At 46.4% G+C, this 71,879-nt stretch overlaps 11 non-coding genes across 11 annotated transcripts; 5 read left to right on the top strand and 6 right to left on the bottom strand.

The window, feature by feature from the left end:
* Positions 1-5,372: 5,372 nt before the first annotated feature.
* Positions 5,373-5,446, top strand: trnat-agu (transfer RNA threonine (anticodon AGU)). The gene has a single exon. It is a non-coding gene; the product is annotated as a tRNA-Thr (tRNA).
* A 2,886-nt stretch (positions 5,447-8,332) lies between these two features.
* trnas-cga (transfer RNA serine (anticodon CGA)) lies at positions 8,333-8,414 on the top strand. The gene has a single exon. It is a non-coding gene; the product is annotated as a tRNA-Ser (tRNA).
* Positions 8,415-10,454: 2,040 nt separating this feature from the next.
* trnan-auu (transfer RNA asparagine (anticodon AUU)) lies at positions 10,455-10,528 on the bottom strand. The gene has a single exon. It is a non-coding gene; the product is annotated as a tRNA-Asn (tRNA).
* Positions 10,529-14,541: 4,013 nt separating this feature from the next.
* On the bottom strand, positions 14,542-14,656 carry trnal-caa (transfer RNA leucine (anticodon CAA)). The gene is made up of 2 exons: positions 14,619-14,656; positions 14,542-14,587 (listed from the first exon to the last, which is right to left on the bottom strand). It is a non-coding gene; the product is annotated as a tRNA-Leu (tRNA).
* Positions 14,657-15,670: 1,014 nt separating this feature from the next.
* On the bottom strand, positions 15,671-15,752 carry trnas-uga (transfer RNA serine (anticodon UGA)). The gene has a single exon. It is a non-coding gene; the product is annotated as a tRNA-Ser (tRNA).
* A 2,867-nt stretch (positions 15,753-18,619) lies between these two features.
* Positions 18,620-18,708, bottom strand: trnar-ucg (transfer RNA arginine (anticodon UCG)). The gene is given in 2 exon segments: positions 18,620-18,655; positions 18,672-18,708. It is a non-coding gene; the product is annotated as a tRNA-Arg (tRNA).
* A 1,221-nt stretch (positions 18,709-19,929) lies between these two features.
* On the top strand, positions 19,930-20,003 carry trnat-ugu (transfer RNA threonine (anticodon UGU)). The gene has a single exon. It is a non-coding gene; the product is annotated as a tRNA-Thr (tRNA).
* Positions 20,004-20,648: 645 nt separating this feature from the next.
* trnal-aag (transfer RNA leucine (anticodon AAG)) lies at positions 20,649-20,730 on the bottom strand. The gene has a single exon. It is a non-coding gene; the product is annotated as a tRNA-Leu (tRNA).
* Positions 20,731-47,671: 26,941 nt separating this feature from the next.
* On the top strand, positions 47,672-47,754 carry trnal-cag (transfer RNA leucine (anticodon CAG)). Its single transcript has one exon. It is a non-coding gene; the product is annotated as a tRNA-Leu (tRNA).
* Positions 47,755-49,548: 1,794 nt separating this feature from the next.
* Positions 49,549-49,635, top strand: trnas-gcu (transfer RNA serine (anticodon GCU)). The gene has a single exon. It is a non-coding gene; the product is annotated as a tRNA-Ser (tRNA).
* A 4,863-nt stretch (positions 49,636-54,498) lies between these two features.
* trnaf-gaa (transfer RNA phenylalanine (anticodon GAA)) lies at positions 54,499-54,571 on the bottom strand. Its single transcript has one exon. It is a non-coding gene; the product is annotated as a tRNA-Phe (tRNA).
* Positions 54,572-71,879: the final 17,308 nt, after the last annotated feature.

The raw sequence follows: 71,879 nt of genomic DNA on the forward strand, positions 1-71,879 counted from the left end.
GTCTCAGTGTCAGATACCCGGTAACTGCAACTAGGCCCCTGCATGTCATCCCCCTCAACAGCTTCCAAGGCAGAAAACTTGTTACTGAGGGGAACTGCCTCCGCGGTTCTCTGCTCTGTCTGCCTGTCTGACTTCTTCTTCCTCTTCCCTTCCCTGACCGCAGCAAGGTCCACGAGTTCCCACATCAAACAGCTGCAGTTACACTATGTCCTCCATCTGACTGCCTTTCATTTTTACCGAGTTAGTCCCACCTTCAAATCTATAATGAACAACAGGTAAACCTTGCCTTTACCTCCTTACCAGCTACTTACCCTCCTTGCCCCTTCACGCCGAAGGCCTTTGAGCCAAAGCCCAGAACACTCTGCGGCCACTCACTCCGCGGCCCGCTCTGACGCTGTCCGCTGTACAGGCTGTTTGCTTTTTAAGTAGCCCGCGCCGCGCCTGCGCAGTCTAGCCCCCACTCGACTACTTAGAAAATACGTACAAAAATCTAAACATTACACTAAAAACCCTCACAAAAACTAATCTTTACACCTAAAAACCCTAATAAAAGTGATAAACAGAGAAAACACTCAGCTGCTCCAAAGTCCTCCGAACCGAAGCCCGAGTCCTCCGGTTTTGTTTTCTCTCCTTATTCAGCTGCCCGCGCCGCGCCTGCGCAGTCCAGCCTCCACTCGACTACTTACAAAAAACATAAAAATCTGACCCTCACTCTAAAAACCCTAACAAAAACTAACCCTTACACCTAAAAACCCTAATAAAAGTGATAAACAGAGAAAACACTTAGCTGCTCTGAAGTCCTCCGAACCGAAGCCCGCAGTCCTCCGAAAACGTGCATCAGGCTGGAGCAAATAACTTGAACATGCGGGGGCACCTCTGTGGCGGATTTCCAACAGCAATGACACAAAATGGAAGGATAAATGCAACAATCACCGGCCATCCATTCTGCACATCATGACCATACCGTGGACGGAACAACCGTCTGATTGATAACAAATGACACGATTCTCACTTGTTTATCAAAGGACTTTTTCTGCTCCGTTGGCGAAACTTCTTGCGTTGGGGGGCAATTTGTGAATTTACAAGTCGGTTCTGAGTTATCTGAATGGCAGGAACTGAAAATGTTAAGATTACAGTGATAACAGATCGGATAGGTTGGAGTGGAGATTGAGCAGGAGTGAAAAACAGGTCGTCAACTTTAACAGAAAAAAAATATATTGCACGTGGGGCGAAAGTAAGACGCCAAAGCGCGTTCTGTTCTCAGGGTAAACAGACAGAAGGAGATGAATGTCAGCGGAAATACATCAAAGAATCAACTCCTCAACACAATCACTACTTCGTTAGTTTCCGAGGAACGAAGAGAGAAAAGGAAAAGAAAAGTGGAAATTAGAAATTATCTCCCAGGCTGATGGATAATCACAACATATTTCGCAGACCAGAAGCACATTGTGGGAGGAAACGCTAGCTTTTCTCAATTGTATGTCCAAGGAAATAAAAGTGCTTGCCTGAACTCTCTGAGGCACTTGTGCGAGAGAGCCGTTTGTGGTCGGTTTCCTGCTGTTATCCGAGAGAGCGAATAGTGCTCAAGCTCAGTGTTTTTATAATTCGAGTTACTTTGCAAAATTAAAAGCAAATAGAACAAAGGGAAAGCAAATACAATGTTTGCAGACAGTCACGAAAGTTTCGCATGCGTGAGATTCGCCAGTTATATGACAGGCCATACCCTGTGGAGAAATAAAGTCTTCCAATATCTCTGTGGAGCAAGAAATAAACCGTCTGGATAATCGCACGGGAACAGAATTGAAAACAGAGGGACAGTGGCACAGTTATTCTGAAATGGAGAATGTTCAGAAGAAAAACAAAGGTTGGAAACATGATCAGAATGAACAGATCGGCATATTCAGGTTTAACAAGGCGGCCAAAGCTTAAGCTGTTGTCGCAATAAAAACATCGAGGTAAATTCAAGTTCACCGGGTGGTTAATCACTGACTGTTGCGACGTAAACAACAAGCACATTTAAATATCTGCAGTAAATTCAGTTACTTGACATTAGTACTTTCCAGGAATACCAGCAGCAGCGAGCAGAGGGTAGAATGTCTGTTGTATGTCCTGAAATACTTCTTTCGTCCGCATCATTTCACTAATTGCTTCAATAATGTCAGTCGACAGCATGTCCTCATTTCTCTGCAAGGCGGCAGCACCAATGTTGGTGATATGACCCTTACCATGTGAGGAGCCACCGAGCCGGCATCTCCTTAAATGGAACAGGGACGGACCCCAGGTGACATCATCAGGCTTCACTGCAATGAGCTTCAGCTGAAGTCAATGAACAAACATGACAAAGGTCTGTCACAGGGGCATCCACCTGCACATAGCACAAACAATTTTAAATTAAATGAGTGAAATATGAAATCAAAAGAAAGGAGAGGGAGAACAGTTTTCTTTCTTTTACTGAAAAAAAGGGAAAACACAGAAGGCGAATCAACAGATAACTGAAGAAATAAAACAAAACAGTGAACAGATGGATATCCAGATCTGTTTTCGATGTCTGGAGTAAATAGGTTTGAAGTTGATTTTCATTTAAACAATGTGATGGAGGTTGAGACGATGCAGAAAAGATTCACAAGGAACTTGTTGGGTCTGGTGGGTTTGTTGTTCGGAGAACGGAGATAGGCTGGGAAAGATTTTCCTCAGGGTCGAGGGGTGACCCGATTGAGGAACAGAAAATCATGAGGCGCGTAGTTAAGGTGGATGCTCACAATCGTTTTGCCAGGGAAGGGAGTATGTAACTGGAGGACATAGACTTAATTTGACAGAGGGAAGGTTAAAAGGGAATCTGCACGACATGTTATTCATGCAGACCGTGGTGGACCGCTGAAGGAGAGGTAGAGGCGGGTACAATTGCAACGTTTGAATTCTTTGAATTTACGGAAGGTATTTGAACAGGTAAGTGGATGGGAAGATGCAGAGGTACATGGGGCAAACACAGGCAAATGGGACGAGCTCGGGAGGGCACTTCTGTAGGTATCGACTTTGTTAGGGCAAAGGACCTGTTTCTGTGTTGTTTAACACCATGAATCTGTGACTCTTTGCTCTGCAACGTTTGTACTTCTCAAAAAGGGGATCACGTTGATGAAGCCAATGGAAAAGCTGATTATCGCTTTCGAAACGCGTCCGGGAATTTCGTTCCCTGAATTGACCTCAGACCGACCAAGGACAAAAAGGACAATTGTCGATTGAACTTGCCACATGCATTGAGTCGACAGGGTCTGCCGTGAGACTCCACAGAACAGATTGCAGACTCTATCTGTGTATGAAGTGCACAATGACTGACGTACTCTGCATTTACTGATGATAGAGGAGATGCTGCAGGTTGACTCCTCACATGCAGGAATATTGCGGGGTGAGTGACAGTCCGGGTCTGTACATTCGGGGACACCACAACGGTTGATAGATTACTGCTCACAGATTCACAGCGGTGCTGGGCAATCAACAGGTCACCAATAATCTGTCTTTACACATTAGACTGAACCCTGGCGTCGGCATGTCCATCAATCCGTCGTCGTCTGCCATCGTCTCTTCAAATGTAGCCTTGCTTCCGGAATCGTAGTAACCAGGCCTGACGAAACCGAACGTGTCCATCAGGCCCCGACTCCGAGAGAGTCCCTGAAGGAAGGAAACGTGTTTTTAAGGTCCTAACCGATGGTTATGCAGGTTCAATGTGGTGTCTCTTCCGCTGCGATCTGACTTGCTGAATGTGCAGCACCCTTCGCCTTCCCAGCGGCAGTTGCTTCCGACAGTTTGAGGAGCTCCACCCCGATGTTTATGAGACCGTTTGCAGAAATACATCACAGAAAATAAAATGTTACGTGAAACGAAAAGGCGACATTTCATTATGTTGCCCAAGATGGCGGAGTGACCGAGGTAAATGCGGCGCGGGACACTGCTCGAAGCCGACGCGATTAAAAGGCGTATGTTTGAATCAGATGAAACAATTGTGGTGGAGGGAGTGAGCGGCAGAATGGAAGCAAAGCCACATTGGTAAAACGACCTTGACAGGACTCGAACCTGCAATCTTCTGATGACCTCGCATCAAACACCAAGGTCAGACGTCTTATTCATTAGGCCACACGGTCGCACTTTGTCGGAAAAACCAAGAGAAAGAGCTGAGAAACCTGCTGGGGCCGATGTCCTGCGAGAGAGTGAGAAGGAGGGACACATTTCTCAAGCACAGAGTATTAACCGCTGTCAAGTGTTTCCACATGTGGAATGGTTCCGCGATGTAGCTGAATGTACTTACACACTGAACAGCGTTTTCATCCTGGTTGAGAAGTCAGAGATTTCACTTTTCCTGCCACGCTCCTTCCCGCTGACAGATACAATGCGTTCAAACTGGCTCACTGAGATGTATGGAGTGAGCTGTTCAGGGCAGTAATTAATTGTGAGTTGGGCGGACCACTTGACGCAGACATCACGTTCCCTTCTCCGTAGGTCATATGTAGCAACAGGCGGTTCCTCTCATCAACATCGCCAGTGCTGTCTATCACCCGACGGAGCTGACCAAGGAACGAGTGAACAGAAGTATATTTAAAGCTGTACAACACCAACAACAGTCACGAATTAGGAATCATTTGTGACAGAGATAATTGAAGTAACACAATCAAAATTTGAAGCAGAATATGTATAATGCAACTTCCTGACAATCCTAACAACATTGAGAAATGTACATTGTATCATCATTAAGGATCTGCACATTTCAGTCTCTCGCTTCTCACACAGAAGGGATGAAACGGACGGAATTATATCCAGATCTGCTTGAGAACCAGAAGTCAGACTACAGAGGGTTTGTCTGCGTCAATCCCAGGGAAATGTGTTCCCGAAGTGGAACACATTCAAACCATCAACCACCTCTCTCGCTGGAAGCGATTTCATGCGGCTTGCATCCCGTTCCCTTCTGTTTTCTCCTCGTTAAATGGACAAAAAAACAATTGTTTTCCATGTCGGTACCACCTGAGGAAGTTGTAAATCACCGGATATTGATTAGTTTTTTTTTCTATGTTAGTTCACCTGTGAGGAAATCTGAATCTGTGGTGAGATCAAACGTAAAGAGTGGAGGCGGCGGGAAAAAGCATGAGAGATGGTGCAAATGGAGGCGAAGAAGCGTTCACTAAATCAGGCGGAGTTGTCACTGCGGAGAATCCGTTCCTGGGTGCGGTGATACAATGTTTGGAAGTAGACAGCGCAGTGAATCTGACGAAATGAGCAGAATCTGAAGAAATGAGCAGAATCTGAAACAAATCCCTTGCCAGCAGACGAACAAGAGATGTTAATGAAAGCAGCATCTCATCATTACAGCTATGGGACAGCGCTAGGGCCCCGTGGCTTAACTGGTCAAAGCGCCTGTCTAGTAAACAGGAGATCCTGGGTTCAACTCCCAGCGGAGCCTTTCATTTGTGGGGTGAGTTGCCGTGTGATGAAGGCGGGTTCCATGCAAGCACCGCCGTTCACGCAGTTAAACATAAAACAAAAAGCAACAGAACAAATAAAAAGCCTCCAAAACGCTGCAGGTCTGTTGGTGTCTGCCGATCAAGAAACAGGGCGAGCGGTTCAACCAGATTACGACTCCGATGACTTTGTTTTCCGTTTCCTTACGTTTTTGCGGTGTGCTGTTGGTTCAGAGTGCGAATCGTTTGCAAACGCGGCCGTGTCCTGTTTCTGCCCTTATCCTGTTCCTGCTGACAAACGATCCCACAGCCCCCACCCCCCGACCAGCGTTACGCCAATCTTTTGACTCGAAAGCCGACCAGTTCGCTGTGCATTTCAAGGCACGGTAAAAGCAGCGCTGCAGATATGAGCTGGAATGCGGATTGATATTGAATGGCTTCACACCTATTTGATTCGGATAAATACTGGCCACAATCTCCAGCTGTCCACAATCTCCTAAAACAACTAATGACTGTTCTTCAGTCCTGCAATGATATAATTGACACAGGCACTGTAATTTGTGACTTATTTAGATTTTGTTCAGCAAATCATTTCCCAATGCATTTTCATGATGCAGTAGGTAATATTCATTGCAGCGGGTATTCGCCCAATAGCAGTGGTGGGATTCGACCCATGCGTCCGTGGAGAATGGAGCCTTACTCAGCGCCTTAGACCTCTTGGCCACACTACCGCACAACGAAGCTGTTTTTCGTTCATTACCTAACAAAGCTCATTGGTTGAACATGTTAATCTTGAAAATTCTGTGCCCTTAGTGACTGCTTTGAAACTCTTGGTCCCAGAAAGAGTGTTTGAGGCTTGATACGTCTTCCCGTTTCCCAAACTGTCCAATTTCTCTTCAAAGGTGGCCGGAGTGAGCAGTAGTAAACGGTTATCACGTCAGACGGCCGGGTGGCAGACCATGGGGTTTTCCAGACGCCAGTGTACGGAAGCTACGTTTCACGAACATTATCAACATCGACATGGGTCTCTTGGGTGACAACGATATATTTGATCGGATGCAAAGAATGACCTCAGGACCCTATCTACCTCTGTTTTTCCTTTCAGTGTCCTTTGAGCATGGAGACCAAGATGTCCATAAAGTGACCTCTCAAAGTTCTTCATCTCAATGACGCAATCCTCCCTTCTGCGGTTTCGCGTGCATATGATATCACTCACATTGGCAGCGATTCAAGAAAATCTCTTCTGGACCCTCTCTGGAATATTCACAACCGTTCTAAACTATGCGATTAGATATATACACAAACGTCCATATTGGCTGACGTTGTCATGAAGTCTTCATGACTAAATAACGTTTACCCGCCTTTACCTTCTCTGCAATCAGAAAAAGATGCAGCACACCAGAAACTGTGCCTTCTGTGTCCGGGTTGTTAATTTAAAGAAGTAATCAAGATTACCATTTCGAAACGGGGTTTACGCGGGAATGAAATACCACATAAAGTGTACACTTTCCGATTGTGAGGGGACAGATTCCTGTGAAAAGTGACATTATTTCCCGAACTATAGAAGACAAATTTGTCTATTGTTCTTCAGAACATGTTTGAATTGAAATGAACAGAATGCTAGGAGCTTTTCAAAATTGCAACATCAATGGAATTGAAAAAGATACGTAAACTGAAGACAACTAGAAATATAAAACTTGAACCGGCACATAAACATCCGCACATCGGAAAGAGCGAAATGCACCTAAACGCTCCAGAGGTCATTGGAAATCATACTGCCTGCATAATTCTGCAGTCCAGACAACCCCGTGAACGTATCAGTCCCCTTTTTTCAAGTAATGACTTCCACCGCTTTTGAAATAATCAAAGACTCAGTACCCTCATAATTTTCCCCAACAGTTTCACAGACTCGGACGCTCTAAGAGAAAATACCACCTCCTTTCCGTGTTCATTTTAAAGAGTCGATTATTTCAAACCATGACCTGAAATTCCACATTTTCTCACATCAGGTGTCGTCAGCCCCCACTCGAATTCTGACTTTGTTGCAACGAATGTCGACTCTGGTGGGACTTGAACCCACAACCTTTGAATTACTTGGTCATACATTATTAGAAGTCCAACACTCTATTAATTACGCTACAGAACCCACAGGTGCCCGTTTTGGTGCATATAGATAATGTTACTGAAAAAAAAAACAGCGTATTTCATAAAACGCAGATTCGCGTCCGTTCCCTTCATTCGTTCACTGACGAAGCGACAAAACCAGTCCCACAGTTGCCCAACTGTTGCAGCACCGGTTTCCTCGATAACATTTTGCAAACAATTGAACAGCACGATTCTCCGATAATGCAGCAGCATATTTGACTCAGCCCCGAAGAGACTAGCGTGCGTGTCTCCTCTTGCAGAGGGCGTCGCACAGTAAATCTTCTCCAGCGCCTCTGGATATTAGGGGAAGAGCCCATTAACATACTGCCAACTCCTGCACATTGACAGTAGAATTCAGGAATCTTTTCAATTCCTGAAGGAATAAAAATAAGATTGAGAACAAAACCCACAATGTGTCACTGCTGATGGCCCCCGTTCTCAGACTGAGCTGCAGTTTTTCCCTTTCTCATGAAACTCCAGTGGAAATATCTGAATGGATGCACATTTTCAAATCGTTCCCTTAAACAGACATCCTGATGCAACATTTATCAGCTGAAAGATGAAAATGGACAGAAAATCTCATGAAGTGCAGAAGGGCGACTGACATTCCGTGATAATGGATGGAGATACCAGACTATTGAGCAGTGAAGGTAGCGGAAGAACAGCAGAGGAAGAAGCAAATTAAATTCACTTGGCTATGACTGTCGTAAGATGGATCAAGATAGAGGAAAATAACAGAGGAAGCTGCGATGGCCGAGTGGTTAAGGCGTTGGATTCGAAATCCAATGGGGTTTCCCCGCGCAGGTTCGAACCCTGCTCGCAGCGGGTTTAAGGTTACAGTAAATTTTCACACCGAAAACATCGGTTGAAAATCATCTGCTTTTGCTGTTAAATCGATCGCCTTCCACTGTTCCACTGACGCGTTTGAGGCGGCACGGTAGCACAGCGCAGTTACAGCGCCAACGATCAGGGTTCAATTGCGGCCGCTGTCTGTAAGAAGTTTGTCCGTTCTCCTCGTGAATGCGTGGGCTTCCTCCGGGTGTTCGTCATTCGTTCCACCTTCCAAGGTCGTTGGGATTGGGAGGACGACATGGGTGTGATTGGGCGTCATCTCGTTCGACCTGAAGGACCAGTTACTATTCTGCATAATTAAGATTTGAAGTCATGTGGGGAAAACGAGGAATCAACCTGTGTTCACTGGGAGAGAAAATAACTGAAAACTACTGGATTGCGAGTAAAGAAGTCGGAACATGTTTGCCAACCCCGGGTAAGTTGGAATCCCCTCGAAACCGTGCTTTAAATCACCGCCTCATTCAATGGAAAAACATCGTTTTATCGCGTAAAGTGGTTAGCTTTCAAGTAAATTACACTTTAGACGTCCAACGCGTCGTTCGTTACGCCACAGAGCCCAGATGCATTAGACCCGGGTTCGATCCTCACCTCATCCTGTCCGGGTGTGGTGTGTAGTTCCGCCATTGACTACGTGGGTTTCCTGCACGTTCACCGGTTTCCTCCTGTGATCCAAGGACACGTGGGTTGGAAGCTTAATTGGCCACCGTAACGTGTCCTTACTGTGTTTTGATGGATAGCATATGGGTATCATTGATAGGAATATGGGACGAATAAATAAAGATTGGCGTATGTGGGTGGTGAACGTTTCTTGCGGACTCTTGTGGCCTAAAGGCTTGTTTTCCTGCTAGATCCCTCCATGCTTGCGTGACTTAATCGCTGCAAGGCTCACGTTTATGCAGCGCATTTTGCTTTATCAGCATCACAGTCAGTGGGAGAATATTTCAGAAAACCACCGGGGACCCATTAAATGAAAAACAAGTATTATCAAGAAATAATGATTGAAATCACAATTCATGTGCAATTTCCATTCCAATGCTTATTGTTCATGCTCAAATATTTGAACATAAATTAATTGGAAGACATACTCCTGACCAAATGTGGAATTGTGCTAAAATAAATGTGAAAAGGAGATTTGATATGTAGAGGGAGAAGAAATCTCTCTCCAGGGTTAAGGAAGGATATCCTGGCTATAGAGGGCGTGCAGCGTAGGTTTACGAGGTTAATTCCGGGGATGTCGGGACTGCCTTATGCTGGAATAAGAGAAGATTGGAATACACACTGGAATTGAGAAGATTGAGAGGGGATCTGATTGAAACATACAGGATTATTAAGGGATTGGACAAGATAGAGACATGAAATATGTTCCAGATGTTATGGAAGTCCAGGACCAGGGGACATGATTTAAGAATAAGGGCTAGGCCATTTAGGACAGAGGTGAGGAAAAACTTCTTCTCCCAGAGAGTTGTGAATTTGTGGATGCCCTGCCTCAGAGTTCAGTGGAAACCAATTTTCTGGGCACTTTCAAGAAGGAGCGAGTTAGGTTTCTTATAGATAGGGGAATCAAGGGATATGGGGACAAGGCAGGAACAGGATATTGATTGTTGATGATCAGCCATGATCTCAAAATGGCGGTGCATACTCGAAGGGCCGAATGGTCTACTTCTGCTCCTATTGTCTATTGTCTGTAAATTGAAGTTTCAGAACTCTCCGAAGTCATCGACACATGGAAACTCACTGTTTCTGACCAACAGCAACCCGGCATTCCCTGGCGTCAGGCAGCACCACTATTTCTTTTATTTTTATGTTTTTTTCATTCTTTTGATTCCATATGATCCTTGCGATTCCAATTACAAATATAAGTTCTAGATAATACACATCCCATACAAAATGCATGTAAAGATTCAACATTCATCAAGGTCAACACCATTTCAAGCTCTCACCTCTGAGGGAATGGTGATTTGCTGTTTCAGCGTCTCCGGAAGTGTAAAATGTCGAGAGAAAACCTTAGCTCATCGTCCCTGGGTGGGCTCGAACCACCAACCTTTCAGTTAATAGCCAAACACGCTGGTCCATTGCGCCACAGAAACAGCTGATGACAATGGTCATCGACAGACAATCTCACGGTGTAGCGACACAAATCAAAAAGTTCATTCCGTTTCTTATTCTGCGCTTTCCCTGCTCATTGATTGCACAAGGTGTCTGTCCCTTTACAACGCTTACCAATCGATGGATTAGAATCAATTAGAATTAACCATTTAATTTCCCGTGTGACGGCCTCTGAACGAATCGTGGTTCTCTGTAATTTCCTTAAATTAACGAGTTGGTTATATTTGATTCAGAGAATCGTCTCCTCGTGTTCCCAACAGAACTGAAAAGCAGCTCAGTGTCAATTAAAAGAAAAAGTGAGAGCGATAAAGAGAAGGGAAGTGTCAGAGACAGTCCGTGTGAAGGTGGAACAAGGTGGAAATTGGTAGAGATCGGAATGAAAAGTCTAACCTCTGTATCAGGAAGCAGCGCCAATGCAATCTTCGATGTACTGAAAGAGAGTTGGGAGGGGACTCAAGCGGGCCTGAAACAGATATTTATTCTCCTCCTTGTTTCTAGAATTCAATGTCTTAAATAGAGTCGTGAAGTTATAAAGAGCGGTAAAAGGCCTTTCTGCTCAATACGTCCCAGATAACGAATAAAAAAAAACTGATCTCGTCCAATTTGCCTGAGTTGGCCCCATATTCCTAGAAACAGTTCCAAACCATGTAACCGTCTGAATGTCTTTTAAACTTTTCCTTACACCAGTCTCTCCACTTCCTCTGGCAGCCCATTCCACACACACACCACAGTCTGTGTGAACAATTTGTCAATCAGATCCCCTTCAATCTTTGCTCTCACCCGAAACGTACGCCCTCCAATTACAGTCCGTCCGACCTGAGAAAAATAGACAGTAACAATCCAATTTATGTGTGGACCTCGTGATTTTATAAACCTCAATATTGTCACTCCTCGGCCTCCGAAGCTCCAAGGGAAAAAGCCAGAGTTTATGCAGTCTCTTCTTATACATGAAGCTGTCCAGTGACTGCAACATCCTTGTGAATATTTTCTGCACCCTCTAAAGGTTAACGACATCTTCCTTGCAGCAAGTTGACCAGACTTGCACACAGTTCCCACGTGCGGCTCACCAACTTTGTGTACAGTTCCAATGTGACGTCCCAACTTTGTACTCAGTGCCTTGACTGATGAGAGCAAGCGTTACAAACAGCATTTCCACCAACCTGTCTGTCTGCGTCGTCAAATTCTGAAAACTATGTACTTATACTCTGAGATCTCTCGGTTCTTCAACACTCCACAGGGAGCTCTCATTTACTGACTAAGTTCTACCCTGGCGTCACATCCCAAAATGCGATATTTACCATCCCAAAATGTGGAACTCCACTGGTCACAACCTTCCAATAAAAAATACCACACTCCACTCCCGGACACCGCCTCCTACCACCACGCCAATTCAGCATCCAATTGACTCGTTCTAACTGGGTCCCATGTGATTCAAACCTCCTGACCAGCCTACCACGAGGGATATTTTCAAAGGCCTTTCTGAAGCCAATATTCCTATAAATGTCCACCGTTCTCTCCTTATCGATCTTTGGGGTCATCGCTTCAAACTTCAATCAAATTCGTGAGGCAGTTTGCTCGGCATAAAGACGTCCTAACTCTCCATATTGAGTCTTTTACTTAGCAAATGAAAGTCTATCCTGTCTCTCGGAATACTGTCAATTAACTTCTCCATCATAAATCGCTTCACCTGCCAGAAATTCCCTGGCCAATCCTTGCAGCGTTTCTGAAGTAAAGCTTCCACACCAGAAATCCTTCCGTTTTCCGGTAGCTTTACCGTGATCAACGACGTTCCAACAATCTCTTCCCGGGCCCAAGCAATTACTGTTTTGCCTTTCCACAATGTCAAAGGCAACACGTGGTAAGGCCCGGGAATTAGCCACCATTACATCCTTTAAATCCAGTCTATCTTTTTTTTTTGTCATGTGGATATAACTGAAGATATCACTATTCGCTTTTCTGAACGCCCCAGATTCCATGATCTTCTTCATGGCAAATACCGGCAAGAGATTGCCATTTTAGACCTCTCTCATCTCCCTTGTGACTCCACACAAAGAAAACCTCCGTGATCCTTAAATGGACATTCTCGTCCTTATTACCTTTTGCTCTTAATATACAGAGAATAACTGAATATTCTCCTTGACCTTTCCCACCAAACCTATGTCAGATCCTATTTTCGCCCTCCTAATTTCCCTCTAGTTTACTCCCGCATTCCTTATGCTGCTCGAGGGATTCGCTTCATCCCAGCTGCCAAGACTTCATTCATTTTCCTGACTTTTCTAAATTCTCTACATCAAACATCGATCACTATTTCTGCCAGCGTTAAACTTCATTCGAACAGAAATTGTGAGTTTGATTTATTCGACCGGTAAATTCTTTGTGTCGACTGGTAAAGACTTTCTCATTTTTTTCCCATTGATAACTCATTCTGTTCCTCACCGCTGCTGATATAAAGAGCTCAATCCTACGGACTGTAAACCATGCGGATAGGTTTGGGCCGAAATATCCCAAAGTGGATATCAATGAAGATGTGTAAGATCAAAGAACGGGGCCGAAAGAGACGAAATACATTGTCAGTCGCAGCTCGGGGTAAAGAAAATACAACATAATATTTATTTAAATCTCTCTCTCTCTCTCTCTCTCTCTCTCTCTCTCTCTCTCTCTCTCTCTCTCTCTCTCTCTCTCTCTCTCTCTCTCTCTCTCTCTCTCTCTCTCTCTCTCTCTCTCTCTCTCTCTCTCTCTCTCTCTCTCTCTCTCTCTCTCTCTCTGTTACTGAGAGCAAACATCCATATCCAGCCAAATCACCAACTGCTGGTAATCAGTGAGCGTCCAGCTGTTCTTCGGAATCGCCGCGTTTCTGAGTTCCCGGCATGTTTTTCAGTCCTGTTATGTATCTGGGTCGCTGGAGAGCATAGAGATACCGAGGTGCCCTCCGGCATGAAACCACAGAAGATTAGCAGTAAGGTGCATTAAGTATTTAGGAAACCAACTGGTAGATTGTCGTTTTTGGCAAGGGGAATGGAGATCAGAAACAGATAAATTCATTCTTTGCAATTGTACAGGTTTCTGAGGCCGCCCCTGGAGTAATGTGCATAGTTTTCCTCCGTTGCATCGGTGACAGGTGTGGTAGCATTGGTGGCGGCTGGGAAAGCATGGACTAACCAAACTCCAGGGATGAACGTGCGTGCTGAGAACAATAGCTGATGAAGTTAAAACTGGACTGTTCAGAATACATCATGGGGTGGCCATTCTGTCCCGTGTGAAGTTCCAATGAAACATGACTGAGGAGATGTTGAGATGTGTCTATTTGTCGGAGAGGAACTGTTGAGGAAAAGTAATTGCAAGGATGATCCTTTGAGACTGAGTTTAGTTTGAAGGTCTTGACGCACCATCGTCGCTCTCTGAAATCCTCCATGACGCAGAGTTGTGGAGGTTGACACTGGACTATTTGCAGAGGACATGGATATATTTCTGAAAGATCAAGGAAATTGAGACTCTGTAGAACTGGCAAAGAGCAGAAGTTGGGGCCTGGGGCAAAGCAGCCAGGATCATATTGAGTGGCCGAGTTGTTGGCACCTCCCTCTTGACGTGTCAACCGCAAGGCGCCTCTCCGAATTCTGTTACCAGCAAGTCTTGAAACCCACGGGGCCGAGCTCCCGGTGAATATTTCATTTAGAACACGTCTTAAACTGTCGTGAAATCTCTGTTCCCACACTTCATTTAAACAAAAATGTCACCGCCAACCTGCGCAAATGGCACCAACATCACACTGTCCAACCAATGACCAGTGGTGAAAAGAAGTCACAGACTCTTCTCTCCAAAGTTCCTTCACTGATCACCGCCCGCACTCTGAGTCCGCTGCATCCCGAGCCGCTGTGAGAAAACCGCGCTGTGATTTTTCAACCTTTTTATCCACTCAAACAACTCCGGTCCTGTTAACTGGAATTAATTGACGGCGATTGGAAAAGTCAAAATTACAAATGTAAAAATAAGCGGATGTCAGGAATGGGATTGGAACCCACGCCCCCATTTGGAGACCAGAACACCCCCGTTTCAACGGAAGGACTTTCATTCCTTGAGTCTGGCGCCTTAGACCACTCGGCCATCCTGACAGTCCTGCACAACTCTCCTCACATCCGACACAAACGGTTTTGCTTGAGAACAGACCAAAAGCTTGTGTTGATGGAAGGTAGTGCAGGATAGTTTGAAACTGCAACCTGTCCTGCCTAACTTTTATGCGGTGATAAATAATATCCAGCCATCAACTCACCGAAGCATTTCACGTCAGATACCACGAGAATGGGAAATGTGAAATCATTACCAGGTCGGGCCATGTACAAGAACGTTATTCAGTGGTCAGCAGTTGCCGGCAGGACCAGACTGCTCATTATATGGTGTCTGGTGGAGGAATGAGATCCACTTCACGTCAAAACCCGGGCAGTAAGACGTTTTTTCGCCATCGAGCCATCGGCCATATTCCACTCGCTTCTGCCACCTGCTGCCAGTGATCTGCAACAACTCCGACTGCAGAACCAGACCCGAAAGTGTCTTGAGGGGAAGGACCAGATCACCACTTCCAAAGCCTAAGGAGCAGGATCAGTGGGCAGCTCATGTTCTGTGGTGGACTTGGTCAGAACTGTAGGCAAGCATGACTGGATCCAGTGCAGGGACAGGTGAAGTATCAGAAATAATCGCCACATGCACAGCAGAGACAAAGTCAAGGTCCAATTCACTCCTCAGATGGCGAAGGTCCAGTGTATCTTTCACCGTGTCAGTTCGTTCAGTTTGGCAATGAATGAGACGGTTGACCTGAAAATCTTGATCAAGTTCGAAAAATAATGAAGTCGATCCGGCAAAAAGAGATGACTTGTTTTGTCGGAATATAAATGGTACATTTCCCCTCTTCACAGGGAACCGCAACCGTATGATAGGCCAACCTGCCCTCGCGTATCTGGTCACCTGAAAACGAAGGATGCACCGTTCTGTCAATGGATCGAGCCAACAGGTGGACCTATTTCTTGGGGTTCAAATGGCTGCCCTAATGTATGAAGCATGGGGAGTCCTGGCTGTACGTTAGAATTATCAGCGGCAGTTGTCCGTCTGGTCCCTGTGTCTAAAATTGTGAGCGCTGCGAGCAGGGTTCGATCCTGCGTGGGGAATCCCCATTGGATTTCAAGTCGAACGCCTTAACCACTCGGCTATCGCAGCTATGCCTGCGTTTACTGTTATACTCTATCGGAGCTACGGTGGTTGAGCCTGCAAGTAGCGGGTTTAAAAGTGCTTTAGTTGCATGGCAAGAGAGAGAGAGAGCAGTGAGAGCGTGAGTCAGTCGGTCGATACCGAACAGAACTCTTGTGCCGTTTGGACAGATATACATTTCTGCACCATTAGTTCAGAAGGTGAGGGTGGAGAGAAGCCATTGGCTTCTGTGCTGAGAGTGAACGAGATTTCCACTTCATTGATTAAAGTGGAGTTCCCGGCGCCGTGAGACACGGAATTTCATTCACAATGAACCAGACGCGTGGGTCGCTTCAACTTCTGAATGCAGTGTGATGGGCAGCGAAAGTTACGGCCTCCTCGGTGTTTCAACCGTCCCGTTCGATGTTCAACACTGAGGTCAATTCTATTCGTTGTTCCACTGGATTCCACCATGTCAGTGATTGTGAAAGATTTGTTCTGGGTCATTTCCGAAATATATAAATATCTTCAGGATGGCTAGCGACGTGGTGTCACGATGAACGACACCCTGGCTGAACACTTTGGACCATTCGTCAGTCGGTCAGAGGAGAATCGACGACTGAGCGGATTTGAAGCTGTTTTCCAGAAGGGATGTTCCCCTGATGGTTAATTTACTCGACGTTCATGAAGTTGTCAAGTTTTTGTTGATCTGAGTGATATGATGCTCTCTTCGCACACTGGTGAAAACCCCTCTCCATGGAGATCGCCTGCACTCTTTGAAATCGATAATTCTTTGCAAACATTTAGACACAATGTCACCAACGTGAAATAAAACTAAACCGTTTTCTCTGAGAAACAGCCGACTGGTGTCTGATATCATGGAACTCACTTCACACACGAGACTGCTGCAAAAGTGGGCCTCTGTTCTGTTAACTGAAGTGATTGAAAATATTCACCAACACTGAAAGCTGGGCTGGAATTGTCACTTCTATCTGAATATCATGGGACTGTGTTAGTTCATTCAGTTATGAATTCTTCATGTCGAACTACGACGGACCCCAGTTCCTTGGAGTTCAGCGAAATGTGCGCCGACCTTATTAAGACAAAAAGAAAGGTTTCAATGGAACCTGACAGGGCAGATGTCGGGATGTTTTAACCAGTGTCAAAGTCACAAACAAGGGGACGGAACTCTAAGATATAGAGCAGGTCACTTGAAACTGATGTACATAAAATTTCTACACGCACTGGGTGCTGAAGCTCAAGCATTCTCTGCCCCTGCGGTGGTGTAAACTGTATCACTGGAATTATATGAAGTGGGTGGATGAATATATGTTGGAGCAACAGTAGAGCGGTTTGGATAAATAGCCAAGAAAAAGAGTTGGGACCAGGACCAACTGGCTCAGCTCCGTCTCACATTCCGCTCAGTTACGTCCATCGTCATTTTGCTGAACCTGCACGTCTTCCATCACCTCACCGTCTAACTCCTCCTCTCCTGCACTGTCTGTATGTATCTGGTTTTCAGTCTCCCGCTACCTCGCAGCTTACGCAAGCATTCTCATTACCCAACTGTCCAACCCATCATTCCCCCCTCTGGGCTGTGACTGTATCACCGTTGCCATCAGTAGATTGCTATATATTTGTGAAACTACGGATGTGAAGATGGGACGAGAGAGTGAGGGACGGCTGAAACATAATCTCGCTGGCTGTCGAGAGGACCAGAAGAAGATCGCGAAGGACGATAGGACGAAAGAAAAAGGAAATTGTGGAAGACATATGATCTGTGGAAGGGCAGAGTTGTTCAATGGCAGAAGCGAGGATGAAGCGAGGCAAAACTGACGACCAGTGGGAGAAAACAGGGAGGGATAATCAAGGTGTAAAATGCGTAACTCTCAGGAGTGGGATTCAAACCCACGCCTCTAGTGGAGATTGCTTACTGAACGCAGCGCCTTAGACCGCTCGGCCATCCTGACGACGACAGGTGACGACACGACTAATTTCATTACTGCAGCCAATGAAAAGATGAAGGTGCATTCATGTTTCCCTGTTTCCTGGGATGGGTCGGAGAAACTACTCTTCGTTTTCAGCCCGGTGCAACATTTGAGAAGCACGTGATTAATTTCGTGTTCGACGGACGGGCAGAGAATAGAAGGAAATGGGCACGTGAAAGCAGATTGGATTTCTTTAATTTGGCGTCGTGGTCTGAGAAGATGTAATGAGGTGAATGTCTTCTCCAAGGTGCTGTCCTGTTCTACATTGTACAGAACGAGTCCCCACATCTGATGTTATCATCAGATAGATTATCGCTGTTTGATATTAACTCATCGAACTGATCCTTCTCAAGGGTTCACAGCGGGACTGGGCAAGAAACAGGTGACCAACACCCTCTCCTCACAGTTCTAACTAAACACCGCCGTCTCCATGTCTATCCGTTCGTCGTCGTCTGCCATCAAATGTATAGCCTTGCTTCCAGAATCGGGGTAACCGGATCTGACAACACCGAACTTCTCCATCAGGCTCCGACCCGAGACATTTATGAAGGAAGGAAAACGTATGTTTAAGCTCCTAACCCGATGGTTATGTAGGTTCACGGTGGCGTCTCCTCCGCTGCGATCTGACCTGCTGAATGTGCAGCACACTCCGCCTTCCCAGCAGCAGCTGCTCCCGACAGTTTGAGGAGCTCCACCCCGATGTTTATGAGAAGGTTTGCGGAAACATATCACAGACAAGACACATGAAAAACAAATTACGTGAAACGAAAAGGCGGAGTGACCGAGGTAAACACGGCGCGGGACACTGCTCGAAGCCGATGGGCTGAAAACGCGTGTGTTTGAATCAGATGAGACAGGTGTGGCGGAGGGAGTGAGCGACAGAAGAGAAGTAAAACCACATTGGTAAAACGACCGTGACAGGACTCGAACCTGCAATCTTCTGATAACCTCACCTCAAACACCGAAGTCAGACGCCTTATCCATTAGGCCACACGGTCGCACCCTGTTAGAAACGCCAAGAGAAAGAACTATGAATACTGCCTGGGGCAGATGTCCTGCGAGAGAGCGAGAAGGAGGGATGCATTTCTCAAGCCCGGAGAGAATTAACCGCTGTCAAGAGTTTACCACATGTGGAATGATTCCGCGATGGAGCTGAATGTACTTACACACTGAACAGCGTTTTCACCCCGGTTGGGAAGTTAGAAAGTTCACTTTTCCTGCCCCGATCCTTCTCGCTGACAGATACAATGAGGTCAAGCTTGCTCCGTGAGACGTATGGAGTGACCTGTTTCAGGGCCGTAATTAATTGTGAGTGGTTCGGACAACTTGAGGCAGACATCACGTTCCATTCTCCGTGGGCCATCTGTAGCAACACGTGGTTTCCCTCATCAACATCACCAGTGCTGTGTATCATCCGACGCAGTTGATCAAGCAACGAGTGAACAGACGGATGTTTCAAGGTGTGCAGCATCAAGAACAGTCACGAATTAAGAATATTTTGTTACAGAAATAAGTGAAGTAAAAACTGTCAAAATTTGAAGCAGAATATGTATAAGTATGAAATTTGGTTACAAATCCTAAGAACATTGAGAAATGTAACTTGTATCATTGTTAAGGATCTGCACATTTCTGTCTCTCGCTTCTCAAACAGAGGGGATGTAACGCACGGAATAACATCCAGATTTGGTTGAGAACCAGAAGTCCGTCTGCAGAGGGTTTGCCTGCGTCAGTCCCAGGGAAATGTGTTCCCGAAGTTGAACACATTCAAATCATCAGCCACCTCCCTCGCTGGAAGCGATTTCATGCCGGTTGCATCCCGTTACCTTCTGCTCCCAGCTCGTGAAATAGACAAAAACAGTTGGTATCCATGTCCGTACCACCTAAGGAAGTTGCCAAACACTGACTATTGATTAGTATGTCCATTTTATTTGACTTCTGATGACTTTTTATGAAGCTGTGATGAGATCAAACATAAAGAGCGGAGGTAACGCAGGGGTTTTGAGGTGGTGCGAATGGAGGCGAGGACGTTTTCAGTAAATCAGGCCGAATTTTCACTGCGGAGAATCCGTTTCTGGATCCGGTGATACAATGTTTGGAAGTAGACGAAGCAGTGAATCTGAAGGAATAAGCAGAATCTGAAGCAGTTCCCTCGCCAGCCGAAGAACAAGAGAAGTTAATGCAAGTAGCATCTCATTATTACAGCCGTTGGACGGCGCTGGGGCTCTGTGGCTTAACTGGTCAAAGCGCCTGTCTTGTAAACAGGAGATCCTGGGTTCAACTCCCAGCAGAGCCTTTCATTTATGGAGTAAGTTTCCGTGTACTAAGGCGGGTTCCATGCAAGCACCGCCGTTCACGCACCTCCAAACATAAAGCAAAAAGCAACAGAACAAATAAAACGCCTCCAAAACGCAACAGGTCCGTTGGTCTCTGCGAAGCAAGAAACAGGGCGATCAGTTCAACCAGATGACGTTTCCGATTACTTTGTTTCCCGCTTCCTTGCGTTTTTGCGGTGAGGTGTTAGTTTAGGGTGACAATCGTTTGCAAACGCGGCCGTGTCCTGCTTTGTGTCCTTGCCCTGGTCCTGTTGACAAACGATTCCAAGTCGCGTTGCACAGGTCTTTTCGACTCGAACTCCGACCAGTTTGCTGTGTATTTCAAGACACGGCAGAAGCAGCGCTGCTGATATGTTGGAATATAGCTTGATATTGAATACTTCCAAACCCATTTGTTTCATATAAATATGGACCACGATCACATCTATGCACAACCTCCACAGCAACTCATGACTGTTCTTCAGCCCTTCTGTGAGATCACTGATCCTGACACCAATGCAGGATCATCGTCACAGTGATTTGTGATTTTTGTTTCCTGCAAAACATTTCACAATACATTTTAATATTGCGACAGGTCGTATTGGGTGCAGTAGGTCTGCACCCAATGGCAGTGTTGGGATTCGAACCCACGCCTCCGTGGAGACTGGAGCCTTAATCCAGCGCCTTAGACCGCTCGGCCACACTAACACACAACGAAGTTAGTTTTCGTTCATTAAATAGCAACACTCACTGATTGAACATGTTCATCTTGAAAGTTCTAAAGCCTTCCGTGTTTGATTTGAAACTATTTGTCCCAGACACAGTGTTTGAGGCTTGATGCGGCTTCCCGTTTTCCAATCCATCCAATAACTCTTCAGAGTAGACCAGAGACAGAAGTGGTAAACGGTTGCCACGACAGACGGCAAGGTGACAGACCATGAGGTTTTACCAGACGTCAGTGCAGGTAAGCCAATTTTCATGAGTACTCATTGTCGACATCGGTCAAAAGAGTTCAACTCAGACATTTCCAGCAGATGCAAAGAGTGATGTTACCGCTCTATCGACCTGTGTTGTTACGTTAAGCAAGACTTGTGCATTTATATTAAGATGTCCATAAATTATGCTCTCAATGTTTTTCATCTGAATGAAGCAATCCCAGCTTCCCAGCTACAAATTGCAAATGAAATCAGTCACATTGGCTGCGATACCAGAAAATCTCTTCTGGACCCCATCTGGGATATTAACAACCGTTCTAATGTGTACGAAGAGCTATGTACAGAAACGTCCAATATTGGCCGAAGTTTTAGTGAAGTCTTTCTGATTTAGTGACAGTTACTCGCCGTTCCCCTTACTTCAATCAAGAAAACATGCACCAAACCAGAAACTGTTCCGTCCGCCCGGCTCTACCCATTGCCCCCTCAGTCTGGGTTTTTAATTCAAAGAAGTAATAAAGATTACTATTTCGAAATGGAGTTTTTGCGGGGATTGGGAACCGCATAAACTGGGCACTTGCATATTGTGAGGGAACAGTTACCGGGTCAAAAAGTGACGTAATTTTCCTGAATTATAGGAGACAAACGTGTCGGTTTTTTTCAGAAATGTTTGAATTGCCATGAACAGAATGCAAGGGGCTTGTCAAAACTGCAACATTAATGGAATGGAAGAAGTTGAGTGAACTGAAAACAAGAAAAAATTTAAATCATTTACTTACACACAAACATTCGCGCACATCGGAAAGACCGAAGAGCACCCAGACGCTCAGTCATTTAACTCTCCATTCTATCCAACCTCGTTATCGTATCAGCACCATGTTTATCAAGTATTTATCTCCCCCGTCTTTGAAATAATCAAAGACTCAGTACTCGCAGCAATTTTGCCCGAAAAATTCCAGACTCGGACGATCTGTGAGAAAATAATCACCTCCTTTCCGTATTTAAGTGGACAATTAGATTATTTCAAACCATGACCTGGATTTCAAGATTATCCAACATCAGGTGACGTCATCAGCCACTCGAATTCTGACCTTGTTTATCGTTGTAGCGAATTCGGACAAACACTGACTCTGGTGGCTTCGAACCCACAACCTTTGATTCGCTTGGGCACAGATTATTAGAAGGAACCCACAGGAGCCCCCTTTGGTGCATATAGTTAAAGCAACTGAAGAGACCATCGCATTTCGTAAAACGCAGACCTGCGTTCGCTCGCTTTCATTCTTTCACTGAAGAAGCGACAAAACCAATCCCACAGTTTCCATCCAATTGCAGCACAAATTTATGATGACGCGGCCGCATATTTGAGTCTGCGCATAAGAGACTTACATGCGTTTCGCCTCTTGCAGAGGGCGCCGCACGGTAAATCTTCTCCGGCACCAGCGAGAAAATAACTGACAACCACTGGATTGCGAACAATGTCGGGTACATGCTTGCCAACACGACGGTAGAGGGAATATCCTGAAAGCCGTGCTTTAAATCACAGCGCCATTCAGTTACAAAGCACCGTTTCATTACACGTAAAGTGGTTCAGTTTGAAGTAAATTGCAGGATAGAAGCCCAACGCATTGCTTATTTCGCCATCGAGCCAAGACGTATTAGTTCCGGTTCAGTCCTCACCTCGTCCTGTCTGGGCGCGGTGTGCAGTTCCGCCTAGAACTGTGTGGGTTTCCTGCATGTTCACCTGTTTCCTCCTCTGTCCCAAGGACACAAAGGTTGGTAGTTTCTTTGGTTACCGTAACACGTCCATAGAGTGTCGGTGATGGATAGAATCTAGGGACAATTGATAGGAATATGGAAATAATAAAGAAATATTGGCGTTTGTGGTGGTGAATGTTTCTTGCCGACTGGGCGGACGGAAATCCTGCTTTCCTGCTATATCCCTCTCTGCCTCCGTGAGTGTATGGCTATTTAACTCATATTTATACGGCGCTTTTGTTTTTTTTTCAGCATCGCAGTCGGTGGGGGAATAGTTGGGATAAACACCGAAGACCCATTAAATGATGATCGAGCATCATCAGCAGAATAATGACTGAAATCACAATTCTTGTCTAATTTCCATTGCAATGCGTATTGTGCATGTTGAAACATTTGAACATAAATTGGGAAGACTATTTTTACCTGATCAAATGTCGAAAGAAGCTGAAATAAAAGTAAAATGGAAATATGATCAGTGGAGGGCGAGGAAACTAAAGTTTCAGAGCTCTCAGACGTCATCAACACATGGAAACTCGCTGCCTCTGACCAACAGAGCAATCCGGCATTCCCTGGTTGCCTTTCAGCGTAAGCAACCAGGAATATTTTTTGTTTGTTTCTTTTCATTCTTCAGAGTCTACATGATCCTAATGATTCCCATTACAATCATAATATCCATATCATCCACATACCATGCAAAATACATGTCACGTTTTAGCAGTCACCAAGGTCAACATGATTTAAAGCTCTCACCTCTGAACAAATTGTGATTTGCTGTATCAGCGTCCCCAGAAGTGTTGAATGTTGGGGAGAGAACCTGAGCTCACCGTCCCTTGGTGGGCTTGAACCACCAACCTTTCGGTTAACAGCTGAACGCGTTGGCCGATTGCGCCACAGAGACAGCTGATGCCAAAGCCCATCGGCAGACAATGTAACGGTGCAGCGACACAAATCAAAAACTTAATTCCGTTTCCCATCCTGCGCTTTCCTTGCGAATTGATTGCTCGAGGTTTCGGGAGCTTTTTAATGCTTTCTAATTGATGGGTTAGGATTAATTAGAACTAACCATTTAAATTTCCTTGTGGCGAACTCTGAAGGAATTGTGGATATTTCAAGGCATCACCTTCGTCGGTTCTCTGCAGTTTTCTTAAATTAAGGATTTGCGAATATTGCATTTCAGAGAATCATTTTCTAGTGTTACCAACAGAGCTGTCAAGTAGCTCGCTGTCAGTTAAAAGAGGACGTGAGAGCGAGGGAAGGGAAGTGTCAGAGAATGGCCATCTGAAGGTGGAATAAGGTGGAGATGGACAGAAATCGGAAGAAAGGTTTTGACCTCTGTGTGAGGAAGCAGCAGCAATGCAGTCTCCGATGTGCTGAAATAGAGTTGAGAGATGGGATAGAGCGACTCTGAAACATATTTATCTTGCTCCTTGTTTCTCTGATTCAACGTACCTCATGAAGTCATAGAGATCTGCAACACGTCATAATAGACCTAATACGTCGATGCTGACGAATGAATCTACCTGATCCAATCAAATTAGCCTGAGTTGGACCGATATTCCTAGGAACCACTCCTATCCATGTAACTGCGGGGATATCTTTGAAATTTGCACTTGCACCCACCTCTCCACTTCCTCTGTCAGCACATTCCTTATAGACTCCACCACCTGTGTTAAAAACTTGTCCAGCAGATCCCCTTTCAATATTACCCCGTCACCCGCAACTTATCCCCTTCATTTTCAGTCTATACCACCAAAGAAAAAGAGACAGTAACGATCCAACTTATTCTGCTGCTTATGATTTTATCAACCTCTGAAAGTCAGTCCTCAGCCTCCGTTGCTCCTGGGGAAAAAAAGCCCCAGCTCATCCAATCTCTCCTGGTCAGTGAAGCTGTACAATGATGGCAACATCTTTGTGAATATGTTCTGCACCCTCTACCTGGTTAACGACATCTTCCCTGCAGCAAGTCGACCAGACTTGCAGACAGTTCTCTACGTGCGGTCTAATCAATGTCATGACGTCCTAATTTTGTACTCAGTGCCCTGACTAATGAGAACACGCGTGACAAGTATCGTTTCCACCAACCTGTCTACCTGTGTTGTCAAATTCCGGAGTGTATGTCCTTATACGATGAGGTCTCTCGCTTCCACAACACTCCACAGGGAGCTCTCATTTACTGTGTAAGTCCTATCCTGGTTTAACATCCCAAAATGCGACACTTCGCAGTTGTCCCAGTGAATTCATCTGCCGTTCCTTGGCTACGTTGACAGTTGATTAAAGTCCTGTTGTTATTTCAGATAACCTACTTCATTCTACCACCAATATTGGTGTCTCCCGCACAGGTAATAACAATGCCACCTCAGTTTTTATCTATATCGTTGGTATGGATGTAACAAACAAGGGACGCAGCACAGATCCATGCGGAACTCCACTGGTCACTGGCTTCCAATAAAAAAATGCATCGCTCCACTACAGGACACCGACTTCCAGCACCACGCCAATTGACTCGTTCTCACTGAGACTCATGTAATCCAACCTTCCTGAACAGCCTCCCATGCGGGTCGTTTTTCAAAGACCATAATAAAGTCGATATTCCTATAAATGTCCACCGCCATGGACTCGTCGATCTTCGCTGTCATCTCTTCAAAGCTCAATCAAATTCGTGAGTTACCTCCGCACAAATCAGTGCTGACTGTCCCTATTGAGTCGATGACTTCCCAAATGCAGGTAGATCCTGTTTCTAGGAATACCTTCAAGTCACTTTCCCATCATAAATCTCTTCACCGGCCTGTGCTACCTTGCCTTGTTGTTGCAGCCGTTCTGCACACAAGGTGCAACATCAGACACCCTCCCGTCCTCCTGTAGCTTTCACGTGGCCAGCGCGCGCTCTCTCCCGCACCTCGCTCTCTCCATCTCACCTAAACCCCCCTCTCTGTCTATCTGTTTCACCTAACCCCCCCCCCCCCTTCTCTTTCAGAGATTTTTAGAACATCGTTAACCATGTGAAAGCTACCAGAGGACGGGAGGGTGTCTCGAGAGGAAGGAGAGACAGAAAGAGGTATAGAGGAATGCAATGATGGACTGAATAGGAAAGCACATCTGAGAGCAAGAGACTGAAAGGGAAGCGGAGCAAAAAAGTGCGTGCGGGAGAGAGATGGAAAGAGAACGTCAGGAAGCGAGCCAGCGAGAGAGAGAGAGTGAGAGAGGCGGAGGGTAGATGAAGAGATGGGACTTTGTTTGTGAGAGAAAGGCTGGAAGGAGACTATTAACAGAATCAATTAAATCACGAGCAGGTCGTTCGGCCGGTCGAGTTCGATCCTCCATTCAACAATGTTTGGTCGATTTCAAGACAATTTTCGTCGTTTGTTTTGTTCCCTGATTCCGTCAGCTTCCGGAATTCGAAATCTGTCTGTGCCAAACGAAGTCATTGACCGAGTCGTCACAGCCTTCCCATGGGAGAATTCACCTGCCTCGAGATATTTCTCCTTCTTTCAGTCCTCAAAAGCCTTCTCCTTCAGAAAGTGAGAGGATAAAACAGAGAGCGGAAGACAGACGAGGAGTAAAGCAGTTAATCTGGGAGATGACGAGAGGGAGAGATTTGGAGAGTGAGAGAGAGACAGATAGAGAGCGCAAACATGACGGACTAATTTGGTTTCACGGCAGTTATGCGGAATTTAACTGAATCAAGTTCTTCTGACTTCAAAGCAAAATCTCGTGCCGCTGTTTCCAAGCTGAATGGGAATGCCAAGAAAACGCACTGCCTCACCACCTAGAGCAGGATCCAAAATTATGTTCTTGACTAGGATCGAACTGGGGACCTTTCGCGTCTGAGGCGAACGTGATAACAGCTACACTGCAGTAACCACCGTGCCCTTTGATGCCACTGTACACAAAAAAAATGTCATGAGCGGACCATTGGAAGTAAAACAGAGGCAAAGAGTCCAGTGAAATCGGTCCGTTCTGGGAGGAAGCAGAAGCTGGGGAAAGGTTTCAACGTGTTTCCACCGGTGTCGTAAAATGACAGTCATGTTCGCAGTCACACTGAGGAAGTAAAGGGTAAAAACTGTAACCATACCTATAATGATAGAAAAAAAAATCCTCGCAAGCAACAGCACGCAAGCTGCTCACTCAATAGATAAGATATTAATTACTTTGTCCGGGACCTTGGTCAGTCCCGTTATGCCAGACAATAGGAGCACTGGGTGCAATAAACAACGAGGTGGAAGCTTGTCCTAAACAATGAGGGGTAATGCCTGTCTTTGAATTTCTTGATTATAACGCAATTAGGACGGAAGATATGTCCCCAGTTAAGTTAATTACGTGTTCTGTGTTCGAATCCCCTGTTTAGTTAATTTCGTGTTCAGGGTTCGAGTCCCCAGTTAAGGTAATTTCGAATTCCGGGTCTCAAGTCCCCAGTTAAGGTAATTTCAGGTTCGGGTTTCGAGTCCCCAGTTTCGTTAGTTTCGAGTTTGGGGTTCGAGTCCCCAGTTTCGGGTTTGGGGTTCGAGTCCCCAGTTTCGGGTTTGGGGTTCAGGTCCCCAGGTTTGGGTTTTAAGTTTGTGAATTTCAAGGTTTTGAGCTCTAAGTTTTGAGATCGGTGCTCCGATACTACCACCCTGCCTTAGACCGGTTCTCAAGAGGGAAATCCCCCACGGTAAGGTCAGGAACCTGAATTGAGTGAAGGAAAGAGACCAACCTTATAGATAATCGCAGCGATTTGTACTGTACGATCGGCAAGAAAACAAAATGGGACAAACTCTCGACAAGTATGCGTCCAATACCGCATTATCCACTAAGTAAGGACGATCCGAAGAATGAGAGTAACTTCCGTAAATTATTGGCATGACTCAATAGAAAAATTGGGAAATGAAATATGGCCATTGGGGGAACTTGGGATGTGGATAAGTCTCTAAAAGAAGAAAGGGCGATTTGGGAGCGGAATACGGGGGGAAAATGGAAAATATTAATGTCTACTTGGAGAAAAACGGCCGAAGACCTAACAAGTAAATCTAAACAGAATAGTTGGGAACATAATGCGCGCAGAAGGCGAATTAGTTGGTGTGATGAAAAGGGAAATCCTAAGAGTTGCGAAGTCCTGAAATCTCAGTGCGGAGACCACGATGCTGAGAAGAACAAAAGGGAGAGAGAGTGGGTAGTTCAGGAGAATAAGATAAACGTAGGAATAAAAAAAAATAAGGATAAACTGGAGGTACCGCCCGACATGTCTAGCGTGCCCCTATTGTTCCAAAGTAATGATGCGGACGAAAATGATGAAGGGTGCATGGTAAGACCCACAGCCTCTACCTACCTCACCGTTTCACTGCCGCCCCCATATGTTGGGACTAGTCCGCAAACCGTTCCGCCCACACCACCAACGACTGCTTGCCAAGTCCCATCCCAAAGACAAATCCATGGCCCCACTGCGTCCCGAACCAGGCATCAGCTCAGACAGAAATCCTGCTTACGAACGGCTTTATGGCCACAGAAAAGCGACGGAACTATTTGGTAGGGGACAGACCTTTAATAGATTCTCAGACAGACACCGATTATGACTCCGATTCGACCCCTGATGATGACGACCCTAAAGATCCCGGCCAACCACCTATGTTGAGTAAGGTAAAGGGAGCCAAAATTCCCCAACAGCAGTGTGCCCAATCCCGATCCAACCCAAGCGAGCGCTAATCGCACGATCCAAATCTATGCCCCTTGGAAGCCTCAGGAGATGTGCCTAACCGTAAAACCAACCCGGATGATTTCATAGATTATATGATGGGAACAATTCAGATGTACCAAGACACCCCCCAAGACGTTTTCGGTTTTGTTGCATGGCCCTTACAACTAATGAGGCGGACAAGTGGAAAGAACACGTGGAACTATGCGTTCTACCGGCCTATCATGCGGCCGTCCGGTCTCAGGACCAGAAAACCACCATTAGAAATGCTCTTCGCAAAACTCTCCAACAGCCTATTGACATAACTCAGGTTTTAGAATGCCAACAGAAACAGGGTGAGGACGGTCCAGATTTTTGGGAGCATTTCTGTTCACTTTACGGTACCTATGCGGTGGACGATGTCTACAACAGAGGCAACGCCTCCCCCCTGTTTAATGCCCTCCTACTACCATGTATTCCTGAGGGAGTGGCATCAGCTGTCCGCACGAATAACATGAATTGGCCTGACCATACACGACAAGCCATGAGGAGGGCCCTAGTCCACTTCTGGAGTAACCGTTGCGATTCGAAAGCCACAAAGGTAAAACAAAAAATGGTCCAGAGACCTCCTCGGCCCCGACCTCTCTCCTCTGATAATACGAGATATCAAATGGAATAGCAGTTTTCCGTTCCAGGAGGGGTTGGCAGGCCTGGTAAAGGATATCTACTATACCCCAACGACGCAAGAGCCACAGCGTACGGGTCCACCTATGAGCCAGCACCACCCTCTAGTAATTACCCAGGACCCAGGGGACCTCAACAACCCCCGCCGGTAGCGTCAGGTCGAACAGGATGCTACCTTTGTGGCGTGGCGCAGCTGAACATTGGCGGCGGGACTGCCCCCACTACCACCATCGGTAGACTAGACCCCCCCCCCCAGTAGACGACAACCTTTCTCAACTAACAACCCGTTTTCTGCCTGACTAGCTGTGGGGAGTAGCCATTCCATGTACCCTACCCTCACCGATAAGCCGGACGATGAGCACATCGTCAATTTGTTAGTTGAAGGAAAGCCGATCTCCTTTATGATAGACACGGGGGCAAATACCTCGAGCCTCGAAGCTCCTTGTATCGCCCAGCATGGTTTTAAACTGTCCACTGCCTCAGTTCCATTGAGAGGGCTGTAGGGACAGGAAATATCCTACCCCTTAACTGAACCTTTCAAGTGAAATTTGGAGATCGGTATTGTCTGATCCAATTCGCAGTAACCCCAGACCCTGTGGTTATGTTGGCCGGAAGGGACATGCTCTGCTCTCTCCGACTCAAATGGATGAAGGAATTACCATTACTGGCCCGAAACCCCATAGGATCCTCTGGATTCACCAGCCTCCTCAGTGGTGGATGGTGGACTTCACGAACGGAGATTTTGACCCACCCTTGAAAACCCCTGACCCGCATGTGACGCTAGCTTGTGACCCCACAGGGGTCTCAAGAGAGCTCGAAGGGTTGTATGCTTCCTCCCTGGGTAGCATGATGACTGTCACTATTTTAGGGGAAGTAGTGGGTAACGAGGTGTCAACAGTTTTAGTTCAAGTGCCTAATGATTTGTGGAATCAGTCCGGCTTGATGTCCCCTTACATTGCACTGTCAGTTAGGAAGGAGCTGGGATTTCTAGCTCACTAGCTGGAGGAATAGGCAGACACCGGCCTTGACGGACACTGGGGAAACGACACTGGTTCCGCAGCCTTTTCCAGAAGGGACTCTAACTTATGAACTCACCATTTTCTCGGTGACAGGCTGTTCACGCCACCATCAGCTCCACCGACTCCCTTCGGATGAGCCAGCCCCCGATTTATGACCCGCCTAGAAAGCTGAGGTAGGATTCATTCCAGTAACCCCAGCCCAAATCCGTGTAAGACTGTCTTCCGTCCCACAGTACCCCCTTGGGAGAGAGGCAGTTGACGGAATAACTCATTTAATAGATTCATTCTGCAAACAGGGCATTCTGATTCCTTGCCAGTCACATTGCAACACCCCCTTTTTACCCGTCCCCAAACCCGGACAGACAGAATGGCGCCTTGTACAAGACCTGAGTAAGGTCAGTGAGATTGTGGAGACACTACATCCCGTTGTCCCGAACCCAGCCACCATTCTCAGCAGCATCCCTGCCGACTCCTGTATTTTTACTATTGTGGACCTCCAGCATGCATTTTTTTCCAATTCCCCTATCTCCCTACTCGTACTACCTGTTTGCTTTCACCTTCCAAGTTCAGCAATGCACCTGGACGCGCCTCCCGTAAGGTTTGAGAACGCTGTCCGACTATGTTTTCCAAATGGTTGCAACTTTCTGACAAATTCACCGTTGTACAGTTTGTCGATCACATTTTATTGGCAAGCCCCCTGGAGCCCGCCAACATCGCGGACACCAATGGACTACTTAACGCACTCCACTCTTGGGGATACGGAACACGTCCACAGAAAGCAAAACGAACCAAGCGACAGGTGAAATTTCTGGGCACCCTCTCAAGTGCTACTGAGCGGCGGCTCACTCCTGAACGTTTTGCACCCATCATTGCTACCCCACCGCCCGCTACCCGAAGGGTATGCGCTCCTTCTTAAGTTTAGTAAATTTCCGAAGGCAGTGGCAACTGAACACGGCCCTCCTTACTAACCACCTCACACCCTTGGCTTCAAGCCAGTCCGTGGGACCTTTGGAACTTACGGAGGAACACAAGGAGGCTTTTGATCAGCTCAGACAGGCCCTTTCCAGCCCCCCGGTCCTGGTACGCTCTCCATATGACCGCCCATTTCAGCTTTTTGTGAATGTTCTGGAGGACTGCGCTACAGCCGTCCTTACTCAAACCCATGTGGGATAGAAAAGGACCGGTGGCATATGACTCCACTCGGCTGGACCTAGTTGCCAGGGGGCTCCCGCCGTGCTCACAGATGCTTCCAGCCATCTATTCTCAAGTAACAGCAGCCTCCAATATAACCCTGAAACAGGCAGTAGTTGTTTATTCCTCCCATACCGGAACGGCACTCCTGACTTCCCATCAGACGCAACACCTGGCCCAGCTCCGCTTAAACAGATATGAGGATGCGCTCCTGAATAACCCACTCCTCACTTTTGCCAACTGCACCACCATTAACCCTGCCACCTTTCTTGAGGCCCTACCGGAGGATCTTGCAGATCCACCACATGACTGTTTAATGCGTAACCACTTTTTGACTACACTCCGTCCGGACCTTTCGGATAAGGCCTTCCAGTCAGCAGACCTAAACCTGTATGTCGACGGTAGTTCCTCTGTTTCCGAACAGGGAACCCCCCGCCTTTGCGGCTATCTCATAGTAAACGACTCCCAATATTGTGGAGTCTGCATCATTGCAGCCCCCAGTCTCTGCCCAAAATGCGGAACTCTTTGCCCTGACCAGAGTTTGCAGTTTAGCCAACGACAAAGTTGCTAACATCTTCACTGATTCCCGCTATGCTTTTGGAGTTGCCCACTATTTTTGCCAACTCTGGGCGTACAGGGGATTTCTGAGGTCTACGGGTAGCCCCATACAGAATGCGGCTTATGTAAAGAATCTCCTCCAGGCCATCCTCCTCCCTAACAAATTGTCCATCATTAAATGCTCGGTTCATCTTTCAGACGCCTCACTCGTAACACAGGGCAATAAAAGGGTAGACGCAGAGGCTAAATTGATAGCACACCAGGGGTAAAAAATCGTTTAGACTGCGGAAAAACAGGCAGTTACTTGTAAGCCAAAGATAACAACGCAGGGCACCCCAGACATGGTAACTGTGCAGCACTTACAGGGGGACGCCCCTGACACAGAAAAGCAAGTGTGGAAGGCGCACGGGTGTACGCACTCTGCGCCACATGGCCTCTGGATCAACTCTGTATACCTGATTGCTTGTTACCAATGCTTATTGACTGCCTGTATTCTGAGACCCATCTTGGAAAGGAGGGAATGAGTAACATTTTATTACGTACCTGGTGGCACCCAAGATTGGAGGAAGCAGCACAAGGAAAAATATGATCATGTTTAATATGCCAAAAAAAATGCTGGGAAAGGGGTGAGGTGCACGCCAGATAAAACCCGCTTGCCAGGTGGTCCTTCTGAATGTATACAACTCGACTTTATTGAATTACCGCGTGTACATTGTTAGAAGTACTGTCTCGTTATCGTTGATGAATTTAGCAGATGGATTGAAGCTTTTCCAACCACCAACAATAAGGCCTCAACGGTGGTGAAGTTACTGCTGACAGAGGTTATACCAAGGTTTGGGGTACGCCGACAGATAAGTTCAGACAATGGTCCCCACTTCATACGGAAAATAAATAAGGAATTGAGCGAGGGACTGCATATCAAACAGCAGTTCCACTGAACCTACCACCCTCCGGCAGCGGGTATAGTAGAAAGAGCTAATGGCACCCTGAAGAATAAACTCACTAAATTATTATCAGATACGGGTCTAAATTGGCTGAAGGTCCTCCCCTTAGCATTATACCACATGAGAATTACCCCCAACTCGGCCACCGGGGTGTCGGCTGCCGAAGTTTTCTATGGACGTCCGGGAAAAACCCCATGCGAAGCTGACACCCAGCCCCCCACCCAGGTTGACCTTAATATCATGGCGGATGAACTACAAAGGTAGTTCAGACAACTGACGTCCTCTCTAAAGTTTCTTCATTCACAGGTGGAGAGTGCCTTTAAACCGCTAGAAGGACAGAATGCGGAACTACCTGACCTGGATATCGGGGATTCGGTACTGATACGAGATTAGGAGCGCCCTAAACTAGGACTTTGGTGGAACGGCCCCTTCCAGATAATACTCCAGACTCCTATAGCCGTGAAAGTACAGGGCTATGAACGCTGGATTCATCTGAGTGACTGTAAACGATGGCTGCCGGAAGAAAGATAATATTTCTTACATTCTGACTCCTTACCATTACTAGTACTCTTGCGTAGGCATTGGAGGATAATTTGTTTCACAAACTACAAATGCAGCTACATAGGAACCGCACCGTTTGCTACCCCTTGGCAGATTCAGTAGAAGGCCTTTTTGTAGACACACCAAGCTGGAGCCCCAGGGCCCTCTTAAATTACAAACACTCAGAAGCAATGTGTATTGGTCAGACGGGGACTTACGGGAGGGTGCTGCCGGGTAAATGTTTGCAAAGAACAGTAATAGGTCCTAGTAGCACAACCAACCATTAGTCCTTCTCCCGCTGCTTCACCGGTCAAGGATGGAGTTGTGGGATAGCGATCGTACAGCATACGTTATCATGTGCCACCACTACTTGTACAGAGAGCAAATGTGGATTTAAGCGGGGATGGTTTAGCTGTGAGTGCTCTGCCACCAGTTGTGTTACGTTACTTGCAGGGGAGCGATGGGTTTGTGAGGAAAGGAACGGGACCCACGTGAAATTGTCGAATATCTCGTTAGAATGACTAGCCAGGGAGAATTACCTGAGAGAGCATGGGAGAAATGTTGTTGGAATCTCTTGGTATTCTCAGATGCCCAGTCCACAGCAATTGGGTAATATAACCTGTTACCGGGCTAAGGGCGGGTATGTGTTCCTCTTTAATGGTACTTACACTACCGCCACCCCCACTCTGACAGCCTGGTTTGTAATGGAAACGATCGGGGCGGTCACGGTCCCTTGTCCCCAGAAGGCTCATGTCCGACGAATACTTCTGGTGCGGTCAGTTCGTGAGGAGTTATGTGAAGACTGGAGGGATCGTATTACGTTGGGATCTACCTTATCGTCGTTAGGCTATGGGTTTCTGAGTACTCTCTCTCTGGGGGGTTCAGCAGGAACTATAGCCGTAAAAAAACCGGAACTACTTTATTTGTGGATTGGCCGCAATGGGAAACAGTACTATGAAGGGCCTGGAGGCAGTGAACCGGGAACTGGCGGAGCTTCGACTTCTTGTGCCCAGCAGACCCGGTATGCTGTGAACAACCAGTTAGCTCAGCAAGGAGCAGTATGTGCCATAGTAGGGGACAAATGTATCACCAATATGAGAGGTGAGTCCTACAACATTTACCATGCCAGTCAAGACATTCAGAAGCAAGTAGATAGCTTTAGGTAGAGACTTACAGGAGGGGCGGTTTGGTTGGGATGGATACAAGGAGGATCGTGGGCATCATACCTGCTGCATGGAGCAGTGGGGCTAATCGTTATTATAATAATATGCTGTGTGGTACTGGCCTGTCTGAATACCTGTTGCAAGATCCTTATTGATAAACTCTCTGCCCCGTGCTCGGCGTCACTCTAGATTATCATGTAATGATAAGAATGAGGGAATGAGGAAGTAAAAGGTTAAAAACTCACCATACCTATAGCTGAAAGAAAAAACACCTCGCAAGCAGGAGTTAAGGTGTTAATTACTGTGTCCGGAACCTTGGTTTCAGTCCCGTTATGCTAGACAATAGGAGTACTGGGTACAATAAACAACGAGGTGGAAGCTGGTCCTAAACAATGAGGTGTGATAGCTGTCTTTGAATTTCTTGATTATAACTCAATTATGATGGAGAATAGGTGCGATGTCTGTCTCGTGATCTCTGTGGATTGACCGAAAATCGGGGCGCCGCATGCATTAAGTGTGCGTGACAATATCTGTATAAATTTCTGTCTGCTCCTTTGTATGGAGAAACCTCGGAAGCGACTCTTAACGAGTGCTGAAGAGACGTCTCCTTAGCGGTGCACTGCTAATAAACGCGTTTTATCGAATGGACCTCTTGGCACTCTGTTACTTTTCAGCGGACAGAAGTGAGAACTGAATTCCGAGACGACAATGAGAGACATGGATAAGATACAGACTCTGAGTATTTTCCCCCAGTGGAAATGTCGAGGGCAGAGATTTAAGGTGAGGGAACAGTTGTAAGGAGATTGACAAACCAAATCTGTCAAAACAGCAACGTTTCGGAAACCTTTGGACAGACACATGAACGGGCAGGGAATAAAGAGATGAAGACTAGTGCAGACAAATGGGATTTCCTCAAAGTCGTAACGGTCGGTAGAGACATTGTGGGACGAAGGACCTGTTCTTGTGCAGTACCGTTCTCTGTCTGTTTCATGCATCGATCCAGGTTGAAAAGGTAATTCCACAAATCACATGACTGGAATCATTTTAAAGAAGTTTGGTCTCCAAATCTAAGAATCTCTGCATTGCTTAAAACCCAAAATGGAATCAGGTTAACTGTGTGTGTGTGTGTGTGTGTGTGTGTGTGTGTGTGTGTGTGTGTGTGTGTGTGTGTGTGTGTGTGTGTGTGTGTGTGTGTGTGTGTGTGTGTGCGCGCGCGCGCGTGTGTGTGTGTGTGTGTGTTGTGCTTCTTCTCGAGAGGGGGTAGAGGAAGTTCTGTCGAATACCGCCCAGATTGAAGCAATTCGTTATAAAGAGAGATTAGATCCTGTGAGTTTGTTTTTCCTGGAGCGGAATAGGCCGAGGGGTGACCTGCTGGGGTGCCCAAAATTACAGGAAGGCGGATGATAGTAAGAGTCTTTTCCTTTGGTATGCAAGTCTCAGAAAGGACAGGATTATAAATTAGGATGTTTTAATGGCTCTGCCCGGCATAATTTTGCACTAAAGGCTGGCTGCCATATTGAAGGCTCCGTTTCAGGATATGATAGAGGCAGATAGAAGAAGGCCAGAAGAAGACGACGGAGCAAATACAGATAATTGTACCAGAATAATTCGGCGCAATACTCTGCATGTTACGGGCGTGGTTCAGGTACGAAGTATCTGTTGCTATGCTGCAGAAGGTTGTGGTTCTCTGACCCAATGAGACTAGGTGTGCGTCTGGTCACGGGCCATACCGTGGTTGGGCATTTTAAAAGAGAATAATCAAGATCCCAGTCAGTAGCTCATTGTACTGGTCACCCCTGGAGTAATAGAAGGACGGACAGGGATTTCAGCAGCAGATGAGCAGTGGACAGGCCGAATGACGTCACGTTTTTGTCAGCTGTCTCAAAAAAATCTCACTGAATGGCGGAAAGACGCATTGCTTTGTCCATTCCGGGAATATCCTGGCATTGTTTGGCTGCTGAGATTAAAATCGATTGCATTCAGTGATTGCAGTTATATGTCCATGCATTCGTGTTCTCTTCCAACTCTTGTGTTTGGAATTTAGTTACCGACCGGAACATTAAGAACGGGGCAGATGGACCAGAGGTCCCCAAACATTTAAGGGTGTCGATTTGAGCAGGTGTCCTGACACATTGGGGACTGACAGCAGAGCACATCCATGTACTGTCTGTGCAGATGGATTCCCAATTTGCGCCATATCTGTCGCGTCAGGGCAAAGTGAGTTTTTTCTGTTCAACCCTTGTTGGCTTTTGTCGGACGACGCAATGCAGGACAAGGAGTCGATGCTGCCTACGTCCCCTTGAACTCAAAAGTGCATGGATGTAACTTCAAATTTAGTTACACCGGGGGCCTGAAGGAACATCACAGGGCCTGAAGGAACATCACAGAATTACTTCCACAAAGACCTTCCACGTACTTTGTTTTCAAGTGTTGAAACTAAGACGGTGATAGTAATTACCCGGTGGCTAACACAGCTGCAATATTTGATACTGAAATGAGACGGCATAATTTTGCAGGAATAACTGTGGGGGAATTTGATGGGGCAGTATAAAGAAAAATTCTGCTATTATCTGTTTCTCTCAGGGGCGAGAGGTGGAGAGATAGAGAGAGAGGAGAGAGAAAGAGAGATGACAGAGTAACAGAGTGTGAAAGAAAGAGAGAAAGAGAGAGACGGGAAGACAGACAGAGGCAGAGAGACAGAGACAGAGACAAAGATAGAGTGAGAGTGTTCTGAACTATTTGGTGATATGGAGGGACTCCCACCTGCTAGCTTATGCAGAACTTGCTCCTGCACATCTGTTCCAGATTGTATTGCGTTAATGCGGTCAAATCCCGCTGCCCTGCTGAGTGTTGTTCCTTGCAGGGGACACAGCTGTGATGTCAGCCTGGTTTGAATCGCGCTGAAACAGTTACTCTAAAACCACGTGACAGTGTAAGCACTTTGGAGGAAAACAAGTCTGAAAACCTCTTTTTAACACATCAAATGCAATATGTTATTTTCCACCAATTCCCCGAAGGGTAAGTTAAGGATGTGCCCCTTTGCTTTACCTTAAGGACACGATATTAATCGAATGACGAGAAAAGCCAAAAAGGGAGTTGAGGTCAGAGATCCAGAGGAAAACACTCGGTAACACGTTCTGCTCCGCAATCTGGGGAACAGAGGCCACGTTGACATAAGATTGGGAAAGGAGAGATGTGCAAACATTGTGGATGATGAATCCTCTGTGTGGAGCGGAGAAGAGAGAGGACAAATTTGCCGAGATACTCAGCAGGTCACGAAGCATCTGCCGGAAAAGAACAATTATTTTTCACGATTCACGCCTGTGTCTTCCAATAGAAATGGGACAACTGGGGTAATCCGGGTTAAGGAGAAAAAATTAAAGTCCACTCATTCCAAAATCTGAGAATCTGATGAGATTAGAGAGGGAGATGTTGAGATTGTCAGGCATGTCGATATAAAGGAGAAAGAGGTGCTGGGGGAACTGAAAATATTAATAAGGTCCAGTCCCTGATGGAATATATGACAACCTATTGACAGAAGCAAGGAAAGAGTTTCATGGAGCCAAGACAAAGATCCTTATGTCCCCTTTCGCCAAGGGCGAGGTGTCACGCGACTGGAGAATAGTGAATGTTGTACCTTTGTTCAATAAACGCAACAGGAATAATTCAGGAATTCCAGTGAACCTTACATCAGTGGTAGGGAAATACTTGGAGAATTTTGTTTGACCGGATTTACTCGCATTTTGAAAAGCGTAGACTTATTTAGGACAGTCAGCACGACTACCTATGGGAGTGGTCGTGCTCAAATAGTTGACTTTGGTTTTGAGAAAGTGACGAAGATAATTGATGGAGCCAGGCCAGTGGATATTGCACACATGAAATTTAGTAAACGTTTGACAAGATCCCTCATAGTATGCCTGTCCAAAAATTCGTCACATAATATCCATGGTAAGTTAAGTTAGATATCATGTTGACATGGTCAGAAATGATAGAGGCTGGCGATAGAGAAGTGTTTTCTTCATGGAAGTCTTCGACCAGTTGTGTTCCCTGATTATCCGTGGATGAAGCTGCCTTATGATTCGAATGAAAATGTAGATGGTCTGATCTGTTTTCGACACAAGAAAATCATCAAATTGTGGATAGTGAGGATGATTGTCAAATAATACAGCAGGAAACAGATGAGTTGAAAATTTGGTTTAATCAGCTGAAGTGTGAGATTGTGCATTTTGCAAGATCAAACGCAAGGGGAAACTATACAGTGAACGCGGGATCCTTCGGAGAACAGATGTAAGAAGGGATCTTGTGGTACATGTCCATAACTCAACTGAAGTGGCATCACAAGTGGGCAGGACGATAAAGATGGTGAACTGCGCGCTTGCACTGATCTGTCGCATTAGTTACAAAAGTGAAAAAGTCATTTTGCAGCTCAAAAGGGCGTGGGGGCATTGCAGGGTGTGCAGACGAGGTTCACCGGCATGTTGCCTGATAGGGCGACAATCGCTTTAAGGATGGCTGCAGAAACCTGGAGGTTTTTTCCCTCTCCCTGGATAAGACGCGACCAGAAACATTATAGAAAATTAAGAGCCGCATGGAGAAGAGGGGGAATCAGCTTGTTATAGAACATGGAACATGCGGAGTAAATCCAGGTAAGGGCTTTCCGACCAGCACGTCTGTGTTGGACATGGTACCAATTTAAACTGCACATCTGCCTGCACATGGTCTGTGTACCCCCATTCACTGCCTAATCATGATTCCACCTAAATGTTTCTTAAACGTTTCTGAAGTATCTGCTTCTGCCACTTCACCTCGCAGCGTGTTCCACGCACCGACCACGGTCCGTGTAGGAAGCCTTTCCACATACATATCCTTTACACCTTCGCTTATCACTTTAAACTTATGATCTCAAGTATACGACCTTTGCATCCTCGGAAAAAGATTATGACAATCTACCCTGTCTATAACTAGGAGCCGATACTACGGTCAGTGGCACTGACGGTAGCTTTGGCTCATTTTGTTGTATCTTGGCGGAGATCATCTGGGGGCAGCTCCCTGTCATCATCATAAACGTATCTGGCAGCTTCATCTGCTGAGTCTCCTCCATCACTACCTTGCTCCCATGCTTCTGACCCAGAAGCCCACAGTGTTCTTCTCTGAGCAGCGCATATATCATGCCGCTTTTCTGTCTGCTTTCGACAATTGATGTGATCTCCAGTGATACTTTCCTTTGCAAGTACTGATTTATGTATCACATTCATAGGTGGTTTCAAGTTATTTTTAAGTCACAAACTTAACCAGCCAGCCCCCAGTTCTCTCTGTACTTCGCCAATCTCTCCGGCTCAAGTCTCCCGCCGACTCATGGGAGAGGGTGCACAAGAGGTTCATCAGGATGCTGCCTGGATAAAAGAGATACAACAAAATGAGCCACTGCTGCCGTCAGTGCCACTGACCGTAGCATCGGCTCCTAGTTACGGTCAGAGAGTCAGGAGGAGGGTCAGGGAATCAAATCCGGAATATAACATACATAACCCCCTGCTGATTTCAGCAACTGAGAAATATTGATGATATAATGACATGATGATGTAATGTTGCAGTCAACTAATCACAAGACAGAAATACGCGGCCGAGGTGAAGCCAAGAAAAGAAAATTGATTATAATGTGCCTGCATCCGAACATATTCTCGGCTTTGCCAGAAGTACAGCGAGACGGTGGGCAAGCAAATTACGAGTTAAACAATGCGATATCCACTCTTATCGGTATAAACAGAGTGGACCCCGAAGATACGTGCAGTAATATTCTTTCTCAGCGGAAAGGCGAACACCCCACTGCATTTACGTTCCGCCTATTGGTGGAACCTCCCATCATATGAAATTTACTCTCTGTGTTCACCTTCTGAGGACCCCACATGATCCCAGATGTTTCACTGAAGCCACCTCTGTTTTCTCAACTGCAGCAGATACCCGGCCGTCTGGACAACCTTTCGTCATAAGCTTCCGTCTCTTTTCCCTTATCGATCTGGTCACATCCACTTAATTACATACAACTCATGCGGCTCCGAAAATAAATAAGGAGAACGACATTGAACACGACGCTGATGATGTGGTGCCAGCGTCACTCCCTATACTTGATATATCTTCTCCCTCCATTTGAAATCAACCCGTGCTGTTACGCATTAGGTTACTATTGGTGAATGTCCCTTTAAGACATCGCACAGCTCTGTGTGTGTGTGTGTGTGTGTGTGCGTGTGTGGGTGTTTGTTTGTGTGTGTGTGTGTGTGTGTGTGGCGTGATTCCGACAACAACAGGAGATATGGACGTAATGATGTTTTTGGGTCGGTCAGTCAGAGAGAAGAGGGAGAGGGAAAGAGGGAGAAACACCCTGCCTGCTGGTCTCTGTATCGATGGATGAAAAACAATAAATGTGTCTGTCACTACAATCCTCGTATGGACTTCTGTAATAATCCAGTGGAGTCCACTTTGTCGTTAACCTGGTAGAAGGAAACAGGTATTTGTGTGGACGGCCATGTCTCGAATGCTTTTCGGGGTGGCAGATACTTCGGAACAAAGGAATGGAGATCATCAGTGATTGAGGTGTCGTATGGGTTCCATCGTGGAACATTTGGATTTCCTAATTACTCGCTGTATTGTCTCTACATTTTCTCTTCAGTCAACGGTGGTTTTGCATGAACCTTTGCTCACGTTTCACCTTATGGCTTGCTGAACTGAACTGAACTGAACTGAACTTTGAGAACAATTCCTGGACTTGGAGTTTGGGAATTTGCCACACACACACTTCGAGTTTAGTTTTTGAGGATACTGCTTAAGATCTAACATTCTCTCTTCTTTTAACATTCTAACATTTTTACCTTTATTTTTCTTATTATCATAAGTAGTTATTAATAAAATAGTTTCTAACACTCATACATGACTCAGTGTGTTTCTTTTGTTGCTGGTACGTGACAGTGCAACAAAAAACAATAACGGTACATCGCTCTCCAGAAATTTGTGAAACTGTATCATTGTTTTTTTTCTTTGTCAATGACGCAGAACGATGTCAATTTCCTTCAGAATTCCCGGGGTTTTTCTGTTGTCCCATATAAAATGTAGCGGTTCGTAAATTTCGTTTCTATGCCCACCAGTCAGCAACACATTTTCTGATATGATACGTTGAACATTGACGTTGTCGTTTTTCCAATGTGTTACATGCTTACCCCGTCCGCGTCCATTTCACATTTCTCTGAAATGACGTTGGGAGATCAGGTTCGGTCCTGGATGTTCAATTAGTGGACATTTGGTAGCGAACACTCTGAAACTCTGAAAGAGTGACTAAACGCTCTAAATTTAAACAGAGGGTCAATCATGCGTCCGGTCTTCTGAATAGATAGATCATGTTCGTTTATTGTTCAAAAGGTACAAATCAATGTTCTAAAATCCTCTCAGCTGATGCCGATGGTAAGCGATGGTTCAAGGAAAGTCCAATGTAAGGTATAACTCGCTGTGAACAAAAAGTGGATTGCAACTGTAAATCTGCAGGCAGATGAGAAGGGTTACATGGTCAGCAAATGTAATCGCCCACTGCGCAGGCAGTCAGAAGACGGGTCTTTCAACTAAGAATTTCGGCATAACGTTCACTTTCTGTTTGAGGAAACTCTCCCAGCTATTTGCACGTAGTTGCATTTTTAGTCATCCCGCAAGGGGTTTCTGCATTTTCTCCTTTCCTAATGCTGAAATCCGTGTGTTTCCCCCGAAATCCAAGCCGTCAGTTTATCTTGTGGAGTTTCAGTCGGGAGAAGTCAGCGGCGGAAAGGGTGAGCAGATTCAAGTTCCTGGGGTCAACCTCTCAACCTGGGGTCAACGCCTGGATGCAATCACGAAGAAGACACGCCAACGAATCTACTTTATTCGGAGTCACCAAAGACTGTTGCAAATTTCTGCAGATATACAGTGGAGAGCATTCTGACTGGTTGCATCACCGCCTGGTACTGAGGCTTCAATGCGCAGGACATAAAGAGGTTAAAGAGAGTTTTGTATTCAGCCAGGTCCATCACGGGCCCAACCCTCCCCGCCATAGAGGACTTCTTCCAAAGGCGGTGCCTCAGGGTGGTATTAAGAACCCTGCCCACCCGGGACATGCCTTTTTCTCGTTACTACCATCGTGAAGGATGTCCGAGAGCCTGTGGATCCACACTCAATGTTTCAGAGACTGCCTCTTGCCCTCCGCCATCAGATTTCTGAAGGGTCCATGACGACGACGTCGTCATTCCTCTTTTGCTCTATTTCTTCGTTTTGCAACTTACAGTAATTGTATATGGTTATGTCTTGCACTGCACTGTTGTCACGAACAGCAGATTTCACAACATATGGCAGTGATATTAAACGTGATTCTGACGCTGATTCTGCCTCTGAGAAATTCAAAATAAGAAGACCAAAGCTAAAAACAACGCTGCTGATGTGGTAAAAGCGTCGTTCTATGTAATTGAAAAATAATCTCCTTACATTTGAATTTAAACTATGTGACAATAAACAACTGGTTCGTTCTTTCATTTCCATGCCAGATGGACAACACCACATCTCTTGATATTGTGTTTCGAACACGAACGTTGTAGTTGTTCCAGTTTGTTCATTCCCTTACTCCTTCCGCGTTCATTTCACATTTCTCTGAAATGATGGTGCGAGATCAGGCTCGGTACTGGATATTCAATTCGTGGACATTTGGTAGAGAACATTCAGAAGTTCAACAAGAGTGACAAAACGCTGTAAAAACAAAACGGTGTGAGTCAGGAGTTCGGTCTTCAGAATAAAGGCTTCATGGAGGTTTATTGTTGATCAGGTACGAAGCCATTTTCTGAACCTAATCTCAGCTAACGGCGAGGTTAATCGATGGTTAAAGTAAAAGTCCCATTCAGGTAGAACTCGATGAGATCAAAAACTGGATTGCGACAGATAAACTGCAGGTTGATGACTTAAAGGAAGGTTCACATGGTCAGCAAGATTTCACTGCGCAGGCAGTCAGAAGGCGGTTAATTCAACGGTGAATTTCGGCATAATGTTCACACTCTCTTCCCAGGTATTTGCACGTAGTTGCTTTTTCAGTTATCCCGGAAGGGTTTTCTACATTTCCTCATTCCTGCCCTGCTTCCTGTCAGAACCCTTGTCTCTCTGAGAAAGAAGGACAATCAGTTCAACGGTCGGGGAGAAGTCAACACGTGACGCGGTTGTAAACTTCTAGCTGCAGGATGTTGGATTCAGTGAACTCATCCATTCCTGTGCTCCCCTCAAACGAGTTTAACAGCATTTAACGTACACTGGAAGAGCCTGATTTAATCTGGCGTCCAGGCCCGAGGGCAGCTCTCGCTCAAGGTTACATTCAAATGTTCCCTCCTTCCTCATCCGGCAAATTTAGGGGGTCTGGACTTCCATTTTTGATTGGCCGCTGCTACATTTACTCTCCCTGAGCAGGGACTGATATACAGCTTTGGTGAAAGGTGGTCGATCCGATTTCCTTCAGGGAATATCCCGCTGTTATTGTGTTTCTCCGTGTTCTGCAGGGGAACCAATCAGACGGCTTAAATTAGATTTTACTTTTGGATGATATCCACTTATTGACACTGAACTCTTCCCTTCCATTGAATCACAGAATGGCTGCAGCTGGGATCGAGGCCGTTTGTCCCGTCACGAGTAAAACGAGTCCGGGCGGTCCCACTCCACCAACATTTCCTCACTGTGCTGCAGATGCTTTGCTGCCAGATTCTTGTCCTGTTCTGCTTTCAGCGCTAAAGGTGACTATGTCCCTACTGCTCGCACGGGCCGTGCGTTTCAGTCGAGGGAAAAAAAATCCTCTGTCACTTTTTGTAATGCTCTCGGCCAGGAAGTTCCTGCTCCAGCAATTGCTGCTCTTTTAATCTTGTCCTCAAACGCTTGGCAAACAAACGTGTATCTTATTCTTGCCTGGAGCTAAAATTTGCCCCCCGAACATTTCATCGGAAACGGTTTATTTTGTATCCTCCTTTCCTGATGCTGAAACCAGCAGGTTCGCTCAGTGGAGCTCTGGCGGTGCAATCGGTTAGCGTGGAGAAATGCCGAAGCTGTGACTTCGAGCGTCACCTAGAGCACTCGTGGTTTTGGTGGGGTTTCAGGTGTGACTGGGAGATTCTGAAACTCACAATTAAACTGATATGATCTGTTTCCTTTTGTCCTTGTAAGACATCCGGTTGATTGCTTGAACTCAACAGAAATACTGCACAGCTCCACTGTTGTTAGTCCGAGCAAGAGACTCTTAATTCACAAGCGCAGCTGAAGAGACCATTCCTCGATCACGAATAAGACCTGTTTCCGACGAAGCATTACCAAAGTGTGGCCGAAGGCACGGAGATAATGAGATTATATCAAGTCTGTCGAACTCCAGAAGATGGATACACAGTCCGTTTAATCTCTGGTCATTCGACCATCTCGCTGTTTCGGAAATCATTTTGATGAACCGAGTTAATATTGGTATTGGTATTGGTTTATTGTTGTCATTTGTATCGAGGGACAGCGGAAAACCTGTTTGCAGTGCAATCTGTTGTATTTCCTCACTCCATCTGTGTGTGTGTGTGTGTGTGTGTGTGTGTGTGTGTGTGTGTGCCTGAGTGTGTGTGTGTGTGTGTGTGTGTGCCTGAGTGTGTGTGCGTGTGTGTGTGTGGAAACGACGCGGGGCAAGATTTGATCAGTTACATTGGTGAATAGAGTCGTCTGTTCGTCCTCTAAAATAATGAAAGGTTCAATGATTTCCGGAAACGCAGAGGGTGGTGCGAGTGTGGAACGAGCTGCCAGCGGAAATGCCAGATGCCGATTCAATTGTTACATTTAATCGCGGATTGGATGGGGACACGGATGGGAGAGGTTTGGCTGGATATGGTCCGGATGCATGGAGGTAGTACAAGGCAGAATATCAGGTCGGCATGGACGAAATGGACCCTTTTCTGTGCTGTAATGCTCTGTGACTCTGCAGGCTCTGAAGTCCAAAGTCCAGCAGAAACAAACCGCATCCAAATTGTTGTTTCCCCTCTGTGTGTAAGCGAGAGACGGAAATGTGAAGATCCTTAATAATGTTACAATTTACATTTGTCAATGTTCTTGGGATTTGTAACAAAGTTGAATAATAATACTTATTCTGCTTCAAATTTTGATCCTCTGTTACTTCTCTTATTTCTGCAAGAAAAAAGATTCCTGATGCGTGACTGTTGTTGCTGCTGCTCAGCTTTAAATATTCTTCCTCCTACTGTTCACTCGTTCCTTCCTCAGCTCCATCCGATGCCACACAGCGCTGTTGACGTTAATGAGACGAACCGTGTGGTGCTGCAGATGACCTACGGAGAAGGGAACGCTGTGTATGCATCAAGTAGTCCGCCCCAGTCACAATTAATTTCGACCGTGAAACAGCTCACTCCACACATTACACCGAACCAGCTTGACCGTATTGTATCTGTCAGCAGGAAGGGGCGGGGCAGGGAAAGTGAACTTCCGAATATCCCAACCGGGATGAAAAAGGCTGTTCAGTGTGTAAGTACTTTCAGGTCCATCGCTGAATGGTTCCACATTTGGAAACTCTTGACAGCGGTTAATTCTCCCTGTGCTTGATAAATGGGTTCCTCATTCTCATTCTGTCTCACGACATCGACGCCATCAGGTTTATCAGCTTTCTCTTTGGCGTTTTTAACAAGGTGGGACCGTGTGGCCTAATGGATAAGGCGTCTGACTTCGGTGTTGAATGCGATGTTATCAGAAGATTGCAGGTTCGAGTCCTGTCAAGGTTGTTTCACCAATACTGGTTTTGCTTCTGTTCTGTCGCTCACTCTCTCCACCATAGCCATCTCAAATGCTTCGAACACATGCGTTTTCAGCGTCTCGGCTTCGAGCAGTGTCCCGCGCCGGGTTTCCCTTGGTCACTCCGCCCTCTGGGCAACAAAACGAAATGCCGTCTTTTTGTTTCACCTAACGTTTTATCTCATGTGTTTTGTCTGTGACGTATTTCTTCAAGCGGTCTCATAAACATTGGGGTGGAGCTCCTCAAACTGTCGGGAGCAGCGGCTGCTGGCAAACGGAGTGTGCTTCACATTCTGCAGGTCAGATCGCAGCGGAGGAGACACCACAGTGAACCTGCCTAACAATCGGGGTAGTATCTTAAACACACGTTTTCCTTCCTTCAGAAACGCAAGCTGGGGCGGGGCCTGATCGACACGTTCAGTGGCGCCAGGTCCCGTTACTGCAACTCCGGAAGCAAGGTTACATTTGAAGAGAGGATGGCAGAAGGCGACGGACGGCTGGAGATGGAAACGGCAGGGTTCAGTCAGAGGTGTGAGAACAGAGTGTTGGTGAACTCTTGCTTGCCGAGTCCCCCTCTGAACCTGTGATCATGAAAAAAAAATACATGCCTCCAAAATACAGACCGGGTTGCAAAGGAAGACATTGCTACCTACGATTCTTGCCTCGGAATCATGAATATTCCGGACGGTGCACCTTCGCCCCATCCGCCGTCACAGCCAGGATCTCCCAGTAACCAGCCATTTTAATTCCACTTCCCATTCCCTCACTGACATGTCTGTCTGCGGCCTTCTCTTCTGCCAAGTTGAGGCTATATGCAGATCAGAGGAACAACACCTCATAGTTCGGCTCGGTAGTCTCCAACTGTCGGCTTCAACATCGAGGTCTCTGCCTTCCGGTAACCACTCCCCTCTGCCCACCCCTTCATTGTGTCTCATCCCGCTGGCCCCATTACCCCTTCTCTTTCCACTCCAGCGCCTTCACGTCCTGTCCCTCAGCCACAACTTCTTCCCTCTGTTTGCCCACCTCCTTCCTTTTATTCCATGGTCCACTGTGCTCTCCCAACATATTCCATCTTTCTCAGTCATTTGCCTCTTCCGGCTCTCACCTCCCAACTTCTCACGTCATTCCCAGCTCCCCTAGCCCAGCTACCTACCTTCACCCTCTCACCTGGATCCACCAATCACCCGCCAGCTCGTGCTCTTCCCCGTCTCCAACCTTTTAATTCGGTTTCTGTTCTATTTATTTCCAGTACTGATGAAGGGTCTCGGCACGAAACGTCGACCGTTTATTTACCTCCATAGATGCTGCCTGACCGCAGAGTTCCTACAGAATATTTTTGCGTGTTCCTCATGAATACACTTCAATATTTTCATTGGCGGCAATCGTGAAATTAAACACGTAGTTACCGATCGTCGTCAGGATGGCCGAGCGGTCTAAGACGCTGCGTTCAGGTCGCAGTCTCCACTGGAGGCGTGGGTTCGAGTCCCACTCCTGACAGTAAACGCTTTTTAATCATGATTCTCCCCCTTTGGTTTCCTTATTTCGTCCATTTACCGCCTGTTTTGCCTCGTTCCATCCTCGCTTCTGATATTGAACTATACTGCCCTTCCTCACATCGCATGTCTCTATATTCTGTTTTATTTGGCTTCTCGACCTTCGCGATCTTCACCCGGTCCCACTCTGTAAGTAAGATCATTGGAAATCCTTTCCTCCACTTCCGTTGTTTCACGAATATACAGCAGTCTATTGATGTCAACGTTGAATGCAGTCAGGTCCCAGAGGAGGGAATGGTGTGTTGGACAGCTGGGGAATGAGAATGTTTGTGAGAGCTGCGAGGTAGAGGGAGACTGAAAACCAGATAAATACAGAGAGTGCAGGAGTGGAAGAGTTCGACGGTGAGGTGACGGAAGACTTGCAGGTTCAGCGAAAGGACGATGGAGGTAACTGAGCGGAATGTGAGACGGAGCTGAGCCAGTTGGTCCTGATTCAGCGGGATCCACCTTCTTTAGTGCCGGGATTATTTCCCGGTGTTGGGGGTCAGTGGAAATGGTCCAGCGGTTTCAATCTTTATTGCCGCAGAAAAGCTATTTTTCCCCAGCTATTTCAGCCGTTAGTCTCGGGTGCCAGACACGCACGGGAATGTGGCAGTGTGTGTTGCGCATTGGGCTTCTCGGATTTGCAGCTGCGATGGACAGCGTTTCTGTAGTGTCGTGATTATCACATTTGCCTAACACGCGAAAGACCCCTGGCTCGAAACCAGGAGGAAACATTGTGAAATCTTCGTTTTTCTGGAAATCAAGTGACGTAAACGGGACAAATCCAGAGCCTCGTTGAATTAAACGCAGCTGTTTCTCCTTCACAACTCAAAGACCTCACCGAGTCATACAGCACGGAAATAGGCCCTTCAGCCCAACTCCTCCATGTGTACTGAGGTGCCGAAGCAAGTCCAGTTACCCTGTGTTTGGACCATGTCCCTCTAAACTTTCCTTCCCATGCACTTCACCCGATGACGAATAGCGCAACCCGGTTCCGAAACAAAATATGGCCAATCTCTATCTCTCTTGCAACAGTGTCGACTTTCCAAATGCATAACACTGCTTTCATTTTACAAAGGACAAACTCGTCACTTTCTTTCCGCCATTTCACTGCAGGCATCCTCGAGCATTGCCTCATCCTACATTATCCTGAACTGGGGATAGTCGTTGTGTTCGCTCTGCAGACAATGCGAAGTGTGGCCTGATGCAATTCAGCACAATGCAGAAAGGGAGATGATATAAAGTGAGGACACAGTTCGTAGACCGGAGGTCTCCTGGTCTTCAACATTCAGCTTCCAACATGAGAAACGATTCTCATCTGGATTGAAGGCTTCATTTGCCTGGAAAAATAAGGTTGAAGCTGACTCTGACAGAAACTTAGCAAAGGAAGATATGCCGGAAGAGGCGGCAGTTTGTCTGAGGAAGGTTGGGAAACTTCATTAAACCTCATGAGAACGGACAGGTCGCGGTATTTATATCAATATGTAATACATGAATCGCAAAGCACAAAAGCACAAATGAGAAGAGTTTAAACCATGACTGACAGGAGAAGTTATAGGTTATATTAAATCAATTAAAATGTTCAAAAAGTTGCGGGAAAAGATCAATATGCCTTGGGATTGGGAACGATTTGCAACGCTGCTAAAGGTGACCAAGACACGTGCATTGCAAATAGAATATAGAACGTGAAAGTTAACGTGTGGAACATGGCAGTAGATTGTAAGAGTTGTAAATAATGCACGATGTTTCAGGGACAGACGAGGATGGCCGAGAGGTTAACGGCGATGGACTGCTAATCCATTGTGCTTTGCACGCGTGGGTTCGAATCCCATCCTCTTCGTCAGTTGTTGCTTTGGATATTGAGCTCACAACGTGTTCACTTGAACACTTCCGAGACCCCAGTTTTTCCCCGACACGCAAGCCGTTGTGGTTTATGATTCGTGAAAAAGAATGTTTACAACGAGAATTTTTCACGAAGTTTGGTGGAATGAGAATGGAAGGAAAGTCGAGATAAGATGGGATGACGACTGGATTTCCCCTTCCTCCCTTTCTTTCTCTCTATGTTCGCAGATGTGAACACCGAATGAATGTAGACTGGGGCAACTGCTGAAGAGTAGATTTTGGGAAGTGGGTGCAATTGAAAGCTTCCTGCAGATGCGACGTGAGGAATGATTGAGTACAGAGCGGGGCAGATCAATGTGCGAGGTCCGCCGACTTTGGACCGAAGGTAGATCGATCCGATAATGTCCATATCATGAAATGCAGGCGACAGCGAAAGAGCGGGTCAGTATACGGACCGAAGAAGACCAATCAGCAAACGCTGCCGGACAGTTTGGAAACTAAGATGGGAAAGGCTGTCTGAAGGAATGTTCCGCACGACTTCATGACAGCTGTGATCGAGACAGATTAAACTGCCGATTCTCTTGCATTTTGTTCCCATATGGAAACATTCAGTTTTGTTTTCCTTTTCGACTGTCATTTTAATGATTGTTTCTCGATGACAGAAAAACGGATTGAACAATTTAAATATCGCTGTGAATATCAACAACAGAATGTCCCCATAGTGAATAATATTGACATCTGTACAGCAGTGTATCATCCCGACCCAGGAGCTCAAGTAGGATGCCGAAAGTTCTGCCTCTGATACCGGGTGTCTTGCTGTTCGTTCAGACTCCCGTTGTTGACAGAATTGTGACTCAATGTTCATCCAGTGGGGTGAATGCAAATCACTGTAGCCACTTTATCGAGCGTTTCCCAGAATAGTTTACGAAATGCTTTATGTTATATGTAGACACACGAGACTTTGCTCCGACATCTTAATCTCAGTCAACGCACAAAACAGCTGGCGGAACTCAGAGAGTCAGGCAGCATCTGTGGCGAGAAATATGAGGAGCAGAACACAAAACGCTGGACGAAGATTTCCCTCCATAGAGGCCGCCTGACCCGCTGCGTTCCTCTAACCTTTCATGTGCTGCTCCACCAGATTCCAGCATCTGCAGTCTCTTGTATCTGCATTGTAATCTCATTTCCCAGCTCTCAACATGTAGCCCTGTGGGCGGCATCACTCTGCACTTAGTTTCAACGAGGAGCTCCTGCTGTACTACGAAGTGAACCTTCATGGTGCGGATCCTGGATCCCGCGGATCTCTGAATGAAAATGTGGGGCAGACAATTCCTGAGTTTCACTGTTCTCATTTACTGTAATTTTCAAATGATATTTCAGGTCCGGTGAAAATGTAACTGGAGACAATTAAAGACAATAATTCTTACTTACCGACACACTGTTCGAACTTCCGTTGCGGCATTTGTCAACTCAACCCGCCTCCACAATGGAGTCGAGGAAAGAGGAAGGAAAAACTACTTTCCCTCAGTTACTGTTAGCTAATGAGAGGAACAATAACAGGCTAATTATGGAGTGTCGAAACCATCCTACCTCATGCAATGTGTCCTTTATCATCATGTCGGGAACCTGGACGCTGAGTACGTTATCGTCATAACACTGGTGATGTGAATGAGGGAAACCGTGTGGTGCCTCAGATGACCCACAGAGAAGTGAACGTCATGTCTGCCTCAGGTAGGTCTGCTTCATTCACAATTGGTTAGCGACACTGAAACAGCTCGCCCCACACACCGCACCGAGCTAGCGTGTAACCTTCGTATCCGTCAGCGGAAAGGGGTGAAACGGGGAAAGTAAACTTCATAAATTTCGAGCGGAAATGAAAACTCCACCTCTTCTACGAGTTCTCTCAGTTCCGTCACGGAATCATTCGACGTCTCAAAGCACCTTCATACCGGCTAATTGTCCGTGTGCTTCAGAAATGCGCCCTTCCTTCTTCTCACTTTCTAAAAAACCGCCGGCCCCAGCATCATTGTCAATTCATTCTTCAGAATACTTGAGCAAGAAGGGATCGTGTGGCCCAATGGGGAAGGCGCTTGACTTTGGTGTTTGATGTGACGTCATCAGAAGATTGCCGGTTCGAGTCCTGTCACGGTCATTTCACCGACATTAAGTTTTTGTCTCCATTCTGCCGCTCACTCTTCCACCAAATCTGTCTCGATCTGTTCCAAACACACCCTATTGAAACGTGCCTGTGTCGACCACAGTTTCCTGCGCCGCGTGTACTCCAGCCACCGACCCTCATAGACAACATAACGTTATCTCGCCCCTTCATCGCTCGCAAAATTTTATTGTCTCTGCCTTGCTTGCAATGCATTTCCTCAAGCACCTTCATAACTGTCGAGTCAGAAGAAATTTTGCAGATGGTGGAATCTGGAGCGACACATGCAAAATGGTGGAGGAACTCAGCAGGTCAGGCAGCATCTACAGAGGTAAATTAATAGTAAACGTTCCGGGTCGAGATTCTTCATCAGGACTGGAAAGGAAGCGGGCAGGAGCCAGAATAAAATGGTAGGGGGTGGCGGGAATCACAAGCTAGCAGTTGATAGATGAAAAACACGCTGATGCTGCAGGAGCTCAGCGGGCCAGGCACCATCCGTAGAGAAAAGCAGGCGGTCAAAGTTTCGGGTCAGAACCCTTCTTCAGGACTGAAAATAGGAAAAGGGGGTGCAAAATATATTGGAGGGAAAAGCAGCGCAGTGACAGCTGGACAAAAGGGGGAGGCGGGTTGGGCACAGTGAGGTGATACGCAGATGCAGATACGAGACAGTGATTGGCAGGTGCGGGGAGGGAAGATCAGATCCACCGGGCGATGGGTAAAAGGTAAGAAGACAGAGGGATAAAGGGCTGGAAAACGGACGAAGAGAAGAAGCACGGTGGGAGCGTGTTGTGGGGAAAGGGGATGGGGAATTACCAAAAGTGGGAGGATTCAATATTCATGCCGTTAGTCTGCAGCGTTCCAAGACGGAAAATGAGGTGCTGTTTCTCCAATTTGCGCAGAGAATTCTCCTGGCAGTGGGGGAGGCAGAGAATTGACATATCAGTGTGGAAGTGGGAGTTGAAGTGACTGGCAACGGGAAGATGTATGTGGCAGTTACGGACAGAGGCAAGTGTTCTGCGAAACTGTCTCACCAATGTCGAGGAGGCCACACTTGGAGCACCGAGTGCAGTAGATGATATTAAGGGACGTGCAGGTGAATCTCTGTCTCACTTGAAATTACTCTTTAGGTCCCTGGATGGAGGTGATGGAGGTGGTGTAGGGACAGATGTTGAACCTGTGGCGGAGGCAGTGGCAATTTTCCTCGGTGGAGACAAGATGGGTTGGGGGAGGTGTTAACTTGGGAGTCGCGGAAAGAGCTGTCCCTGCAAAAGGCAGAAGGGTGGAGTGGGAAGATATGCTTGGTGGTGGGATCCGGTTGGAGATGGCGGAATTAGGCGGAGAATGATGTGTTGGATACGTTGGCTGGTGGGATGAAATGTTAGGACAAGGGGGTCCTATCTCGATTAGGTCTGGGAACGGTGGGGGTGACAGCGGAGGTGCGGGAAATGGCAGAGATCAACAGTCAACGTTACCGAACGAGACCCTTCAACATGACTGGAAGGAAAGAAGGCAGAAGCCAGAATTAAAGGTCGGGGGAGGGTGGCAGGTGACAGTTAAGCCCAGGCGGGAGGGGGAAGATAGGTGGGTGGGGGAGTGGGGAGATACAAGAATTTGAGAGGTGACAGGCAGAAGATTCGAAGGGCCGAAGAAGGAGCAATCGTGTAGGAGAGCGGAGTAGACCATGGAATAAAGGGCAGGAGGGAAACAGATCGACAGGTCATGAAGGCGGGGATGGGGAAATAGGAGGGGTGAGGGGGCCATAGGAATGTAAGAAAATAAAGGGGGAGGAGGAACTCCTCAGAATCAGTTCACAAAATAGGGTGTATTTCCATTCTCAGTGGCGGTTGTGTGACGGCGAGAAGCGGTAAGTCAAAAACTGTCGTTCTGTTGACCCGCACTGTTTGACAGGAATCCACCTGGACACTTGACGAGCCATAGGATCGCTATTCTTTTCAAGCGTTTAGAATTTCTGTGACACACCCGAGACTTTGACAGCCCGATTGCTGAAGAAACCCGGCAGCGTTACTTCTCCGCACAAAGTTCCCTGTTGGGGCCGTCTCATTCTCACCATCTCCAGCAGCACAGACGAGACCTTGGTCAGTTGCTCAGGTGATACCGCCGGCAGCAGGTGGCCGCATCTTCCGACACAACAGCAACATTCGGGAACATCATCCAGCCGTAATGACAATGAAATACGTACCTCCTTGGTACATGGCACAAAGCTAAAGCGGCCATTTACTCTCCCATAACTTCTCGCATTGAAACAACCAGGTGGTCCTTTCTCCCAGCGGACAATGTTGGAGTCAGAGATAGAGGAGCAGGTTCCAGCCTTCTGAATCAGGACGGGTGAACACGTTGGAGTTCCCCTATCTCAGGGTCTGAGATTCAGGCTCATTTTATTCTGGGACATTTTTCCAACTGACCGATACACTGTGTGCCGATGTGGTGTCGGGAGGAGCCGCTGCTGGGAAGCCGGACTATGTCAGTGGAGTGTGTGGCACATTTAGCAGGTCGAATCTCAGGGGAGGACTCTCCAGCTGTGAAACTTCGCATCGATTACGGAAGGAACTTACGATTTGAGGTAAAATAGAAACCGCCATCATGTCATTGAATCTGAAAGTACCTTGTGAACCCAGGTATCAGCCCACTGATAAATCTTCCGCGTAGATTGTGCCGTGAGGCAGCGAGATTCAAAGAAAATATTAAAACTGCCGAAACCCGGGATTTAACCAGGGACCTTTAGGTCTTCAGTCTAACGCTCTCCAAACTGAGCTATTTCGGCTCCGACTGTAGACACTGTCCACACTCATGAGGAGACCAATGGGGGAACGGCAATGGTGTCATGAATGCTCAGCACCGGAGAACATGAAACCGGACCAGGACTGAGTACAGATTTGAACCTGGAAATTGTATCCCAATCCATTTTAAAAAGAAAAGCGGGAAAGTGGGGGGAGATTGTGTGGCGGCGAGAAGTATTCGGAAAATCCAGCCAAATTGAAAAATCTTCTATTTGGACGATTAGCCGGTTCTGGTTGGGCACCAAATAGTTCAACAGTCAGGGGTCCAAATCGTCGGTTCAGACGAAGCAGGGATTCAAACTTCCAATCCAGTGCACTGCGTTCGGAGGTCGCATTGGAGCAACCAGACGTAGATTGATGGAACGTTTTGCAGAGCTCCTGCTTTCAGTCCGCCGGAGTAACCCCGAACCTCCAGTTGTCCGCAGCACTAATTCACCATCCCACTCCACACTGATCAATCTGTCTGTGACCTCCTGCACTGCTGTAACAAGCCCAATGAACGTTTGCGGAACAACACCTCCTGTTCCACTGGACACATGTTGTCTGCAAATTTGCAGTGGGAGTCTAATCATGGCCACCAGCAATCCACCACAAATCAAGTCATTCTGCACTTTAATTGACCGTCGCTCTGGCCACCGTGAGAGGCACTCAAATGCGAAGGCAGTGCGTGTAACCTCTGTACCGAGAACACCCGAGCAGAGCTGTAATGTGGAACGTCAGCTCTTGAATCAGCCGGATATTTGTGCTGTCTTCAGGTTTTCCGTTTCGGTCATTGTAGATAGAGGACGAATCACCTTGGATGTCGTGGATATTATTCATTTTAACACATTATGGTCGATGTAAAGTTGAAATTCAAAATATTCCAACACACACAAACTAACGGAATAAAAACGTATGCGAGAGGATAGGTAAGGAGGACATGGAAGGATCCACCTTGCTAACCCCAATGGTTCGCTAACAGCTACAATACTGTGATCCTTTATCTTACCTCAGGTAAAATGTGAAAGACGAGCAAATTGATAAAAAATAAAGATCCTCGAATGTTTGCAGAGATGACAGCCCTCGCTTTCAAATTAACCTGTTGAAGGAACCCTTTCCCTTGGAAGATATGCAATAACTACGAGGAACAGCGGGAGTTTGGGAAAAATCTTATTTCTCCTGTCAGCCGGTTCCGATGGCACAATTGCCTGAGTTCCGATGTTTCTCTTAAACAAAGACAGGGTAGCAATTGCGGGTTAAGTTTCGCTTTATTTTTTTCAATCATTTTCCCCATTCACCATAGTGACCTTGTGGAAATCCGGACATATGGTGTCTTGAACATACAACCTGGTTTATATTGAAATCTGGGAAGTTATCTCCGTGTTCACCCACTTAAATCAAAAATATGAGCAGCAATTACACGCGACACACAGTGACCTAAAATCATCGTCTTATACAACAAGTGCATTAATCACATGAATTAGGTATTTTAATGTAAAAATGAGCGCATCCATTATATTCCCTTCACATTGCTCGTGTCATTGATGTTTGTCAGCATTATCCTTCGTTCTATGCTCTGTTGTTATGTTCTTCCATTTATCATTCTGCGAATGTTTTGCTAAGCAGCTTTGTGTGTGTATGCATGTGTGTGTGTGTGTGTGTGTGTGTGCGTGTGTGCGTCTGTGTGTGTGCGTGTCTGTGTGTGCTGTCTGTGTGTGTGTCTGTGTGTGTCAGTGTGTGCGCAGTGTGTCGTGTCTGTTTGTGCGTCTGACTGTGTATCCGTTTTGTGTGTCTGTGTGTGCGTGTCTCTGTGTTTCTGTGTGTGCCTGTGTTTCCATGTGTGTGTGTACCTGTTTGTGCGTGTGTCTGTTTGTGTGTGTCTGTTTGTGTCTGTGTCTGTGTCTGTGAATGTGTCTGTTTGTGTGCGTCAATGTGTGTGCGTGTGTGCGTCTGTTTGTCTGTGTTGGTGTCTGTGTGTGAATGTCGCTGTGTGTCTATCCCTATGTGTGTCTGCGAGGATGTGCGCACACTCGTTGTGTTCTGAATGTGGACGATTTGCGTAGATTTGAATGCGTTTGCCTGTCATTACGTGGCATGACTCTTCACTTATCTGTGTCTGCAGAGAAAGTCATTCATTCTATGACATCCTGCTGAAATCCGAAGGAGCTCTTGATTATGTGTATTCCCGTCCTTTGTACAATGATCTGCCGGCTGTGACTCAGCTCTTCTCCTTAGTCCAGTTTCTTCATTATTCTCTTGCTGTCTTCCGCCACATTCTGTCAAGCCTTCTCCACAAACGCGGTGATAGTGTTGCAGGAGAGCTGGGCGATATGCCCGGGCCTATCAGTAGCACGAATTGCAGAACGGTGCTCTCCAGTATCTCCTCTCCTGCCATCTGTAGCAGCTCCTACGATATTCTGCTGAGGGTAAATTCTCGAGCAAATATCGGCTTTCGTTCAGCCTTCAGCTCCTCCATCTCGTTCCCAACCATTGACACGAGTGTCTTGATGGTATCGGTATCTAATCCAAGGGAGATACGGTAAGGAAATGTAATAGGACAGCAAGGGAATGTCACAAACAACACCAGCCCCTAGGATTGCCACGGCCCTGGCTGATGACAACGCGACACCAATCTTCCAAGTTTCAGCCAGCAAAGCGTCTTTCTTCTTTTCGATTGGTGACGACACGTTGTTCTCCAGAACCTGCAAACGGACGCGCCGCTTCAAGGCAGGAAATTCCACCTTTCAGCACCTGCGGTAGTTTCCCGAAGTCAAACGTATCTCGATGTAAGCTGGAGATCAGAAATATTTGTACGGATTCCAGTCCCTTCTTCTTGGAGCGCTCAGTGGAAAGGTTCCAGAGATATTCGAGCGCTTTCTTCTCGTCGTACTGGATTTCCTCTCGCTGTTCTACAGATTCCAGATCAGAGTCTATTTCATTTCGCACTAAACCACATTTATTCTTCTGCTCCTGAATTTCCTTTTTCAGTTGTCATGTGTTTTCTTCAAACTGAGCGTCACTGAGGACAATGAAGTCTAACATTGTGAAATGTTAGACCCTTCAAGAAGACATCGGCTTCAAAGTTGCTTGCCGTATCCCAAAGAGCTCCCAGATACTGTCCTGCATCATCGCTGGAGAGCTGGCACTGTATCGACTCCATTCCTGCTTCCTTGTCAGCAGCTGACGTCCGACGTCCTTCGACGTCTGGCGCGCCCAGATCATTGAGGAAGGATGATTTCGCACCGCCCGACTCTCCCATCACTGCAATGTCATGTGTTGTATGGGAGAGGGGACGGATGTGACACGGGAGACGGCAGATACAGTGGGAGGGGGGGGATGACAGACTGATGGAGCAGGCTGGATGACCGGAAGATGTGGAGTCTGCGCACAAAGGCTGGAGGTGAGGGGTGGAAATAGACAAAGAATTAAAACAAGCAGTTGGGGCAGGGTGAAGGCTGGGAGAAAAGATGGAGGGCGGTAAATGGAGAAACGAAAGGTGAAAGTGCCTGAATGTGATGAGTACGGAAGGAGATGTGGAACCAGATAAGAAAGGACTCATGAGCAGCGGATAGATGAGACATGGAGGGATGATTGGTGGATGGAACCAGTGGGGGAGGCGGACAAAACTGGCTGACGTGAGATTAGAGGGGATGTGGATAAAAGAGGGTGGGAGGAGCTAAGTGGAGAGGAAGGAGAGAGAGAGGGCGAGGCACCCGGGGTCAAGGGGGACTTCAGTTGGGAAATTCAAAGTTTATACGAATGGGCTGGAGATACACCACGCGCAGTATGAGGTGTTGTTCTCTAGATTTGCGGTTGGTCTCTCAGTAGAACCAAGAAGGCCGAGGACGGACATGTCATAGGTGGAATGGGAAGGTGATTTGGGCTGACGTGCAACTGGGAACTCGGGATGGCCATTACGGATAGAGCACAGGGGCTCTGCGAACCGATGGCCTGGTCTACGCTTGCTGTCGCTGATGTAGAAGAGGTCACACCCGGAGCACCGGCTGCAATAGACGAGTTTGGAAGAGGTGCATTTCAAGCATTCCCTCACCTGGAAGAGCTGTTTAGATCCTGAGATATTGGTGAGGAAGGAGGTGCAGGAACAAGTGTTGCTCCTCCTGCGGTTGCAAGGGACGTGCCACGGATCATGAGGGGTGGGTTTAGAGGGATTGGCGGATCAGGGCATCACAGAGAGAGTGGTGCCTGCCAAATGCAGAAATAGGAGGGAATGTGAAGATATGCCTGGTGGTGGGATCCCGTTGCAGCTGGCGGAAATGACGAAGGATATAGGGCTGTGTACGGAAGCTGGTGTGGAGAAAAGTGACGAACAAGAGAAGTCTATCTGTTCTGTGTGAATGGAGGGGCGTGACAGTTGAAGTCCGAGAAATTAGGGAATGCGGGGGAAAGCTTCATCAACCGTAATAGCGGTGTGTGTTAAGCCGTGGGGGGGGAGCGCATTTCAGATGTACTGGAAATAAATGTTTCATCTGGAGTGAAACTGGGAGAATTGGATTACGTGCATCCAATGGACAGGGTGTGAAGAGGTCCAGTCAACGTAACTGTGGGATTTTTTGGGTTTGTAGTAAACGCCACTCGACCATTTGTATCCTGCGTGGACACTTGGAATGAAGGTGATGAAATCAGCGATTTCTGCAGAGCGCATGAAACAGCACCGATGCTGTTGTCGATGCAGTGGAGAAAGAGTTGTGGAGTGGTACCGGAGAAGGATTGTAACAAGGATTGTTCCACTGAGCCAACAAAACACAGAAACAGCTGGGCCCCAAGCGACTGCCCATGGCTGCACGTTTGGTTTGTAGATAGTGCGAAGAATCAAAAGAGAACTTGTTGAGGGCAAGAACAAGTTCAGCCAGGCGGATGAGAGTGTTGGTGGAGGACAATTGGTTGGATCTTTGTGCGGAAAGAAGAGGAGAACGGTAAGGACTTCCGCGATGTTGTGAGGGAGACCTCCCCATGTGCTGAGGTCTGTGACAGTGCGGGAGACAGTTACCTGGTGTGCGTTGGTGGAGTCCTGGTCCAGGAGTAGATAAGAGGAGGGATATGAGATCGGCGGTCTGGTATTGGAAGGTGCAGGATTCTCCGGAAGAAAACAACGGCAGCGACTTTGTCTGCGGGTTTGATGACTCGGTCGAGATTGGTGGAAGGTGAATAGTGTGCTGCGCGTTCAGAGGGAAGGTTGGAGTGGGAGAGGGCAGTGGGCAAGTCGAGGCGGTTGATATGGCCACGACAATAAAAGATGGAAAGATCGATATGGGACAGAAGGCCAGAAAGTGTAGCCAAGGGGATTGCTGGATACAATTATTGGGTTCGCGGGGTGGGCAGCGGATGTGAAGAATCATTGCCAAAGAAACAGACACGGAGTTAGAGGCGACAAAAGAAGAGCTCGACATCATGATGTGCCTGGAACTCGATTGGCTACGGCTGAGCACTGACCACTCCAGCATCCACGCAGGGGTGGACGGGGGTGGGGGTGTGCTGAGATACAGCAGGGATTGGAGCTGTCGCAAGGTGTGGAGTTACAGGAGGGAGATAACGGAATTGAATGTGAGATCGGACTCGGGGAGAGATGGAAGTATGGGGTGCAGAGGTAAAAGGGGTGAGGGGAGAGTGGTTTAGGGGGTGATATTGGACGTCAGAATTTGGGGTCTGTGGTGACAACGGCGGCGGATGATACTGGGGAAATTCCCGGCGAACTGTTGGGTGCTCAGGGTCGGGAGGGAGAGCGAGGTTTTACCGACGGGAGTCGGGTGTTCAAGTCGTTGGCGCTCAGCCCACCCCACCCACATCTCTCTGACTCATGGCACTAGCCACTACAACTGCAGGAGGTGCAACAGGTTTTCTCACAGCTCTTCCTTTACCACCATTCCAGGACCTAAACAGCGCGGTTGCATGTCATTTCAATTCCCATTCCCATTCCCATACAAATCTGCCCATCCTCAGCTTTATCCACTGCGAGTGTAAGGCCAAAGCTATGAGATGAACGACGCCTCGTGTCCCGCCTGTGTAGGCTACCACCTGGTGGTAAAGGCAGTGAATCTCCAAATTTCAGGTCACCCTCACCTCCAGTGTGCCCGCCACACCCTCTCTCTCCAACCATCCCGCTGTCCTTCCTTTATTGTCCCGTTTTCCACATCTCTGCGGATCCCCATCATTCATTGTCATCCCGCAGCCGCTCCTGGTTCCGTCCACTCCTACCCACAAATTTCACACAGCTCTCCCCACCCCCGACAGGTCCTGGTTCCACCTGCCATTCACCTCTCCCAGAATGATTCCCATTATCACCTTCCTTACTTGTCGTATTCCAGCTCTGGTCGCCTTTGTGTTCCTATTTATCACCATCTCTTCCGTCTCCACCTTCACACCCCCAACCCGGCTTGAACTGCCATTTTCTGTCTCTCTCCATCTATCCTCCACTTGCCTTTGTCTCCCACTCCACCCCTCTTCCTCCCCTACCTGGCCTCATCTGGCCGCCAACATTCAGCCACCTTCAGTCCAACAGTCACCAACTGGCACCTGTTTCACAGCTCCTCCTGTTCGCTTTACACTGCTTATCTTTCCTCTACGCCCTCAGTCCTGATGTAGAGTTTCCAGCCGAAACGTTGAAAATTCCTCTCAACGCCGTCCTCCCAACCCAGATGCTTCGATCACTGATTTCCTCCGGGTGATTGCTTGTAGGTCCAGATTCCAACCTCTGCAGTCCCTTGTGCTCCATTTCTGTTCAACTACAGCTTTCCGCGGCGACAGAGCAAAGAAGTGGGATGCCGCTTTCATTGTGTTCATTGAACTGGTTGGAGGAACCAGCACTCAGGAGACGGTCACCTGAAACATCGCGGGTCACCAGTATCTCCAGAGTATTTGCTTCAGGAAGAGCCATGTCCACAGATGCATTCTATCCTCTGATAACAGGCAACATCAGTGTTGCTGGTCACACCCCAGACACCTCAACATAAAATTACTGCTATGATGTGGGCAAGGCCACATATTGGTCGTTGGAGACAATGTTTATCCTCCATAAATACATTGGACACACGGCTAGAAACCACTGTCTGCAGACAGGAGTGAATTGGTGACAAATTAAAGCGCTTCTGCTGACAGCGAAGTTACCGACAGTAAAGAGAAAGATGCAGTCAAAATGTGACCTGTACCATAATCAATACTTTATCTGCTGAACACAATCCGTACAGGTTTGAACTTCCCTTATTTTTTAAAGACGTTAAGTATTTCCCACTACTTTCCTGTTCCTCAACGGAGGGAGAGCACAACATTGAATTATCACATTTTTCTATCTGCAAAACAAGGATTTGATTCCCCAGGTGTGCTGAATTATGATGTAACTCTCAGATCATCTTGGTCACTCCGAATTTACCTGAGGCGAAATCGTCGATCTTTTTCAGAAATATAAATTTTGGAAAAACGCAGGATTCACCGGACGTTACCGAGAGACGCATCTGAAGTTTGGTGTCAGGGAAAATGGGAGGTGAGATGCTGTTGAGATCTGATAGCTGTAATTCCTGCCTTGTTTTCTTTCCTTAAGGCATTTTAACATCATTATCAGCGGAAATGTTAGTCCATTCTTCAGCTGCGTTCTGAATTTTGACTGAGTCACTGCATAAATACAAGTGTTTGTGCAGCAGCTCAGCAACAGCAGCATGTAGCTGGTGTGGTCCGCGATAAACATCGGGTCACTGAAACCGGTTGACTGAAAGCGCTTCATAATTTGTATTAACATAAAAACTACAACATACGTCAACCAAAGAAATATGAAGCTGCCGGATACGGCAAAGATGAAGGTTATCGACTTCCTTCGGTTTTCCATCTCGGCATCATTGAGACTCGCATCCTTATTGCTGCCTCTCAGCTTCTTGCGGACTCTACTGGCCGCTAAAATGTGCCCGATGGTCAGAACATTGAGCAACAATATCAGGAACATTGGGAGCATGGGGGTCAGGATGTAATGAATCCATCTGAAAACTATCCATGCGGGATCAGTATAAAATTCTAGTTTCATTGCGCAGCCCCATGGTACGTTCTGTAATGTAACAAGAGGTTGAGTTGCGAAGTACCAGGGGATGTTTCTACAACAGAACAGCGGACACACGGCTCCTATTACCCTGACTGCAGTTTCCTCTGTGCAATATTTAGTCCTCATTTTCTGGCAACAAATCATCACATATCGATCAAATGTGAAGGAGAGTGTCAACCACACGGAGAGGTCTGTAGCTGCTTGATTAATGGCCTTATGGAAGGAGCACACTTGGGTAATGAACAGGAAACTTGTTGGGAAATGTAATTCATTAATACGGAACAGTATCACGTCAGTGACAACGACCAACAGGTCTGCGGCTGCCATGGCCTCGAGGTAGCGAGAGACACATTTGGAGAGATCCGCACTTTCCCCGGGACAGGATCACAATCGACACCACGTTAGCTGTGAGATGGGAACAATCGGCGACGCTATAAGAACACATTTACGGTGTCAGTTACACGGTGTGTAATTTAATGACTGACTTCACTCCAATATCGGGGTTGAACATAGACATTTCACTTGTGCTGCTACTGCTCACTGAAGCAAATATTTAACACCCAAATTTAATGCAATGTATCAATTGTAAACTCGGAACAAAGAGTAACGTATCAATGAAAGGCTGCACCGGGGACTTCCTTGGTGATTCGCCCACATCGCCGCCGAACTATTGGGAAGTCCGCGAAATTCGCAGCAGATTTGAGGAAACAGTCCGTCGCCAAATACTATGGAGGACCATTAAAATCATCAGAAGTACAGTGGGAAAGGTGAAGCCACTGGAGTCGTCCGAGAGACAGATTTAAAACAGTGAGCAGCAGTGGAGGGGCATGGGAGGTGAGGAGCTGAGTGTTTCGGATTTTATGTTATTTTCTCAGTTTGGGACACGTGACATAGAGTAATGGGTAAACCTGTGGTCAAACTATGGGTCAGGACTCAAAACTGTACCCGCCGATACTGAAATTCGGAATGCCGAATAATGAGAATTTTCAGAGTGAAAATATAACGGACAGATCAACGCCCAACTCGTTGGTGTCTGAGACCGCACAAAGGTGCCTGTTAATGGATGAGTGACATTCTGTGTTCATAAATTTAGGACTAGTTGATGCCAAAATGAAAGAAAAACGGATGCACTTATTAGTTTTACGGTAAGGTCGGAGGAAAGAGCTGCGGAAACTAAACCTCATCCATTTAATCAAAATATTTGGCTAAGTCGCATTAACACAGTTGCTTCGCGATGGTAAGGGCGGTGTATGACCCAAACATGAGATCCTATTTCATACACACACTGTCCCGCATGTTGTGACAACTGAGACAGAGACATCCAGTAGAGAAACGGACACTTTGTCCCACAGTGTCCTCGCCGCCCCCACCCACACCAATCCTGCATTTATTCCATTTTATTCTCCCCTCGAAAAGGATTTGTCCAGGGCAGACAAAGTCTGTGACGCGAACGAATTGATGAATTCAGGACGTCAGGGTGAAAATAACGTTACACATCTTGTGAGATAAACAAATGTATTTCTAGAGCTGGACTTTTTGCCAAATATGAAGCGGCGGAGGTTGCAAGAGTAAACATAACTTAGTGGAAATGGTAGGATAGGAATGTCTTCAGAGAGACAGTGGGGATCCGTCAGATTGAATTCGTGGTTGTGGCAGCAACTCCGCAAACATTGAAGCAGTTTAGAAAAGAGCGGTTGGGGAGCGGAGTTGAAGAATCTTTGGGAAGAACGGATAAAGGTATTTGGGAATATTTTAAAATACATTTACATGGAGCAGTATTTCAGCAGGGCGGAGAAGATTGTTGAGCGAGGGAGGCCCAGTGTGAGATCGCAAGGTTGTGATCATAAAATGGAAGTGTTTGTCTGAAGTAAAGTGAGAAATCCCGGTATTTGTTCGACGTGGGGAAGAGAATGGTGTAGAAAGATGTCAAAGAGGGAAATCACATTGATCTGTTAAACAATGTCAGGGTAGTTTCACGGCGAGGCTCTGCCATGGTTCAATCGTTCTCTCTGCAATTGATACGGTCAGCAGCGGTATGTTGGAGAGGATGTTGCAGAAGGCAGTTGTCTGCCACCACTCGGAAGGGGAAATTTGAAGAATATAATAATCCTTTCGGAGATGTGCCTCAGAATCTTCGTTCCACCACGGAGTGTAAACCCACCGTCGGTAGGGTTTGGGATGACTGAATAATATTTGGCACTTCACTTTAAAACAGTTCAGATATGATGATCAATAGCACTTCAGTCGCTCTCCTGACGACCCAGACTCTCAGGCGGATGCGCAGGCATGAGCGCTGGCGAGGCCCTCAACTGATCCATGTGGAAATTGGTCAATTTTGAAATTACAGACGAGGTTTTGCAGACGGGATATTATCGAGAGTAACGGAAAGTAAGTGGTGATCAGTGATACATGGGGAAAATAATCTGAATATCACCAGTTTTAGAGACGGCATTGGTTTACAATCAACGCAATTTCCTGGAAATATTTGAGAAAACAAAATTATTGGAAGATTTTTGCCGTTAAGAAGTAGATATTCAGGTAAACCAAACGAACAGGTAGATCAGGAAAAAACAGCCACTGCTCGCTTCGTCTTTCAATTGATTTGTGGGTCAAGAAAATTAAACATCAGCCTGTTGCCAAGATAACCTCAATAGCCGTTGGTAACTTCCGTACTTCGATGTAAAAACTTACCAAAAACCCCAAAGGCTGCTATAATCGGGAAGTAGATTAATTCTGCCCGTACGATTGGTGGCAGCAGGTGAAATGGAGAAGGGCTGGGTGGAACTCCCATCCTGGTGGAGATGTGATGGAGGAACTTTTGTCCTCTGTGCTGAAATCCTACTGGCAGCACGTTAGAGAGACAGGCTTCATATGTAGTAGGGAGACTCTTCCCATGGGATTAGAAAAGAAAAACAGAAACAAACATTACTTCCAGGCACATGAGCATCGCGTCAACAACTTTGACAGTTACGTTTGTGCTGTTTCATATTGATCCACTTGTGAAGTACAATATTAACTTCATTTCTCTCCAATTCTACACCAAATGCTGGTATATGTTGCATGGTTGTAACATGAGAAACAGGCGCAGCCTCAGTTCTCCGATTCTTGGAAACGTTTCGCCACTGCCATTGTGCAAAATTAATTCGACCTGTGTTCCACATTTCAACGTTTTGCTCAGTTCCTTGTCCTGCAAACATGTTCAATACAATCCAGGAGATTAGGTTTGTAATTTGTTCAGCAATTTTTGAATGATTTAGGCTCTTAAACTAATACACTCTGAATACTGTGAGTTCAATATTCCGTATGACTGTATCATGGTCATTAACTATTCAATAGCTTCTCCACACTTGTGTTATACTTTCTTTCACTCGATGGTGAGAGAGTCATTGAAATAAAACCACTACTAAGTGGGTAACTGGACGAGTTAAATGTGCGGTGCGAAACATTCACAGGGCAGGGGAAATGAGTTAAAAAACTAAAATAAATGCTGAGTGAGCACAGCTCCTTATTGAGCAGACAGTAAGGCAGGTGGAAATGTCGACAACATAAATGCGGGACTCGGTAATTGGGGACTCTATCTCAGTGCATATTCCGGCACAGTTTCCGTACTATTCAGGTATGTGTGTCCTGTCATCTGTCTGATGCCTACAAAAATATGTTCAACCACTTGGTCTCCACAGCCTCCTGGCACGATGGTTCCAGCATATCCATCGCACTCTGAGAGAAGAAATTTCTCCTCATCGCCATCGCAGCCGGTGCACCGCTGATTCTCAATACGCATTCCCTGGTTCCAGATTCCTCAGCCACGGGATGCCTCCTCCCTGCATAAAGTCCGTCGAGACCTTTCAGAATTTTGTACATTTCCCTGTCTCCTCTCGTTCCTCTAAACGCCGTGAATAAATTCGTTGGAGACTAGATATCTCTTCACAGTGCAGCTCCAGCATCCCATCAATCATTCCGGTCAAACCGTCGTTGCATTCGTTAGATGGTAGCAGTTCCCATTTGTTTCAAATAATACGACTGAAACTGCAGACAGTCCTGCAGGTTCGGTGGTTCACTGGTGCTTTGCGATTGTAGTGGAACATTCGTGCGCCCGAAATCAAAACCTCTATGAATGAATGTCCACATACCCATTGTCTTATCAACGGCCTTCACTGAGGGGTGTACAAGAACACCAGGAGCCACTTGTACACTTGTACACCAGTAGTTCCAAACCTGGCAACATTTACATTATATCGGATCTTTCATATCCTTCTCCGAAACGGATAGCTTCACATTTATCCACGAGATATTGAATCTGCCAAACATCAATGTGTCACACGTCTTGTCCAACTTTGTAACTTCTTTGCCTCCGCTTCCGAACACACAACTAAAGTGCTAAATGTTTTGGGTCAACCTGAACCTGAAAATGTTGATGAAGGGCGGGAGGTGATTGTGGTCCCGTTGCATTGGCAACAAACATTTCCTTCCACAATGGAAGGTCATTGACAAGAAAATTTTACTCAGTTTCAAGCTCCATGCATACTGCCTGATCGATTACGTAATAGTGGAGAGGTCAATGCACAGTTGGAGACTTTCGGCCCATCATGTCCATGCTGGACCTTTTCAAGACCAACGTAATTTTTCCAGTCACCACGATTTCTCCACACCTTTGTAATTTTCATTCACGGAACCGAGTCGGAAAACAAAGATCTGTTTCAGAGACACCAAGCACCCTCACTTAACCTGTTCTCAGCATATCGGTGGCTGTAATGTTGCTACTTCCTGACACATAACTGATTTCCCTTTGCTGATAAATCGAATCCTAGTTCCACGTTCACATTCTCCATCGCTGGAGCCTTCTCTTTCCTTTCTGTCTCTCACTTGTTCGTGGAATTCCACTCGCACTGAAACGAAATATTTCCAAATATTTATTAAAGTAAACTGCAAAGCCCTCACAAAGGTTTAGCCTTCACATTTCCACTATTCCATTAGGTAGTGCTCCATGGGAATGACCCCGTTGTTCTCTGTCAATGAGATACCATTGTGAAGCTCTGGAGGCCTCGTGCAATCAGTTGATATAAAAACCGCTGAATGGGAAACAGAGATGTATCTGTCTGGATGTGGGTCGGTGCATCGTCACATTGTGTGCGGATGATGTCTGACATGGACGCGCGTTTATCCGATCAAATCTGGCAGCTGAAATCTATCATCCACGGAAACATTCAACTGAATCTTTCAGCACCATCTCTCGGACGTTGTCGTGCTTCTCAAATACAAATGTACATCTTTTGTAAATAGTCCAGTGATTGAGCCTCCACGGCCTTCCGGTGTGGAGGAGTCAAGATAATTACTGACTTGCGAGCTGTTCCGAATAACTTCAGTTATTGGTTGTCTTTTATCTGATGTCGATTTTCCATCGACCATTCCTCTCCGACCCTTCTCCACCCCTTTAGATCCTGACATGTTTTAAAAAGATCACCCGGATTTCTTCTAAATTCTAAATAACACTGTTTAACACCAGCTGTTCACGATAGGACAACACGCTTATCCCTGGTATTAGCGGAGTCATGATCTGCTGGACGATCTCATAAACTACAATATTATTCACTGAAGCAGTGGAACAGAACGGTATACTTTAATGTAGGAGCGGCCTTAGAAACATGCACGAGTATAAAATATATCTCGATTTCTAATCTCCAAACCCTTGTAATTTAATAAAAAATGTGCCATTTGTCATCCTAAAGTCTTGGTGCACCTGCCAGCTCATGTTCCGTGGTTTCATGCACAAGGACACCACCTCCCTTTTGTACTCCACTCATCTGGTAGCCTTCTCCATTCATATGATGAATAACCCCATCGAAGTGCAGATCTTCACAAATACCAACATCAAAAAACTATGGCTAAATTTTCGCCACTCAGCGAACTTGTCCATATCCAGTTGCCGTTAAAATATCCTCTTTAAAGCCTGTTCCCATTTTCAGTAAAGTTGCAGACGATACACGCTGCCCCCTCCTACAAAACAACACTGTACACAGAATTATTGATGGTCCTGAATTGCGTGCCTGGGCTCTGCAGGGGCACCATTATTACAAGCTCGAAACGATTATTCCTTTGATTGGTTTTTGTATTCTGTCTGAAAGCCGCTCTTCACAACATGCTATGCGCACTTATCTGAGGCACCGCTCTTCAATGTGGATCTTTTAGACGTGCAAATACATGGCAGCAATGTATTTTCATGTCCAAGGGATGCGAATCAACTCTCAACTCTGTAAGTTACATCCTCTAAAATAGTTTTCAAGCGCGATGTGCCTTCCATAAAACCACCTTGACGACGTTTGATGACATGAAGCTTCTCAAGTATAGAAACGATCATTCCCTCCCAGATGACACACTCAGGTACATTGTAAACAGAAGATTTACAGCGAATTGATCTGTAGCTCTTCGTTGTTTCCTCTGCTGTGTCTTTGTATAAAAGCGAGTCACATTTTGAATTTTGTAATTCGCCGGCACACTGCAGGTACGATGTAAGGTAAAAAGAAAATAAAGAACGGGTCAACTGTTACGTCTCTCGCCACGTTCAATAAAACTTTTGCATGGAGGCCGATGATCCGGGTGGCTTGTTAAGGGTTACACTCATTCATGAATCCAATAACGTATACCTCGTTAGAGAATGTTAAAAGTTCTAATGGACTGTCTGATGAATCCTCTGTCGTGAAGACTGATGCAAATAACTGCTTCAAATTACCTCCCGTTTTCTTCCTTTCCTGTTATTACTTTCCAGTCTCGCTGTCCAGGACTCAGACCATTGTCCATGTCTGCAATACTGCAGAATAAACAACAGCAGAAGACAGCATCGAAGAACCATTCAGATTGAGCCATAGAAGGGAGGGAAACGAGCGCCCGGTCCCCAGAATTTCCAAAAATTGGGACAATCGTGAGAAGCGGTTGGTGATGAATGGGATAATGATTGCATAATATTAAATTCTGTAATTCTCTTCATATCAACCCTGAAAGCGCCTCATCTGCAAACTGTTCCCCGTATTTTCTCTGCTCGTGATCAGAGTTGCCGCATCTGCTGCATTTTGAGTGCTGGGCAGGTGAGTGTTGTTTTTTACCTTCACCTCTGCTGAGACTGCACTTCAATTACTTCGCTGAACCTTCTTCACTTCAACTTTGCTCGTCTCTTAGATCGTAAGTCACCGAGTGGCAGCTGAACTGATTCCTTTTGATTACAGACTATACATGCGCCGGCACAATCTTTTTCCTTACATTTACTTGGGCAACAGTTCCAGTTCAATTGAGGGCGGAAGGAAATGAAGTGAATAAATGTCAGTGCCGGTGATGAAGGGCGTATTCTTGTGTATGTTGCAATGAAAACAAAACAGCAACACAGGTGGCCCTGCAAACTCTCATCTCATCGGCAAGCGAAACATGTTCGAACAGATTTGGCCAGAAAAGAAATGTTGAATTAATAAGAACTGAAATTTGGTGCAAACACTGACAGTATATGACGCACACGGATGGTCAGACTGACCTCCTTGGAGGGAGGGAGAGTCTTTATTTGATGGGTGAATGTCAGCAGACCGGAGAGAAAGATTCACTGTGGTTGCAGAGGCGGGTCACCAGGGTCTAACTTCAGTTTTTAAGGGGGTGCCTACTGTTTATACAAGAAATTGTTACATAACTAATTCAGCATCAAATATGCCGAATATTGGCATCAACTGTGATGCAAGGATCATGAACGTCCGATGAAAAAGCATCAGGCAGAAAACTGACTATTTAATTTTACCCTCTCCAGAAAGGTCTCCTTATGTTCTGAGCATTTCTGTTCCATTTCATTATTTTATGTTTATGATATCTCCAGCTGTCCTCTTCATGGTTATCTTCCAACATCATCATTCGATGAATCTCACTTTTCCTGTCCTTGCTTCAAACACTGTCCAATGTTTCAGGTCATTGTCAGTCTGCAATACTACATAATAAACAAAGGCATTATACAGCATCTTATAACCGTTCAGATTGAGCCACGAAAGGGAGGGGAACGAGCACTCAGTCCAGAGTAAATCTGAACAATGAGATCAAACGTGAGAGGTAGTTGGTGATGACCTGGCAAATGATTACAGAGTTGAATATTAAATTATGTAGTTCTCTTCATATCAACACTGAAAGCGCTACATATGCAAAGTTCCCAGTGTTCTCTCTGCTGGTTTTCATATTTGCAGCAACTGCCACACATTGAGTGCTGGGTAGTTGGGTGTTGTGTTGAAGTGAACTTTTCCAAAGGCTGCAGTTGAATGGCCATGCTGAACCTGATTTTGCTCAACTTTGCACGGATTTCAGATCATCATCAACCAGTTGGCAGCTGAACAGAAGACTTTCCATTCCAGTCTGTACATGTGGGGACACAATATTTGACCGAGCATCCGCATTCTCCTTGCATTGACCTGGGCGAAAGATTAAGTTACATAATGGGCACCAAAGACAAAGTCAAAGTCGAGTAGTTGTCATATGCACAAATACATGTATGCACAAGTAAATAGATGCACAGGAAGTCCTTCAGCTGCCACTGTCTTCCATATCCTCCGGCTCACCTCCCCTACCTGGCACTACATGCCTGTCCCGTTACACTCGTCCTCAGTAACCAATTACCCCACAATCCTTTCTCATCAGTCATCTCCTCTTTATACCAGCCATCTCTACTCTACACACTCAGTGCTGATGCAGGGTTTCCATCCGAAATGTCGACAGTTTCTTCTCTCCCACAGATGCTGCCGAACTCATGGGGAAGGGAATGGGGAAAAGTTAGATCAAACAGGTAGAGAGGCTTTGGGGAAGGAGAAGCAGAATACAGGCTATAAAAGTACTAAAGTAGATGGACTGAAGTGTGTTTACTTAAATTCAAGAAGTTTCAGGAATAAGGGGGATCAACTGAGGGCTTGGATAAATATGGGGGACTATGATATCGTGGCTATTACTGAGACATGGCTGACGTCAGGAGAGGAGTGGATATTGAATATTCCTGGTTTTCGGTGTTTTAAGTGGGATAGGGAAGGGGGGAGAAGAGGGGGAGTGGTGGCGATGCTGGTCAGTGACACTGTTACGGCTGTGGAAAAGATGGCTGTTGTAGAAGGATCATCTCTAGGTTCCGTATGGGTGGAATGAAGGAAGAAGAAAGGAGTATTCTATAGGACACCCGGTAGCAGTAGAGATATAGAGGAGCAGATTGGCAGGCAGTGTTTGGAGAGAAGCAGAAATAACAGGGTTGATATAATGGGAGACTTCAACTGCCC

The sequence above is a fragment of the Pristis pectinata genome, chromosome 22, assembly GCF_009764475.1.
Source record: "Pristis pectinata isolate sPriPec2 chromosome 22, sPriPec2.1.pri, whole genome shotgun sequence".
Taxonomy (NCBI): domain Eukaryota; kingdom Metazoa; phylum Chordata; class Chondrichthyes; order Rhinopristiformes; family Pristidae; genus Pristis; species Pristis pectinata.